The following is a 70,856-nucleotide window of genomic DNA, read 5'->3' on the forward strand; positions in this document are numbered from 1 at the left end:
CATGAACCAAAAAGCTATAAAGTCATTTAAGAAATACCTATACATTAAAAGGTAAAAAACAAAAAAATCCCCTGTGATAAACCTAATATACAGAAAAGCCCCCGTGATTTCAAAGTATACAACACGACACCCCGTACTTTGAACTAAATTGTAAAGGTGACGGAATCCGTTAAACTTAACAAAAATGGATGAAATGACCAGAATGCCCTGATATAATTAAGCAAAAGATAGCTCAAAAAAATCATTTGTTTTATTCTCTAAATAGAGAGAATTGAGGATTAAGAGGTAGAATAGATATATTTGTTAAAAATTAGGTATAAATTTTTTTTTTTAGATTCCAATAAGTCATTTCTGTTAAGTTTAACGGATTCCGTCAAGTTTAACGGATTCCGTCATCTTTACAATTTAATTTAAAATACGGAGTGTTGTATTGTATATTTTGAAACTATGGAGGGCTTTTCTATATATTAGGTTTATCACGGGAGGTTTTTTTGTAGTTTACCCTACATTAAACTATTGTACAATATGTTCAATCAATTACTTATAATTTCAAATGACTAAGTTACTCTTTCATGTTGGCAGATAAAATTTTTTCTAAAAAGTGCTCCTAGAAAGTGATGCTTATCTTTGTATAGAATTTAGTATTTATACATATGCTTACTTGGAAACAAATGTATATAGTGGCAGAACTAGAATCTCATGTTTAGGGGCCAACTGGATTAGTACATAACATATTATCAATAAAGGAAAAAATTCTTATGTAATAAATAATATTAAAGAAAACTATATATAACTAGTACGCGCTAGCCGATTGTGTCAATGTTTTTAAAATACAAAGATTTCATAGACAATAATAATATTGAAACAATGATACGATTAGCATTTTTGTGCACTAGACACTATGATTTTTGAAAAATGAACTCAAATGAAGATCACTCGTTTGCTTTGTGTACAAAAAGTTTTAAAATTTTTGTTTTGTTTTCAAGTAATACTTAATTTTCATTTTGAATGTGATCATATCTAAAGTAGGTGATAATTATAACTACTTTATAAACTTAGGAGGGCAATATAAAGGAAGAAAGAAAATTTGAGAAATTTCTAGAGTGCAACTATATGACAAAATTAAAAATATTAAAAATTTTCTTGGCAACTCTAACAATTTTTCAAAATTAAGAGAGGCAATTGCCCACCCTCAAATTGTAGGCCGTACAATGGAAGCAATTTTAACACATATAAAAATATGTGAGAAGAGAAGGAAAATAAATATACAACAAATGCTCAACAATTTTTTAGTTCAAAACTCAACAATAACAATATCAAATTGTAATCTTTCACTTACAACAACTCACAAGTCTCAACTTAAAGGCTTTCCCTCAAACCTAGGCCCCATTTGGAACCTAAGTTTTTTGAAAGTTTGTCTAAAACTTTACTGTAGTATACTGTAGAAGTTTTTTAGAAAAATTTTTTAAGATGAAAAACTTTTTTTCTTTCTTTTTCTTTTTCTTTCTTTCCTTTTTTCCTTTCTTTCCTCTTTTCTTCTTCTTTTTCTTCCTTCCCCCTCCCTCCCTTCCCCGTCACCTCTGCCTCTAGCTTTGAAGAACCAGCGGATGGTCCAATTTTTTTTTTCTTTCTTTCCTTTTTCTTTTCTTTTTTCTTTTCTTTTCTTTCTCTCTTCTTCTTCTTCTTCCTTCCCCCTCCCCCTTCCCTCCCCCGCCACCTCTGCTTCCAGCTTTAAAGACCCAGCAACCATGGTCAAGCCAATTTTTTTTCCTTTTTCTCTTCCCCTCTTCTCCCTCTCTGCTCCCCTCTCCCTCTCTACTCCCCTTCACCCTTCCCCCTCTCCCTCCGAAGCCAGAGAACCAGCAGCCATGGTTTTTTTTTTTTTTTTGCTTTTTCTCTCCCCCTCTTCTCCATCTCCCTCTCCCCCCTCCTCCCCTTTCCTACTCTCCTCCCTTTCCCCCGTCCCCTTTGCCCAATATGGTCGTGTGACCAGATCGCATCCTGGTACCGGGACTGGGGGAAGGGGAAGGGTGGCTGGGGAGGAGAGGGGGAGAGGGGAGGGAAGTAGAGGGGGAGGGAAAGAAAAAAGAAAAGAAAAGAGAGGCACTGTTGGAGGAGCTTGGGCTGGGACTGTGAGATGAAGAGGGGCAAAAATTTTGGTGTCTTGATGTCCTCGATCCCGAGGCATTTGAATAAGCACTCTTTTTCTGGCATAGATATGTCACTGAAGAAAGTGATTCCGTTCTGTCTCTATTTTCTTTTTGGATTCCGAGTGCGTCTGCCTCGACTTTGAATTCGCAGCTTAGATCGGTCAAAGGGGGAGGGGAGGGGGAGAGGGAGAAAGGAAAAAAAAAAGAAGGAATGCCGGCGCCGGAATAAGTGATCGGCGCCGGAAGCAACGGCGGAGGTGGTGACTGGCGATGAAGGTGTGGTGGATCGGGGTGGGGGAAAGAAGGAGAAAAGAGGAAGTTTTTTGTGTATTAGATATTTTGAAGTGTGTTAGTTAAAAATTTTGATAAGTTTTTTTGGGTTCCTGTAGCTAAAGTTGTTAAAAAACTAGTAGCTAAAAAACTTGATAAAAAACTTGGGTTCCAAACAGGCCCCTATTCTTCAAGGATTAACTCAACTCCTTAAATTATAATCTACTAGACTAATAATATTTATCGATTGTAGACCTTTCTAAATAAACACAATTACAAACCAAAACTAACTTGGAACTGATTTAAGATTTTCTAAACTAATATGAGAACTAAAGAAACAGGACATCAAAACAAGAAACTAAAAAATTAGGAAACAAACAAATAGAATAGTTTAGTTTAATTCCATCATTGTCTCCCTTAAACTAAACTTTTCATTGTAATCACTTCCGATACCATCTCGAACTTGAATCTCCATAAACAACTCAGTTGCTATATGAATGATGTGAAATTTAACTTGCTATTGATTTTCAATTTCATCTTCACACATGGTAGTGAACGGAACTTGTACTTTTCAAATAATTTCTTGGCTTGATCACTTCTATCAAAAAATTCAAACATGTTGACCTATTTTTCATTGTACACTCCATAATTTAATTCATCCATGTCACGAATAAAAATTTTCAAATTTACAAAATTATAGTTGCTATCACCAATGTTTTCAACACCACCATATCTTCAACCAAATTGTTCACTCCATAATGGATCTCAACAAACTCACTATTTGATTTTCTTCTTCAAACAATCTATTAGTTGCCTTGCCACAATTTTCAATCACGATTTTAATTTTACCAGTAAACTTGCCTTCTTTCTCAACCATTTGTGACATTTCCTTTCAAATCATAAAATTTTCATCTTCAAGTGCACCCACAATTTTTACAATTTCTTCTCTCTTTGCCTCATTCAAAAATTCTTTTTCATTTTCTTTTTTATCACAAATTTCTTCTCTACTATGACCACAATAAGAATTCATCAAAATTTTCCAAGCTTTCTTTGCTGTCTTTGTATGTATAAAATTTTTTACTGCATGCAATTAGACTTTTGTACTGAGATAGTGAAACCGTAAAATGCCTTGTAATTCAACTGTCTATTCCTTTCTAACTCTTTGATTACACTACTTGATAATTTCACACCTTCTGTAGGTTCCGCAAACTCTGTTTGAATAATTTCCCAAATTCCAATAGCTTGCAAGAACTTCTTCATCATCCAACTCCAATTCTCAAATTCCTTTTACCATCAAAGATAAAAACAGCACAATGTTATAAATAACATGGATTCATATTTTAATTTCATGAACAAGCTCCAAGATTAAAACTTAACTCTGATACTACCTGTTGGCATAAAAAAAATACGCACAGTGGAAGAAATTTCAACACATATAAAAATATGTGGGAAGAGTAGGAAAATAAATACACAACAAATACTTAACAATTTTATTAACTCAAAACTCAAAAATAACAATATCAAATTGTAGCATTTCGCTTCCGACGACTCACAAATCTCAATTAAGAGACTTTCCCTCAAACCAACTTTTCAACACTCAACTCAACTCTTTAAGTAATAATTTGCTAGACTAATAGTATTTATAGATTGTAAAACTTTCTAAACAAATACAATTGCAAACCGAAACTTTATTTGAATTGGTTTGAGATTTTCTAAATTAATATGGAAACAAAATAAATAGGACACAAGAACATAAAACTAAAAGAATTAGGAAATAAACAAATGTAATAACTTAGTTTAATTCCATTACAAATGAACATTGCTCCATCCTTGAATATACTCGTGGTTTGGCAACATCCGCATTTATCTTACGAGCCAAATAACAAATAAATTCATAAACCAATGCACAGAAAGTAACATTTGGTCTTCATCTTTAGGCATATAAGTAACTATTGATGGTTTATTAGAGTAAATAATCCTAAACATATATATATATATATATGTGGCATTTTCTCATGATAAAATCTTTTATCTTTCCAAAGGAAAAATGCACTTTTTTATCCCTATTGTGTAGAATTAGACCAATTTGATCCCTATTGTTTCAAATTTTGACTAATTAGAGACAATTGATGTTTAACCACTCCATTTGGCAGAAAGTGTCGTTTGATCACTTAATTTAGATGAAACAAATGCATGATAGGCACGCAGAGTTAGTAAAAATGTCCTATAGGAGACAAAATTCATTAGCAAAAATTTGAATATAGTGTGAATAAATGTGCTAAATGGTCGAGTTAAAGAATCACAAGAAATGCGAAATAAATATGAATTTTGTTTCCCCTAGGATTTTTTTTACTAATGTTGCGTACTTCTCACGCATTTTATTCCATCCAAGATTAAGTGATTAAACATCCTCAATTTTAGCTCAAATTAGGTGATTAAATGTCAATTGTTCCAATTGGTCAAAACTTAAGAGAGAAAGTATATGTTTTCACTGAAATAATAGAGTCCAAATTGGTACAACCCCAAACAATGGGGATGAAAAGTGCATTTTCCCCATCTTTTTAACTTCATAAAACATTGCCCGGTTACCGTTGATACGTAATTAAAACTATGCCGGCTATTGCAAACCCTTCCCTCCTTATCCTCCTCCACCACCACCACCACCTCCGTTCACGGCGGTTCGCCACCGCTCTCCTCCCCCAAACTCTTCTGTCTCTACTCTCCTCATCTATTCGAGCTCCCGCATTGAGAGCTCACTCTACTTCATCTTCTGCACAGACTCAGCCACTCTCCACTGACAATGCCCGAACTGGCCGGTCCGGTTCAATCTCTTCTCCTCCTGTTCAACCGGACATAGCTCAGAAAATCGACATTAATCCTCCCAAAGGTACCCGCGATTTCCCCCCTGAAGACATGCGGCTTCGCAATTGGCTCTTTAACAACTTCAAAGAGGTATTTAACTTTTGCTAAGAAATTAAAAGTTTTTTGTATTGCGAAGAAATGTGTGCAAAATTATTCAATAATTGACGTTTGATAATGCATGTTTTGTGGGCGGAAATTAACTGGAAAATGACTCTAATTTGACTTTAAATTATAGACACTTTCAACTAAATATAGGAACTTTTTTGCTGTATACTAGTTTTGTTGCATAATCCGATATGGTACGGTAGCTACACTCTAGGAGAAGATATTACTTTGTCCGAACTTTCATGTTTTGTGGAATCGAACTTTGGTGGTGAAGTAGTCCGACGTGCCGGAGTCGCTACGATGAATAATATTTGGGACTACTGAGGAATAGAGGTTATAAATAATGTGTAAATTCTGTACTAATTCTCTTTGCTTCATCTTGGCAGGCATGTATTTGATGTTTTTATATGTTTTTAATTGGTAGTTTTTTTTTTTTTTTTGGGTTTAAGATTAGGTTTCACAATTATATGGGTTTGAAGAGGTTGATTTTCCAGTGCTAGAGTCAGAGGCTTTATTCATCAGGAAAGCAGGGGAGGAAATTAGAGAGCAGGTTTGTCTTTGAGGTTCTTATTGTTGTTTTTGTATGATTTTTTAATTTCTCTTTTAATATTTAATATGGATGTTTCATTGATTTTCTTAAAGCATGGTTACACGGATGGTTGATATAATATGTGGAAAAACAAGCCAAAATGTAAGATATGGACGAAAGACATGTAATATTTGCTACGCAGCGATGAATACTGTTTAAAATTGCATTGCATATATTTTACCCTCCCTAGACCATTAATTTGGGGCGCAATTTTTGTAAGTGCATTTATCCCTTTGTGTCTGCTTATGCCTTAGTCATTCTGAGCACAATCATGGTTCTGCTTTGCTCTGACCCAAAGTGAAAGAGTATTTTTTTTTTTAGTAAAGAAGTATGAAGGAAAGAATTGTAAGCTGGATGAAATTTGAAAAGACTCGGATATTTATTATATCTCAATTATATGAGGGGAGATTAATTCAAATTTGTTTTCATTTGTGCACTCAGCTTTACTGCTTTGAGGATCGGGGAAACCGTCGAGTTGCATTGAGGCCTGAACTTACTCCTTCCTTGGCAAGGCTTGTGATACAGAAAGGGTACTTGAATTCTGCTTTCTGTTGATTTAAATATTATACAGGATATTGTAATTATGTAAACTTTCTTGGCCTTGTTGACTCAGGAATTCTTTTAAAATGCATTTATGTCATCTATTGTTTATTTATGCTTCGTTGATGATTTGTATCCAGGTACAGATGCCAGATTTTGATCTCCATGTTTTTTTCTGTCCAGAAAATCTGTGCCACTTCCGCTAAAATGGTTTGCTGTTGGACAGTGCTGGCGTTATGAGAGAATGACCAGGGGCCGGCGTCGTGAGCACTACCAGTGGAATATGGATATTATTGGCGTTCCTGATGTTACAGTATATCAACTGACTCTGCTTTTCTTGTTCTCAATTGTGACTGAGATATCATTTTATTGAAATTTTTGTATTTAGGAATTCATTATTTTCTTTACATTTGATGAAAGAGTGTTATTCTTTCATCTCTTGATGCATTTAGGCTTATGGGTTATTGATTATTAAATGAAAATCTAATAGTTAGTTGAGAGAGTTCTTTTTTCTGCCTCACTAGTTTGTTTTGTTGCTTCTGCAGTACTGCAGACTGATTGTTTAGAAAACTTACCAGACTGAATCTCTGTTGTATCCATCATAGTCATGACTAATGAGATTCTTTAGTCAAAATTTTAGACTTCATTGTACCTTTTAATTTTAATGATGTGATGATATTTCATTTAGGGAATGCTAGTTACTCCATTGAGAAATCAACCTAGATATTTATGGTGGTTTTGAATAAGCTGCGATGAATCTCCATGTTGGGGCCCTTTCTTAGTTCTTCTCTTAGGGCTTTTTTGTAATCACTTCTATTTTTTGTTTGTCACTGTTGTGATTTTTTTTCCGAATTCAGTAACTTGAAGACAAAGAAATGCTAATTTGATGATTGTCTATTGTTATTTTATCCAAGTGAGTGACAGTTCGATTTTCTCAAGTGCAACATTAAATCGAAGATGCTGTTTTGGACGGTTTATCAGGAATAATATTTTTAGTCGTGAAGTGGCTTCCACCAAGTGAATTTTTTAAGCCTGTCAGTTTGAGAAGTTGTTCAATTGTGAATCTGGTGGACTGTTAGTTTTTCTTCTGCATTTATTTGCTCCCAGAACAACAAAGGAAATACCCTAGGAGAGTAAATGATGACACTTAACTCAGAAAGCACATTCCAATTAAATTGCACAAGGGGAAGGAGTCATTGCTTGAGACAGAATTGAATACGCAATTAACATGATTTCTCTTGCCCTTGAATTTTACCTAGAGATTTCCAGCTAACATCTTGGACTAGTAGCTTTCCAATTCCTTTGAAAAGTTTGTTATTACAGTTTCTCCATGTCTATCAAGAAGATTGCTTTTTGGACTAGTTGGGGATTATTTAATCACTTATATGAGTAGGGCTGTTTACAACCAGTAACTTGGATAGAAGAACTGTGACCACTATTCTAGGCCTCACCATGTTTCATATGTGTACCAAGTAAATGCAGCTTAAGGAGTTTTTGGACAGCGACCTAATCTTTTATAAGAGCTTAATTCTCTTTATTGGTTGTTATAGGCTGAGGCTGAGCTGATTTCATCAATTGTCACCTTTTTCAAGCGCATTGGTATCACCGCATCTGATGTTGGGTTCAAGGTTTCCAGTAGAAAGGTGAGTGAGCTCTGTAGGTCTTGCTTCCTCTAAGCTTTGCAGGTTGTACTTACTGGAGAATAGCTCCATATTCATAGTCCATTATTTGGAAAAGTTCATTTGAATATTCTCTAAACACATTTTTCAACCATCTTTTATATTCTCTACCTTTTTATCTCACATACATCACATCCCAAAAAGTTCTACATTTTTTTCTTAATATACTTCTAAAAAATGCAATCCCAGTGGAGATGTATTTCTTGAATAGCAATTTAATCTGCCCTTTCAGTTTCATTATTTCACAAATGAATTTCATTGGACGTAGTTAAATTCAAGTGAAATGAGTGTGTTTGCATAGGAGGTCATTTGGGATAATTTTTTTTAAAAAATACTGTAGCACTTTTTTGATGTGATGTATGTGAGATAAAAAGGCGATTGAAAAATATGTTTAAGATGCAAGTAACTAAATTTGTGTAAATAATTTGTACGAACTTTGGCGTCTGCTTTTGGCGTATGCTTCCTGCTATCATGAAAATTTTGTAATTACTATCCTGTAGTGATTGTTTTTCCAATTATTACCTTCTGAGGCGATTTGACATTTTATTTTGTATTAATATTATTGCAATTTGGATGAAGTTAGTGACTGTGTTGAAGGCCTCATTTGGTAGTTTCTTTTTTGGTGTAATTTTGTGACACTTTATTTCCTGCGAAGCTGTTGATTCCTACAAATAGAGTATTAGAAGAAATATTTGATTGGAGAGAGAGAGAGAGAGCAGAAAATAAGCTGAAGCACAGGGAAGGAGATTTTTTATTTGTCGTATACATCTCTATCTTCTTAAACATTTTACATTTTTTATGCATTGTAATTTACTAATTATTGAGCTATACAAATCTATCTGCAATCTATGGCCCGATTCCTGCATTTTTCTAACTAGTTCGATACAGCCTTGATTGATATTATGTGTTAATTCCTGCAGAACACTGTTCATTATAGACAGATGTAATATGTATACTGATCTTTTTTTTTTTTCCTTTTTTGGGCCAAAGTTTGAGTTTTGATTGTTTAGTGCTTCTATAGGAATCTGAAGAAGAAATAGAGGTTCCTGGTTCATCTCCTGATCTTTTGAAATCTATGCAAAAGCTTTGATTTTCCACTGAGTTTTGGAGTACTTAAGCATAACATTTGACTCTAATTTTATTAGACATGAGAGAAAAAACATATCTGCTTCAGTTAGCTGTCTGTCTCTACGTACTCACAAGGTGTTGTATGGCACCACAGTTCAGTGATTATTTAGTGATGCTGGATAAGATTGAGATGCATATTACCTGATCTGGTATTTCTTGTTGGAATGGTGATAAGCATGGTATTTTTTGCATCTTATTTGAAGTCTTTCTTGTTTCTTTAGCGAACTGGCAGATATTGATGCCTATGTGTGCCGTTCTGTGGCACTAATATTGCTGAATTTTCTTGCAGGTTTTACAAGAAGTATTAAGAGGATATTCCGTACCTGATCATTTATTTGGTAGAGTTTGTGTCATTATAGACAAGGTCAGACAATGCTGTATCTGTTACCATGCAATTTCTCCTCTTCCAACTTTCTGATGGAATGACTGGTGATACTTTTCTGCTCCCCTTTAGTTTTTATAGCTTCTAACAAGCTGGATTCTTTCAGCATGATAGGTAGTCAGTGTATTCATGTAATCAAACCTTTTCTTTTACTTCTGATAGTGGATCTGGGTTTCAACTGGTCTGACCATTAGGTAACTAAATGCTTATTTCCTCTTTATGTTGAAAATGGAGGTTCTATTCTGGGTGTTCTTATCAGTTAATGGAGGGTCTAGAAAAGTTGTGTACGGTCAGGTTAAGAAGGCTGGAAAAATTGTTCGGGGCTTGTGGATGGGGAAAGCTTGGATAGAAAGAGTTTTCTATTTCAGATTAGATTGTTAATCTGTACCGTTTACTTGATAAATTTACATCTTTATTTCCTGTCTATGTTTATGCATCTATGTAAGTTTGGCTGGAGATTTGCATCTTTAGTAATATTTGGCTTGAAACAGATGGAAAAGATTCCAATAGATGATATTAAGAAAGAGTTGAGATCTGCTGAGTTATCAGAGGAGGTTATTGAGGAGCTGCTGCAAGTTCTTTCTGTCAAGTCTTTGGAAAAGTTGGAAGGTTTGGTCACTTTTAACATTTTGATTTTTATCGTGTGCAAAATCATGGATTTGAGGCTGGATACCCTAAACTTTGATTAATAAGGCTTTCTATTGAGAATAAATAGTAAATTTTATCCTCTGTTTACCCCGTCAGCCTTTGAGCCCCTGGCTTTTAAATTAAGGGATTAGTATTTCATGCCAGCCCTAAACAATAACTCTTTTCCTTTTTCACTCTTATTGCACTTGCGGCATTGATTGTTGATGTTGAACATAAGTAATGTGGGTATGTGGTAGTATAAATCATAAATGCGGATATGTGGTAGTATAAATCATATTCACACTTGTGCCAATCTCTAGGCTATGAAGCTTCAAATTTGCTCTCTTCAATAAAAAGCTTGAAAACTGGTATCATAAGAAAAATTCCCTAAAATTTGGGAGTTTATTCAAATATTGCAGGGTGCACTTAGGGACTTGGAAATTTTAAGTGTTACAGAACTTGTGGAGATGCAATTGAACCATTTGCACCTTTGTGTTACTACAAACAAGTTTACCATTGCTACATTAACTATGAACTTGTCTAAAGATGTAGATGCTCTGCAGTTGAAATTGAGCTATTACATGTGGGACTTCTGATTTTAAGGTTTTCTTACCATTTATTTGATGGAGTGAATCAGGCTCTGGGTGTAACTTAACTAGAATTTATCGAAAGTGTCAGGCTACTTAGAATGGTGACATTGGTGTTAAGAAATTTAAGAAGGAAACAAGGAAAATTTTTATCTGCAGCTTATACTCTAGGATTGTCCTGAGGACTAGAGTTGGAATTTCATTGAACATTTGTTGAATTTTATATTGGACATCTACTGAGTTAATGGAGCTAACAATTTTGCATTTGGAGAGATGGGTGGGGAAAAATAACTGAGCTAGCAATAATATAATGATACAAATATGTGGATGATGATTAGATCTACATTTGTTTCTGCTGCCATAATTAGTAGTGTGCAGTTTTCTTTTAGATAAGTACCATCATCATGGTAATTTTAATTTTGTAGCTTTTGCCAGTACTATTTTTCCTTCTAAATATTCTATTCCATTTCTGTAGAGAAACTTGGCACAGTGGGGGAAGCTCTTGTGGATTTGAAGCAATTATTTTCACTTGCTGAAAAGTATGGTTATGCTGACTGGATTCAGTTTGATGCGTCTGTTGTCCGCGGTATAGCCTATTATACTGGGATAGTGTTTGAGGTCAGGTTTTTTAAAATTGATCTCATTTTTCTCTGAACAAGTTTTTCCTTTTTTTTTTTAACATTATGAAAATTTACTACTTCAGAGTGTTTGCTTATCTGCTATCCTCATGTTTCATGTGGGATATTGAGTGCTTATCAGGGTATATAGCACAATGTAGTATCTCTAGCAAATAGGTTGTTCTTGCCAGATTGGGGTTTCCTTCAGTGGCCTCTGTGATTTGAAGTCTGGAAAGTAATATTTTGGTGATTCAGTCAAATTTTATGCTACTTGAAAAAACAAAGTTTAATATTTGTTCTTTCAATGGAAGTTTAGAGACTGGGCTATGCAGCTTTTGCAGCTACTTTAGCTAAAAACAAATTACTACGTCATGCTGTTTTAACTAAATTTAAATTGATCATTTTATTGCCTCATGACTGGGTAAGAAGCACTTTTGGATTTTATCACGTCTCTCAGCTGTATCATTCCAAACCTTATTTATCTTTCTTTTTTTTTTTCACCCATTAATTTGTTTTGGATTCCGTCTTATTCTTGTAAAAGTCCTCTGAAATAGGGCATTGACGCTATATGCCAAGGCACTTAAGCCAAGTACATGGATTTGAAGAACCATTTAGATCCATATTTTAAATGTATCCATTAAGGGATGCACATGCTGATCTGCTTGTAAGCATAACAGGTCGTCACAATTATTGTCCGAATGCTAAATTGTTGGGGAAAGTGTATGTGACCTGCATACATTTGTATAACTTATGCAATCAAGTACAGCTGCTTAAAGTTAATTGATAGTTGCAGAATATGTACATCTTTGTTGTCACAGACTTAATGATAGTTGTCTACAGGGGTTTGACCGGGAAGGGAAGCTGCGAGCCATTTGTGGGGGTGGTCGGTATGACCACTTGCTTTCTACATTTGGAGGTGATGACATTCCAGCTTGTGGCTTTGGCTTTGGGGATGCCGTAATAGTAGAAGTGAGTGAAATTTCCTCTTCCCTTTATGAGAGATTAGCTCTACTTTGTAGTTTGGGCATTGGTGGTAAGCATCTTCTGCAGTAAGAATTGATTATTCCGCCTCTTGTGTTTTTTATGATTATAATAATCATTGCCAGAAAATAGAAGTTTACATGTAAATTCAAATTTTAGTGGAGGGATGGAACGCGGTTTTCTATTTCAAACCATAAGGGGACATTTGTCTCCCAGCCTCAACAACATGGAGAAAAAGGTAATCTACCCTAGGTGTTAAACAAATTATGTCACCTCGCTTTCAAGAACAGGGTGGTGTGATGATACTTGGCAGAAAGGTGATAAGGGAAAAGAGAGAAGAAAAAACCTTTAGAGAGGTGAGAGATGCGTGGGAAAAAGATAAGAGAGAGGACATTTATTTTGCAAGTGCTTAGGAAAATGCAGAAAGTCAAAAACCATTAATGAACTCTAAGTTATATAAAGAGATTGCATATCTATTTAAAGACTCAAACTTGTATAAAATCCAATGTCTTATTGTGACAGGAATTGAAACATTATCTACTGAAACGACCAAAGCAAACAAACTTTAATCAGAATTAATTTAACTCTTTTCAAACATAACTAAATTCTCAATACGATGAAAAGTAATTATTTATTATTCTAAAGTAAGATTGAAATAATTATCATTCAATTTTACTCTTCGAACAGCCTCTTTTGCCTGCATTAGGTAATGGAGAATGTCCAGTATGAGAAAAGTATACATTTTAGTCTACCCTAAATTTATGTTGACTAACAGGAGAGTTTACATGAGAAGATTTCAGACTATAATTCTCCTTTGGGCACTGTCTTCTAAATTTCCTTCTTGATTGTTTACTAATGTTTTACATCCACCAAAAAAATTAAATAAATACATAAAAAATAAAAATAAAAGAAGATTCTTAGGAATGAAAACAGTACTTGTCTGAAACATTAGCTGCCTACATACTCATCTTAAAGATCGAGTTTTATCATAGAAGTTGGGAGTTCCTAACATTATATTATTCTTCTTAAGTTGGGGTGACCTAGCTATTTGTTTGGCATTTTGTACTTTCTTGATCTTTTTTTGTAACTCATACAATCATTATGTTTTTGATGCCTGTCTAGTTTATCTAATTTGACGCCATTGTTTAGCTGCTATAGGATCAACCAACATTCAGCGAAGTTCAAAAGAAAAAAAAAAGGAATCTCATAAAACATGCTTGGCATTCCATTGAAACATGGTTGACATGATTTCTAATGGTAATTGAAGGGTATAGTCCATGAGTTGAAACTAAGTGTACTATCAAAATCTAATGTTCTTTTGAGAATTTAATTCTGGAGGCGATCTACAATCATGAATGGATAACATTTTTGCTGTGGAGAACTGGGTAGCTTCTGTCTCAAGTTTTTTTGTTGGATAAACTTTTTGGGATGTTTTCTGGATTATACTGCAAACGCATGCATGGTAGCGTTTACCTGTTTCAAATTAGCTGTTATTCTGAACCATCCTAGAAGATCTTGGCTTGACTTTTTCATGTACAATTGTATTTGTCATTTAGCTGCTCAAGGAGAAAGGACTTCTGCCAGAATTAAGCCCCCAAGTGGAGAACATTGTCTGCTCACTTGATCAGGATCTTCGAGGCGCAGCTGCTGCAGTTGCTAGTATTCTCAGGCAAAAAGGCCAAAGTGTTGATTTGGTTTTGGAGAATAAACCTCTGAAATGGTACGAAATGATAGTTGGTTTAAGCTTCTTGCAGAAGTCATAGCTAATTTATTAATATTTTGCTGTTGGCTAAAGAAAAAAATTTTGCTTGTAGGAGGAAGAAAATTTTCCTACAAAGTAAAATTTTTTATTATGATTATTTGATCTTCCTTCCCTGATAGATTTTTACAGCTTTAGTTAATATTTTTTATATGTTTGGACATACTAACCATGCAGAATTTCTGTTTTCACAGGGTGTTCAAACGGGCAGCACGGATAAATGCACAGAGGCTGATCTTGGTGGGAAGTGCTGAGTGGCAGAAAGGTATGGTTGGTGTAAAAATTCTTACATCCGGGGAACAGTATGAGGTAAAAGTTGATGAACTAGAATAGCAAGTGTGGCTGTAGCTAATCAACCAAAGGAGTTTTGTAGCCTCTAGTACATATGTTTTTTGTGAGTATGGTTATAATATTCTTTAGGTATTTTCTTAAGAAAAACTACGACAGGTGATACATCCATCAGAATTACCCTGTTACACTTTAATTGGAGAAAATTGTAATGGTACTTATGGTAATTACCAGCATAATGATCATTCATCTTAAGCTTTATTAACGTGGTTAGTTGTTCTGTTAGAGTTTGTGTTCTATATAGAGATGTTTATATGCTTGTATAACAAAATTCCTTCGCTTCTAATGCATTTACAATCATCGTAGAGTCAACTTTTAGAGTAGGAAAAGTTCTTGAGTGTTCAAACCCTGACAGCATATTATGATGATGATGTGCTTCTAAGTGTGGCAACATGGTATAGTGAAGCAATAAATTCTAAACGCCAGGAAACTTCACTTGAAGCTTCTTTTTTATTTTATAGGACTGAAAAATTCTCTGATACTTTGGGTATTCTGCTCCAGGGCAAATTGACAAATAGTAGATGATGATTTCTATTTGATTATATTCGTGATGAAATTACTCTTTTGCTAAATGCGACAGTAAATCATGTTTTCAGTTTTGTTGTCCCATTCATTGTGCTGGAGGAGTGTTTCGTATGCTTATGTGTATAAAGAACTACTTTTTTCTATAGATGACTAAAAGGAGTGATCTTTTTCCATGCAAGCTCCTGATACCAACTATTGAATCTGCCACTTGAATACATGAAAAACACCCTTTTATCAGCATGCAAAACCTCGATTTGCATTTCCTCATGGCTTTGTTGTTCACTTCTCTTCCAATAATTCATAAGCATTGTGCTAGGTTTGTTTGGCTACTGCTCCATGCTGTCTTCTAAATATTATGCCAGTTCTGTTAAGAGTTTTCTGCTTCACGCTGCCTCAGTGCCATGGCTATCAAAACTAATCCTTTATGATCCTTTAATAAAATCTTGAATGACTATGGGAAGTTGGTCTGGTGTTTTTACTTGAATTGTTTTGATGTGCTTCCCTCTCTTCATGGTGACTTTGCGTTATAGAAGTTATAAGACCATTTCGCTCCTACGTTCGGGTAAAATATCGGTGGTTTAACCAAATTGAGATGCTTACAAGCCTGATTAAGATGCTTTATGCCTTGAACTTCGTTCACCCTTGAGGTTTTGCAGATTGGAAAGATTATTCACACTACATTTTATGTTATTTGCATTCTCACCATTTGCTTCATCATATAATTCAATAAATGAAAACTATATGATTAAAATGAACGTAATTTGATAAATGAAAATTATCTGATTAAAATGATAGTGGAAGCGTGATTAATAAAAATGAGAGTACAAATAACATTTACCTTTATAGATTTATAATCTTGTAGCTGTGAATGAATTCATGGGGTTCCAATTGCTTGAAACAAAATTCTTAAAGCCCAAAGGGGTCATTTTCAATTGGGGGCATATTCTCTAGGGATGTGCTGTTTCAAAAGCTTATTATCAACATGGCCACCATTTGTGAGAGTGTAGTCGCACCCCACAACACAATCAGAGGGAAAAGCCCATTATTCCCCAGCTGTTTATGATGTTAACCGTTCTCTAGCTTGAACTTGGTGCAGGAGACCCAAAAGACAAAAATTAGACTAAGAATCCTTCTTTAATCAATTATACAAATGTTTTCTGAATCATGGGGAAAGTAGCAAGTAACAGATGAAGTGTAATCTTGGCTGCAGCTGCAGATTAGAGCTTTAAAACCTTGCGCATGAAATTAAATCTAGAAGGTGTGCGCTAGTGTATTCCTTTAGTCTAAAGGTGAGTTTTTCCCTCCTAACTCCCTTTCGTTAGTTGGGTCCTCCCATAGTGCAAGTACATGTAAGAATAGTGTAAATATTGTCAATTAACAAAGAAAAATACAAAAAAAAAAGCATGTGGCGGCATTTTTTTTTTCTTTTATTTTTAAATAAGAGGTTTTGAGTTCAGAATCTCCTGCTTACAGTCTTTCTCACCTTACTACCAAATCCTACCCTTCCCCATGTGGCCGCGGTAGAAAAGTCACGAGGCAGCAGCATAATCAGCTAAGCAAAAGCAGTAAAGCAGCAACGAGCGCTGACTTTCTGATAGCCATCAGCAAAATTGTGTGTTGATAATGTAAACTTCAAAGAGACATTAATGTACAACTAGTAGGTGGGATACACACTATATGTGTGCATATTTTAGAAAAATAAAAATAAAAAAAGATATAAAACAAAAAATTAGTTAGAGAGATTTTTGGCAGGTGATGCAATGTTCATTAGCGCATTAGTTTATTGGGGAGTGTAGTGATAGTTATGTAGGAGTGGAAGGTTTTCTAGATAAAATGTGGATATATAATGATAAATATTGAAAGGGTAAATGTTAACACTTTTTTGTTAACATCAAACCTTTACTCACGCTCTATTACATGGTAAGATTTTGCTTATTAACACATGTTTCAAAGTGTTTTGAAGTAAAGTAGCATATAAAAATTCGTTGATATTACCCTTGACTCATGATTGTTTGGGCAATAAACGACTTAGTCGAGTTGGGACTCCATCCAAAATTGTCATAGCAGACATGTTCATGAAATTGGATGGATGTCATTGATTATAAGACACCACTTTCAATTAGTGACAATTTATTATATTTTTATACGTTTTATATATATATATATATTGCATCTATATATTGTGTCAGTATCTACATTTATTTCTATTTTTATGTTCATGTCAGATGAATATGACAAATACAGAAGTCCAAATTCTCAGTCATCACCGACTTGAATGCATAAACTATAAAAAGGAAATCAAAACAGCCTGATTTAATCCATGATCCTACACTAGGAGCTTCGGTAGCAGAGCCTTGTCCATATTTAAAGTATGACAACAACCTTCAAACATCAAATTTGAAGTTTAGAGTACCTTATTTTGCTTTCTGATTACAATGGAAAGAGTAGGATAATAGAACCAAGGATCACCGAAGGAAGAAGACATGGTGTCACCTCCTTGATGACGGATACTTATCCTGATTATTAGTTTATCAGCAGCCCATGTACGTGATCTATTTCTTGTCTTCAAAATGTGTTGTTATCTACAAATTCACTTGCAGACAAAGTATGAAAATGGTTAGGTTTTCTCAAACCACACATTTTACTTTATTGGTTAACTCTTAACGTATGGATTACGTATTCAATGAAAATTTATGATATCTATGGTGCCTATCCTCTTGTGGAAAAACTAACATGGGGCACGTCATGTTATGGAGCTTTGAAAAAAGAGCAATGATACTCAGAAACATTGCAGGGAAGATTGAATTAGGTGGTAAGGTGGGAGGAGGACTTGACCTCCCACTTAGAATAAAAAATAAAACGGTGTTTAGATATCTTTCTCTAAACTTTTCGTGTATCTTTGCTTGACATTCTTAGGTGAAAAAAATTAAATAACATTATTCCTAAATAATTGACTTCTTTGTAAAATTAGAGGACAAAAAAAATATGGTTCGATAAATTAGATTAGTTTCGAGTCTTCGGTGATTCGGGTGATTTTTATTTAGTTAAACGAAAGGAATAGGATATTATTATGGTGCCCATTACAGAAAAATGCAAAATTGACAAACTAGAAAGAACGGGATAACTGCCAACCAAAACACGTTGGTAGACGATATTTAAGAATCATTGTAAGCTCTCTGGTGCACTGATGACAAGCTTTGGCTTTAAAGGGGATGAGTTTGCTCTCCTCCCAAACTTTGATCTACCAAGAAAGAATGGATCAACCCAAAAAAAAAATTCAAGGAATGAGTGAGTACACAGTGCAAATGATTGATTAGAGATGGAGCCTTGTAGATTGAATATATAATTTGATTTCATAAAAAGTGGTAGTAAAGTATAGATACAGCTTGGTGAGGAAGAGACCAATAATGCAGTTTGTTTCCCCACTTATTAAAAAAATTTGCTACATATTAAAAGAACATTTTAAGAACTAAATTCGGGCATAATATAATTATTCTTTTTGAGAAACATTTCCACGCACAATTGATGCAAATTGTTATACTTGCTGCATTAGATCCAACTTCTTAACCAATCTTATCTTACCTTTGATGGGAAGAGGCAAGTCTCAGTTTTTATGGGATGATAAGATGAAAGGAAAGAAGCTAACAAAGGGCATGAAGGATGAGTGGAAAGTGGAAGAAACTTTGGATGACATATTTTTCCCATTCCAATTTTCTTTTTTTTTTTAATATATAGAAATGGATTAATAACGGGTGTATTTGTATAGGAGATTATTTTTTAAAAAAAATTGAAATAAGAGTATAGCACTTTTTATAATATGACGTACTAGAAATAAAAAAAATATTGAAGGGATAAAAAAATTTTGAAAAACATGTTTATGAATTACAATTCAATGAAATTTTTTTTGGCAAATAATACAACATGTTAATTGGGTCTTCCCACAAGAGTGTCTGGGATAATCACGGCTAAATAGCTGTCCTTCACTAGCATTCTTTGCAAACTCTGGGGGCAAAAAAGAAAAAGAAAAAGTAGAGATGACAGAAGCATGATATAATTAGAATTTCACCTCTTAGGGAATCCAAGTACTTAACCTTAGACCTTGCCCTTTTTGGTGAAAACATAACCTTAGAATATAGGGTTAAAAACAAAAAAGCCTTCTGCGGTAAGTCTAATACACAGAAAAGTCCCCCATGGTTTCAAAATATACAACACGCCCCTTCATGCTTTAAACTAAATTGTAAAGGTGACGGAATCTGTTAAATTTAACGGAAATGGTCAAAATGACCAAAATATTCTCATATAATTAAGCAAAAGACAGCTCAAAAAAATTATTTATTTTATTTTCTAAATAGAGAAATTGAGGGTTAAGGGGTAGAATAGGTATATTTGATAAAAATTAGGTATAAAATTTTTTTTTTGGGTTCCAATAAGTCATTTCCGTTAAGTTTAACGGATTCCGTCACATTTACAATTTAGTTCAAAGCATGAGGGGCCGTGTTGTATATTTTGAAACCATGGGGGGCTTTTCTGTGTATTAGGCTTACCACAGGGGGCTTTTTTGTTTTTAACCCTAGAATATAAGGTTCTATCTTAGTGATTAGTGTTTTGCATTGGATAGTCGTTTACCAATATTAATTAAAGGGGACGAATATGTTTTTCTCTTCTCTAGTGGGACATTGTTGAATTGACTGTCCTGTACATAAAGCAAATAAGGAATAAAAGAGGAGAGTAAGCTGCTTTTTTTTTTTTTATACACTATCAATGTATAATTTTTTTTTTTTTACACTAACAGATTTATATCATACCATATAATATGAATTCAAATTTAAAATTCAATTCATGTATATGTGACATACATTCATAATTACTAGTATAAAAAAAAATCACTGCACTGTTAGTACATATATAAAATAGTTATATCGTAGCTCTTCTTTTCTTACAATTTCCTATATGAAATTAATTATTTGGCAACTTTCCTTTTCATGGATTCGAGATATTCTTAGTTTCTTACCATAGTATGAGCATTAGTTTCATAGTTGGATGATTATGGCCTAAGTTTGGATGATAGAATTTCTTTTTTTGGTTTTTTTTTTTTTTGGTTATAAGATTACAATTAACCGCATAAATCCATACAGCTCAACCTTTGAGAAACATTACTCCTACAATCTAACCCTCACTTGATGGGATGAATTTCAACACATACAATAAGATTACAATTTAGAGATACTATTATTACAAAGTGGATATAATTTTACATCTTCATACACTTTTCTTTTTAACAAATTCAATGATCTATTGTACAGAGAGCATTATTATTCCTACATCAAATGGTTACGGCAAGAAATAAGATACAAAAACAACTTTGAGACCTTAAAAATTAGAGGTCTAAAATCCGAGATGGGTTGGGAAATGTATTTATGATGCAAACGAAATATTATTTTGGATAATTTCACCGTCCAAACAAACCCAGTATTTTTTTTTTATTTTTACATTATGGCCAAAGAGTTACCATATGTCATTTGTTGCTTTAGTGATCCATAAGGAAGTGCTATCCTGAAAATAACCGACTTGTCATCTTCAAACGCCATTTTGGCCTTTAAAATGGCTTTTTCTCACTTTTTAACCGCCCCGTTCCAAAGAAAGCAAAATGCCAAGTCTAAAAGTACAATCCCAATAAATAGGCATAAAAGAGAAAGTTGGATGGTATAAACCACATCCTCATGTGGCTACAAAGTTTTGTGGGCTAGAATAAAGTGTTTCCACTTTCTTTGTTTCTCTTTTTTTACATCTTTTCTCTATTTTTTTTTTCAATGCAGTTGTCCACTTTATATGAATATATACATAATAGTTTCCAAAACCTAACTTCTCTAGTAGGCATATAAATTAGGTAACCATAAGGTTCTTGATTTAGCTCTCAAATTTTTATATTTATTTTTCTAGTCCTCCTCACGAAGATTTAGAGTCTTCTTTAAATTGAAAAAGTAAAAAAAAATAAAATAAAATTTGATAATGAACATTAATGTTAAGAAAAATAAGAATGTAATAGACACTATAAACTGTGAAAGTTATGCTATGATTTAGAATTTTCTTCTAATTGGAAAAAGGAAAAAAAAAATTTATACCTCACATTAATGTTAAGGAATATGATACATGTCTAACTTTGAAACTTACAAACTTTTAGCCACTAATTTTCTCAAATCTATTATTGTTATCCCACCTCCTTTTCCATATATTATAGGTACTTTTACCTCTGATTTTTAGACACTTTTTTCGATTATTTAAAATCTAATACAATAGAAATAACGATGGAAGGTTTTATAAATATTCCGTCATACTACTAGAATCCTAATGCTAAATATGTGGAGTAAATGATATTATTATTAACGGAGTATTTTAAATGGATGCTTTAGAAAAATGTAAAATCTATATGGCATTCAAGGACATCCAAATCATTATAATGATAGACAGAAAGTACAACAATTCATCAGTCGTCCCCTGTTCATGTAAAAGTAAATATTCCACTCTGGTTGATTAATTATAAGGATGGTCCCAACTACTAATTCAAATAACAATTGAAAAAATTTCCATTCAAATAATAATATTTGTTCCAAACCACTGGGCTTTGGGTCAAACTCAGTGGCTACCAAAAAGGGACTTAAATCCCTTTTTGAGCTGTAGGTCGGGGGTTTAAATTCCACTTGCAGTTAAAAAAATTTAAAGGTAATGTCAGAACATTCCTTTGATCTAGTGTTAGCCTTTTACACAACTTCTTTAGATTTCCTCTCATTTTACAATAGGATAGATTAGATTATACAAATATTATCGTTACCGGTAAAAAAAGAAAAAGATAAAAATATTTGTTCCACTAGAAGTACCTAAACTTTGTGGTGTTATCAGTTATTTTCACAAAGAATAATTTAATCAAGGTGGCAAAGCATACGAAATGTGTATTTGTTGGATGAATATATGGTATTATAATTTGAGTAAATTTTATATACACTGATAATAAATACACTATAATCATTAGATTCATGACATATATATAAAAATTAAATTTTATATAATTATTATTATTCATCGAACGCTACACTAATGAGCTGTTAGGATTAATCCTTATAGTTTTAGGATTTGCCTCTGTAGCAGGGACCCAATTATGGAGACCTTTGTGTCAAATGACTCGAATCCTCTCTTGGCGGGCGGCGCAGGGAAAGGGGAATGTCGGATATGTAATTGGTGAATTGTTTGTAATTTAAGAAGATTGCCCATAATTTCTTTTAATTTCATAGTGCTCCCATTTTTCGTGCAAAGTGGTCCTCCATTCTGCAAGATTCTATGTACTACTTCCTTATCTTTTTTGTTGTGATTCTTTCAAATAAATTGATGTTGCAATCTGGAGAGATCTTTGTGTTTATCAAATTAGGACCAATATTAATTAGTATGACAAACTTGTCATAATAATTTTAGTTGTCATGAACAATAATTTGTTATTATGTCTTTATAATTTCGTCTATTGATGTTAAGAAGCCACAAAATGTAGAGGAGGTTTTGGTCTAGTAGTTAAAATTGAAACTCTAAAACGTAGAGATTTTTGGATTCTAAAATTCCGAATTCAATTCGAATTCGGTCGATAAATCGAAATTTTTTGATTTTACACACCCCTAATCATCATATTCCCACGACACATGATAATTGAACAATAGAGCAAAACTATATAAATTAATTTGAAGATAATTGAAATACAATTGCATAGAATTTTCTCATTACCAAGCTAGCTGTTTAATGGTGGACGGAAATATTAGATAGATAGAAACATCAGTTAATAATAAGCAACGAACTAATAACAACAAAATAATTAGAACAAATGGCTAACATTTAAAGTCATTTTTTCTTCATTTCTTAATGGGTTTTAATTAGTTTCACATAATCTTCATCACTCTATTTTATTTGACTCATAAAGAACAATAAATTGTTGCATATAATAATAAAAGTTAAAATATAACTTCAACAAATCATTGCAAAGAAAAAATATTCTAGACATAACCATGTTGTCAGTCTTTCTTTGTCATACTTATATCTAGTATTTTTTTTTTAAAAGGAAAACTTATTTGAGCACTTCTAATGATATATGCTACCTTCTGGTGATCATAATTTCTTGTTTTAAGATTCTCCTCATTTTCCCCTCATTACTTTAAAATCTCAAATTTAAATTGCAAAAGCAAAATTTAGTGGTTTGAGCCTCACTAGTGAAATCTGCTTAAGTCTATGACAATTTAAGAAAGATCAAACATCAAAAGATGAACTATCAGAAAAAAAAAAAAAGGGTTTTTGAGAATCATACTGTTCAAGGTTGAATTATTAAAAAATCTTCAAGAAAGTATGAACTAGTTTGGATTGCCTTTTTACTAAACCAATATAATCACAACCACTGGATTATAAATTGTAAAATTATCTTGACCTAATTTCCGGATGCTCAGTCTCCTTCTTAATTTAACAAAATTAGAAAGGAGCAATTTTGAATCAGTACCAAAACAGTTGCTATCATATTTCTGCATGATTACCCTCATAATGGATCCTGCTTATTAAATAGCAAGTAGGAATTGCTATCATTACTATAGATTTGCTGGTCCTATCTTCACAAACCAGAAGAGTTGCAATGAATTAATGCAAACCACATGAGATTTAATTGACTTCATTTTCATTGCTTTGGACGCTAATATCAATTGTACCTTTCACTTCTTTTTCCCTTTGGGCATTTTGTTGAGAAATTTATTTTCGTTCTGTACCTACTTGTCAAATCCTTTTCTCAATTTCATACTTTGCATCAACGAATATACATAATAAATTTCACCATTTTAACTTGATTTACGCATATTGATCCACATCATGAAAATGTCACGCAGGCTAAGAAATTCTCACGCAAAAATAAAAAGAAACACACTCAAATAAAATATACTAAGCGTGCGTTTGATAAATCTGGAATTTGAATTCATTAAGTTATTTATCACTTATCACTTATTTTTTTGGAGTAAGTTTAAGTTTTGACTAGAAAATTTAGTAATACTTAATTAATTCAAATATTCTACGTGCCGAACATATTAAGATTCGTATATAGTAAATTTATATATTGAATTGAGTTATCAAAGAAATCATAGTATGCAGGTTCAAGATCGTAGTCAGACATGTTTCACCCATCTTATAATATTGTAATAGAAGATAAAATGACCAAGCACTTTCCTAGGACTTGATTCGTCCTCAAACTAGTACTTTTTTCAAACAAAATATCTGTTCAGGACCAAATTGCAACACAAAATCTTCAGGGAGGAATCCGAAATGGTGTTTCCACACAGGCCCCAACTATAAATTAGCCAAACTTATGAAAGTGAAGCAAACAAAATATATATAATAAAATGATGGCTTTGAAAAGTGGAAAAAGGCTTTAGATGAAAATGACGCATGGACTAGCTTTGGCTTTGGAATGACCTGAACGGCCGAGCATCACCTCCCTCACCCTACACCTCATTATAAGGAAGGGACCTCAATATTTAATGCTTTTTCCACTCTGTAGCACGAAAAATATAATCCTGGTCCGTTGAATTTTGTGCAAAAACAGAGCCCCTTGGAGAGAAAATTCTAGATGAAATTTAGTGCACTGACTCGTTCATTAAACAACCCTCAAGTCAAAAAGATCCAATCTTTATCACATCTACCTCCAATTTTTGAGCTATATTGGATTTTCAACTCAAATAATTTCTGGGTTTTGCTCAGTTGACCAATAGTTCAGGTTTTGTTGAAGCTTCCAGGAAAGAGGGTTTATGAGGTTTTGCACTTTTTTAGTATTTTTAAAGGCTAACTTAACAAAGTTTGATTTGTATTTGAACTCTGCCTCAAGTTCATGTTCTGTTCTGTTCTGTCTCGATTCAAAGTTTGATTATACATTTCTTGGTTGAAAACTTGTAGTTTTGTGAATCTGGAGGGGCCATGGTGGTGGTTTTCTTGGTTATATAAGTCGGTTGTTGAGACTTCTGGTGCTAATTATAGTTACAAGTTGTGCTAGAAAGTTGTTTGCTTTTTGGTGTTCAAAGCGTGGAATATGAAGGGGTGTTTTTGAACTGGGAGCATGGTGGTTATGTATGGGTAGCACAACAGTGAAAGTTGGTGCAGAGCATAATAGAAGTGTTGCTTCTGGGATGCCAAGCTTCATTTCTCCAACACCAGTTTCCAATCAAATGTAATTTTGAACTCATTTTCTTTCTGTAAAAACTTTTATTTGCTTAACCGTTAATTATTTCGTGTAATTCGTTACTCACACGGTAACTCTTAAATGGTTTTTGCAGCATGATCGAATTGAGTTTTGCAGATGGCTATAAGTTAGTTTCATTTTTTACTCGTCCTGTTGTAGTTATGTCAAGTAGCTAGTTTTTGAGTTCATTAAGTCTCCATACCATGTCTTAAATGTTCACCGAGTGCTACTGATCTGAGGTTGACTGCTGTATGGAGGTACAACATCTCAAATCGTTATGCAGTCTAAGAAAAGGAAGATTTGAAGATTTATGAATTCCATGCGCCATTTTGAAGTCTTAGGAGAAAAGGAAAGAAAAAAGGAAGATTTGGACATTTTACTATTTCCTTGTGGCATTTTGAATTCATACGTTTGCATTTGTCGAAATATGTGTTACATTTGATAACTTCTACTGGCGTCGTGCAATTTTTGCTATGTATGTCACATTATAGGGCATAGATGGAAGGAATTGTAACTTGATCAGTTGAAATTTTAGGTGTTATTCTGCATTGGGAGTTTGTTCAACAAGGACTTAATAATGTTTATATGCAGAATTTGTAGAGTTGTAGGTATTTATCATTTAATTGTTTGAAGCTATAAACAATTATAATATTACATCTGTTTCAGATCTTATAAAGAATGTCAAATTAATTGATTATCTACATCATCTTAAGCCATCTATCTTAAAAAAATGGGAACGTGAAAAATGAATAATGATGATTACAAACATCTAACTGTAATATGTTGTGTTTGGCATTGGTTTTGAGTATTAAAGCTTGGATGGGGTTATGTGTTGTTGAAGCTCATTTTATACCTATGATAAGATAATGTCATGCTTGATGTTTCTTATGTAATTACATGTTACCAAATAATTTAAGCCCAATGCGAGGAATAGTGATGTCGATTTTTGTTTGTAGTACTTACAACCTGGGGATTATTACAATATACATAAAGGGTGAGCTGAAAGGTTTGTAATTCTGGATTTCAGGGCCACAGAAGGGAATGCTACTCATTCTTCTCGAATTACAGACTTTGGAGTCCTGGAACAGTATCTAGGTTTCCGCATCGGGGATGGTGCAAATGTCAACCGTAGTATGTATACAATGAGCATTTTCTCCAATGTTTTTCTCACAATCAATTTCTCTTTTGATTTGTTGTAAGTTTTACAGAATAAGCAGTTACAACTTTTTTTCTGAACCCATTCATCAGGAGATTGACTACATGCTGGCATAACACTCTTGACTGTCACTGCTATCCTAATATGTTTTTACTCTTCTAATTCCTTAACATTTACACTAGTAGGCTTCCTGGTTCACTTCTTCTGGTTTCCATTAAGAAGTTGCAAAGTAGATAATTATGGGGCTGGCAGAGATCATTAAAGACTACTAAAGCACATAGAAGTTTATAATGTCAAACATTTTTCATGAATCAAAAAATGCAAAAGAAGATTTAAATCCAAATGCACCTGAAGTGGAACCAGGAAAATAGGATTGAGTTTAACAACAGCTGAATTCAACCTTATAAGGCATTCTTTGTTTGTAATAGAGTTTCCCAGAATCTCCAGGTGCCACGAGTAGTCTGTTGCTTGATTCCCTTTCAAATCTTAATTTAGTTTGGATGTTATAAAAGATATTGAGCTAGAGGTACTGGAGCTTAGATAAAGACAGTGGGCTAGCATGGCAATTTGTGGGTATGCCAGTTTAGTTTGTCTTTGCTGAATATTGGAATCCTGGTGTGCAAGAAACTAGTTTTCATCTGAAAGTTAGGGTTTGCAATTCCACATGTTATATTAATGAGAATCCGTGGATGATGATGTTAGATTTTAAGCATGACCTTATGCCTTGACATGAATAAGCATAATAATCTGATGAGAATTTCTTGGAATGCATCAAAATTTCATAATCTTTTATTGCTTAGACTAATTAGAATATCTTATTTAATTGAAAATTTTACTGCAGCCTTTTAAGTCCATGAAATTTGATGGATAGGAAAGATCAAATTTGAGCTCCAATCTTGCGTTTGACTCAGTGGGCCTGTACTTCATGGTGATAGCATGTTTGATTAATTTAATCATAGAACTATAAAAACTGTTCCTTTTCTGTTTAAAACATTTTTTTTTTTTTTTTTCTTTTTCCCTTCTCAGTCCATGGGGTCTTGTACTCTTGTGTTTAACTGTTTAGGTTTTCAATATATTTAGCTGAATATTTTATGTTGGTGTAGGTCCAGCATTCAATCTAGGTGTAACTAATGCAGCAGCAGGTACTGATCTCCAATCTGGCAAGGTACTTACAACCTCATTCTAAAGACGTGTTTATTTTTGTTTTTAATGTTGAAAGTGTTGCCTTTTCCTAAGGTTATGAAATTGATTCGTAGTACATGTTTTGATGATATATATTGCTTCACTTGATCGTTCAGTCTGCCAATTCAAATTTGCCTTCTGCTATCTCGATGCCTCAAACAACACAATTACAAAAGGGGTCACAACCAAATGTACTTTCTGTACCTGGTGCTCATCATGAGAACTGGGGGGAGTCTAACATGGCAGATTCCAGTTCCCGCACTGATACTTCAACAGATCCAGATGGAGAAGATAAAAATCAGCGGGTAATGTGCTTTAACAACCTTTAAACAGTTTGCTTGTAGGTTGGTTTGTTCCTGCCTCTTGACCTTTCTGCTCTATTACTTACGCTGTAGGTTAAGAAGCTTTTCAGACATTTACTCCTGGAAACATTTTGCATGCACGCATACATACATACATACATACATACATACATATATATATATATCATGTGGTCGTCTATATATTTACATGTGGGGGTCTAATATTGTTTCTCTTTTATTAACTTGGGTTCCAAGAGAGAATGCTTTCACGTACTATTTGCAAATGAAAAAATTATCTGGAAAACTGTCATAAATTGTGCATATAATTCTTCACCAAGTAATGTGCATTTGAGTCAAACTAAATGTTAGTTGTGCCATATGCAGGGTGACATGGGTCAATCCACTGGTGCTGCTACTTATGACTCTAGTGACAAATCAAAAGAAAAGAACATGGATCAGAAGGTTTGCTTTTTGGAATGTTCGTCTCGTTACCCAGTTTGATATGGTGGTTGCTAACTCTTTTTGCTTCTGACCTCACCCAGACATTGCGTAGACTTGCTCAAAATCGTGAAGCTGCTAGGAAAAGTCGATTGAGAAAGAAAGTAAGATTTTAAAGTTCCATTTACATTGAATACCATTTATTTTCCTGAGGATTTTGATGTTTCAGTCCTCTTGTTTGCCTATCTCTCTGGATTATTTGAGAATAGAGTGTCTCTCTTTCCCTCCCTCCCCCTCCCCCTCCACCTTTCCTTTTTTTTTTTTTGTTTTTGGCATGGGGAGGGGGAAAGATGAGCAAAAGATACTGTTATTTCTTTGGACTTCAATTTGTAGAGGACAGTGTAATTGTAGTTTGAGAACTAGATTGGTGGATAATCAGTAAGTCTGCTTTTCCTTTGCAGGCTTATGTACAACAACTGGAGAATAGTCGGCTGAAATTAACTCAACTAGAGCAGGAACTCCAAAGGGCACGACAGCAGGTTTATTATTGTTGGTTGTTAATACTTTTTATCTTGTCCAACACCAACCTCTTCAACTGTAATGCATATTACAATCTATGGTTATTGAAGTTGTTCTTACTGCAGGGAATATTCATTTCTAGCATGGGTGATCAATCTCACGGAACAAGTGGCAATGGTATGTTCTATTTCCTTGTGTGAATTGTTGTTCATCACAAATAATCCAATGGAAGCGTTAATGCATTTGAGCCTAATCTTGTATCTAAGTCTGTTGGCTATGCTATTTAAACTCATGTACTACATTCCTGATCTCTCATGTTGTTCTGTCTTTATGACAGGCAACCTCATCATAGTTGAGCGAGCTTTAGGTGTTATTGTGTCCAGGAATCTTGATGTGGTACTCAGTCTTAGGTGTTACTTTAGAATGTGAATTTTGTGGATGATCTTGTGGTCTCTACTGCAGTTGGACAAATTAGATGGAAGGATTTCTTTTTTATGTATGATGATGATTCTAAGTCCATAAAGAAGACAAGATCCTGCATGCAGAGATTATTTTGTTCTATGTCGGTATAATACAATTGGAAGGACCATACATGATTTTATGAGTAAATACTGCAGAAAACGAACTATTAATAATTAATACAATTGAAACCTGATCAATTCGTTTGGAGTTACAATGTTCACCCTGTTTTAGATGGTTAGTAATTAGTACATAAAGTGAACATAAAAATCTGGTATCCTACTGGATTTTGATCAAACTATTTGTGTTCCATTCAGATTTTTATTTAAAGATAACCGAGCCATTTAAAGTGTTCTACAATTTTTGGATTAGCTAACAATCTAAATCTGATATTCTGATTTACAATTTTTAATGAAAAAGACTCCAGTTTTGCAAGTTATGGTGAAGGAATCTATCCGAGTTGGGAGGCTAATGTGTCATAGGAACTAGTAATTATGATCAGTTGAGTTTGTCAAGACAAGTGGTCTCTATCATATACAAGCTCTTCCATGTATTGAGCAGGGAAAGAATTTCCTAAATGGAGTTCCTTGCCTAGCATGCTCTTAGTTACCTTCAATAAGAAATGTGGAAGTACAGTAGAAATCTTTACTTATTTGCTTTCTCTTTACTAAATTTGGAGATTAGATTATTTATTCAACTTATGTCTCATCTAGAGATATCACAGATGTGAATAAATAGAAGATTTGTTCGTTCATCTGGGAATTATATCACTGAAATTTAAGTTGGAGTTTACATAAAAAAAATTAATAACAATAAACTGGTCCGTTGCACATCATTGATGCTGCTTTCAATCCTTTGACCAATCAATTGTGGACAATAAATTTCCCTTCCAAAAGTTCGTCGCTTTTTCTTTTGGTTTTTTTTTTTGGGTACTTTTATCTGTCTTGTATACAAATATCCTTGCCTTATGATGTTTTCACCAAAGGAAAAATGGATTATTTGAAAGAGCCAGGAATTTCTGGATATCGTCTTTTACTGCTCCATCTGATTTCCTTCTCATTGGGAGGGAAAAATTATCTCACTGCAGTCACGTGAATTTCAAGTAAAAATAAGAGTCGCATCTCAATTATGTTCTCAAAGGAGGTGTTTGTTTAGTGGATTTGGGCTCAAAAGAGGTGTTTGTTTTAGTGGATTTGGGCTCAAGGTTTTTAAAAATTGGGATCCTATCTTGTGTCATTTTGGAAGTCATAGGTAGGATCTTACGATTAAGATCCTACTGAAAAATGCAAAAATCAACATTTTATTTATTTATAAACTTATTGTTCATGAAAATGTATGCAAAATAGATGTAGAAAATGTGATATGAGCTAAAAATATTATGTTATTCAACTATAATGTATAATTTCTAGCATCAATAGATCAAAGTTCAAGTCGCCCAGTATTTACTTTATTTTTTTGGCTAAACATTTGAAAAAATAAATACCATTGATCGAAATTTGTTAAATGCAAGACTCTAAATTCCAAAATTTTAAGACAGCTCTTAGTTTATATAATATGTACTTAAACAAAATTTTTGTATAAATTTTACAAACTTTAGGATCCTAATAGGGTTGGGATTGAATTTGTAAATTTGAATCCCAGAATTGTGGGATCTCAACCCAGGATTGGGAATTTAACAACTATTTGGTGCTCTGCTTCAAGAACTAAAATCTTTATATGGGTTTGTCTAAGGTGGGTGAGCTGGATGCTAAGCAATAGTGAATCACAAGGCTTCTGCAATTGGTCTATGAAAGGCTCTTTGTATTACCTTGCATGTGGACTTCTCTATCTCTCTGATTTTTTTTTATGGCCAATTTTACCTGAAAGAATGATCCTTGCAAATTCAGGGGCCATGGCGTTTGATGTAGACTACGCTCGTTGGTTGGAAGAACATAATAGGCATATTAATGAGCTTAGGACAGCAGTAAATGCACATGCCGGTGATGCTGATTTGCGTGTAATTGTTGACAATGTCACTGCACACTACAATGATATTTTCAGGGTGAAAGGTACAGCTGCAAAGGCTGATGTCTTCCACATCTTATCGGGTATGTGGAAAACACCTGCAGAAAGGTGTTTTATGTGGATTGGTGGATTCCGCCCATCTGAACTTCTAAAGGTGTGTGTTCATACTGTAATTAATTTTTTCTCCATATCCTTACATTAAGTTTTATTTGAAAGAGTGCTGGCATTAGATATTATTGGTAGATATTATTGGTGGCTTGTAGAAATTGGTCACTACAAGAATATGAGAGAATGGAGAGAGAACCATTCATATTTAAGATCTAGCAAGCTCATGATGTATGCTGTGTTCATAAGAAATGTGTCTCCCTCGACTCGAACCTACATCATAACTCTTGTATGCTATGTGACAGTTCTGAATGTACTCACAATTTGATTTTTTTTTTCTAATAATGATCTGAAGATTAGTAAACTGTGTTTATTCTCAACTTTGCAATATTTTCTTCAAGAAGAAATGTAGTCCTAAGCAGCATGTTATCGTATGAATGAGCGGTCTCCTCCTTATGTAGTTAAGCCCTTTGGGAAAAACAGAGTGCTGAATGTGCAAAAGTAAATTTATGTTCGATTCTAAAATGTCTGGTTTCTGGGCTTTACATGGTTTAATGTTAATATTTGTACATGAAACTTCTGCAGTCCTGATGTTAGGAAGGAATGTAACGCAGGGTAGTTTGCCTTTTTCCTGCATGCTTTATAACTCTCCTGGTTTCATTTGTCATCATTTCCTGTCTGGTTGATTATTTGAAGCATTGATGAAGTGAGTTTATTTATTGTAGTACTAACTTGTGTTCCATTGGGATTTTTACTTCGACGGTCTTGTTTTACTCTCTAGCAGCTGATACATTTCTGTTTTTCGATGATACTATATTGTGAGCATTAAAGTTCATGTTGATGTACTTTTTACCGAGTTGCTTGATACCTGGATGCTTCTGTAAAAGGGTGGCAGTATTTTGCTTATAAATGAGCTGGATTAGGATTTAGTAGAATATATTGTTAATGGACTGTGAGGGAAGCTTTGAGTGCTTGTTAATTTGTCGGCTACGTGCTCTAAGTTGGCCAAGTGCTTGAAAATTTGAGGGATTTCCTTCTTTTGATTCTGAAATATCTTCACCTAGCTTCTGAGACATGACAGGTCGATCTGCAAATTTTTGTTTTGAAGTCATTGATGTACTTTGGCACTATGACATCTGTAGTGCTCTTTATATCTTATTCATATTGTCTAACTGGCATGGATGGCAATGCAGCTCCTTGAGCATCATTTGGAGCCTCTGACTGAGCAACAGATGGCTGGTATATACAACTTGCAGGAATCATCACATCAGGCAGAAGATGCTCTTTCACAGGGCATGGAGGCCCTGCAACAGTCTCTGGCTGAGACATTAGCAAATGGTGCTTCTGGCCCTGAAGGTGCATCTGGAAACGTAGCAAACTACATGGGTCAAATGGCCATGGCAATGGGAAAACTAGGAACTCTTGAAGGTTTCCTCCGCCAGGTATTGTAGTTTGACTTCTTACTTGTACAATTCAGTATCCTGATGACTGCTTCAAAAACCATAAATGCTACAACTTGGATGAGGTAGAATGTTAGAATTGTTCCTCTGATCCTTACACACTGCTTCTGTAGGAGATGATCAACAAAAATATGTGGAAACTTGATATATTCTTTAGTAACAATGTATCTGCTTGCTTGATGCTTTTCGTTTGACATTAGTCATATTGAAGTAGATGGTGCCTGGTCTAGTTTGATTTATGCAATTGTTAGACTTCCAAGGAAAAAGTTCTGTAAATATTGATGTAAGCTAAAGGAAGTGCATAACTGGGACTCTATAACGTTGTCTTAGTACACACCTAAATCCATCAAATATGAAATTAGTGGTAGTTGACAAACTTCTGTTACATTTTTTAAACTTAAGCGCGATAATTAGGTCATATGCAGGGTTATCGATACTGATCAATGCATGTTTGAAAACTAAATGTTGGCAATAGTTCAAAACCTGCAGTCTAGTTTGCTAAGATGGTAAAATTTTTTGCTGAAATTGTCGTTCTGGCATGTAACAGGCAGACAACTTGCGACAGCAGACACTCCAACAGATGCACCGTATACTGACCACAAGACAGTCGGCTCGTGCCCTTCTGACAATAAGTGACTATTTCTCGCGTCTTCGAGCCCTGAGTTCCCTTTGGCTGGCCAGGCCACGAGAGGGATGAGTGAAGCTCTGCTTCTTGCATCTCACTAATACTGTCATCAGCTGCATGTACTAAAAGGCCTATTACTTGATGTTGCTCGAGGGAAAGCTGGAGCAACCATTGCAGGCAACCAACCCTACCCATTAGGTGTTATTTGTGTTCTGCTTGATGTAAAGTTTTCCTGCTAATCTGCTGTTGTACAATAGTATTTACTTTTCATGGTAGGCTGTATGCTGCTGGTTTTTCTGCTTCCAAACACATGTAATAATATATGTTCATATTTATTAGGAGTATGACAGAAAAGACACACCTAGGTTTTAGCCATAAAATATGTACAGAAACCAAAATGATTTGAATAAATTTATTCTGGCTTCTGTTTTCCACCATTCCCACTCTTCCACCCTATTCCTTGCCATTTTTGTTTGGTTGGTTGGTTTTGCAGATGTGCAAGCTAGTTGTGCTTCTTGTATCTTTTTTTTTTTTTTTTCCTCTTTGGGGTGGATGCTTGAAGCAAGAGTGATCTTCACATTTTGGGAGCATGAAACTATGAAAAGAATTTTAAGTCTTCCTTTGCTTAGTTGACCACCATGGCGTCCTTTTGTAATCAAAAGAATGTATAGCATGGGTTTCTTGGGGATCAATAGAAGTTTATCAATTTTAGAAGAAAATTACCAGATTAGTTCTCTTTCATTTGAAAAATACCTCTAATTTTGAGCAAGTTTCAGTGTATGAATTTTGGTCCCTTATTCATATAACTTTGACAAATAATAAGATGGGATGTTTGACAATAAAACTTGGCCATTTTCATGAAAATTGATGGAACCAAATTGGTAAGCAATGAAATGATATGGAAGTAAACCATACTTCTCCCGCTACTCAAAAAAAAAAAAAAAAAAAAAAAATTCTATTCTATCTCGTATTAAACTCGAGTGCTTTTTGAAAGTTAGGTGGCAGAAGCGCACAAATAGAAAGGGTCCATCTCTTTTGTGAGTCACACAATAATTTTATTAGTCCCTTAAATTAAAGTAATGTATTTTAGTCCCAAATATTTTGACAACAATAATTTTTGGTCCAATAATTCATTATCAGTTATTCTTTGACCTAAAAGATGTCAATTACTGACTTTGTGCTAATAAAGTGAGGTATAAAAATAGAAAAAAAAAAAAACCTATTCCATGGAAAAAGGCATGTGTTGAAAAGTTGATGAATTGAGGTTACAAGAATATGGAACTTACTACAAAACTATTATGAAAGTAGTTTTAAGAACTTGGTTGAACCAACAATGAGGGATTCAAAAGAGTTTTTAAGGCGGGTGATCACTCTTCTTAAGGTATTGTTTGCCCACTAACTTGCTAATCGGATTGAAGTAGCAAATTATCCTCTAGGTTACAATGGAAAACAAGAAACTACCCTATAACAATTTAAGCTTATTTTCCACAAAAAAGAGATGAATTTTTTTTTTTTTTTTTGCAAACTCAATACACTTTAGTGATAAAGTCTTGAGGATCTCAAGTATTTTTGCAAGTTTGTAACTAGTTTTGTATGATCCACACTTGAATATTTGAGAGTTTTGCGAGTTATGCAATTGAAGAGTCATGACACAAACCATAAATCATGGAATTGAAGATTCAAGTCACAAATCATGATATCTTAACTCATCACTGAACACTATATGTATGTAAAATGACCTTTTTGAAAAGTTGAAGAGGAGATTGCAACTAATATGTGAATACATAGTACGCAATCATTTGTACTTTAGAAAAATTATATATATATATATATATACCTGCATTCTTGTTGCTTAATCTATTAGCGTGTGTAGGATTGAAAGACAAATTAAATTACTTAAAATTCCAATCAAACTCGGTTTGGTAAGAGTTCCTTCGAATATAGTTTGTCAACTAATCAAACTAAACTTAAATAGCGCCCCCACGTGAATGGGCTGGTGGTTGGCGCCTCTTCCTCGGGACCGTTAGGTCCTGGGGTCGAACCTCCGCAGCAACATCAGTTCGCCGTGCATCTAACGTGCTAGGTCTGGTTGGGGCGCGGGCCGGGCCGGAGTGGGGATTAGTCGGGTCGCCTTTACGGACTTGACCCGGACACCCACTCCGTCGACAAAAAAAAAAAAAAAACTAAACTTAAATAGCATTTCATATTTGTCAAAATTTTAAATTCAGCTCGCACTTAGCCCAATTAGCATAAAATGAAATTTATAATTATAAAATTCAAACTACTTGAGTGTTCGACTCAAGTTTGATTCGATAAAAGTTCGTTTGAGTTTAACTAAATAGATTAACAAATCAAGTTTGCACACAATTTTAAATTTGATAGAATAATTAATGAGCTTGAAAACTAAGATATTCAATTTGATTAGACTCGCTTAAACAGCGTATCATGAATGGGTTTGTGACTTCAAATTGGGAATAATTTGCTATATTTTGAATTTATTGGGGGTTCAAAATAGAAATGTATCAGTTTATCTATAGAGAAAATAACCTGTTTCATCCCTCACATTTTGTAAAAATATTCTTTTCGCCCATCACATTTAAAACGAAACAAATTGGTCCTTCACATTTAAAAACCCAAACTTTTACATCCTAAAAATAAACTCTCGATTGTGAATCAAACCATCTAACAATCCGGTTACAAATTTTGGGGGTAGGATTGGTAGATCACTCGCAAAAACATATTTCCAACAAATAAATTACAACAATTAAAAAATCTCAATTAAAACCCATTTGCTTCTTCAAAAGAACGAAATAGTGCTAGGGTTTAGTGCTTGAGAGCTTTAGCACTATTTCGTTCTTTTGAAGAAGCAATGGGTTTTAATTGAGATTTTTTAATTGTTTTAATTTATTTGTTGGAAATATATTTTTGCGAGTGATCTACCAATCCTACCCCCAAAATTTGTAACCGGATTGTTAGATGGTTTGATTCACAATCGAGAGTTTATTTCTAGGATGTAAAAGCTTGGGTTTTTTAATGTGAAGGACCAATTTGCTTCGTTCTAAATGTGAGTGACGAAAAGAATATTTTTACGAAATGTGAAGGATGAAACAAGTCATTTTCTCTTATATATATTGCGTGCCAAAAAGTAGAAACAGATAATTCTCAAATGTAAGGGCTTCTTGTACAATTTAAACTTATAAGCTGAAATAAGGATAATTGAAGTTAAACCGTTTAACATCACATTTTCTGGTTCCCCAAACCCCACAAAACCCTGACGGGCAAAGTTAGCAAGCTCGCTACTATCGCCGGTCAGAAATTCGCCGGCGGCCTGCCTATCCAGGTAACTTTGATTCTTTAATCTCCATTGGTTAGTATTCTATGAACTAAACAAACTGCATTAGTTTTAGCTGGTTTTAGCTCTTGATCAGTTACTTCCAGCTCGTTTACTTTTGCATGAATATCTTGCCTTTTTTTTATTAGTAAATTTTTATAATTATCGAACTGCATAAGTAAATAGTTCTTTTTTTCACAGAAATTGGAAAAAGGAAAGGAAAAGGCCTTTATTTTTTTTGGATGAATTAAGGAGAAGAGAGAGAAAATGCCCAATCGAACTCGGCCGATGACAGCATTATTGGTGTTTACCGGACTCAATGCCATTTTGGTCTCAACAATTGAACCAGTCTACGATTTCGTCTGCTTCCATCCCTATTGGGAACGCAGGGTAATTTTGTTCTTTTGTTCTTTTTTTTTTTTAATAGAAACAACTGAATTTTTTGCTGCTTCTGTTTTGTTTTTTAATTGGGAACTGATTAGAGTAATTACAAGACTTGTGTATTCATGCTTTAATGTGGTTTGGAGTGGTGCATTTTCCTTTTTTTCTGGTTAAGTTATTATCAAAGACTTTTGCTGGCACATGAAAATGATGTAGGTTTGATCAATTTTTGAGGGAAAGAAATGCAATTTAAAATTTCCAAGTAGGATAAAGCTCTTGTGAGCTGAGCAGAGTTTTCATTGAATTATTGGAACTAAATGGTGTAAAATGTGATTCAAGATTAGATATGAGAAGGGAAGCGAAGTTGAGATAGTTGCATAGGGAACAGATGTCCAGTTTGTATTGAAAAAGAGCAAAAAAAAAAAAAAGGATAAAGAGAAGCAAGGATAAGTGGTATTAATGAAGGAGAAGAATTGTAGGTAGCTGCTTGACATAATCTGAAGAGCTTTGCAGTTTAGCCTAATGTGTTGTGTTTCCAGATTTTTTATTCCTCTTCTTGATGGCATCTCGATTTTATGGTGTGAATTCTCTGCTTATATTGTTTATCTTTACTTGGATAGTTACTGCTGTATCCTCTTCAAGATTACGGTCACTATCTTTTTCAAATATTTTACAGCTTTTCAAGAAAGGAATAAGGAATAAAATATAAAATTGTCAGACGGAGAGATTTCAAGTGCAACAGAGTTTTAGACAAGCATTTCATCTTGTGTTTGCCTTTGCAGAACCTTCTGTTTAAGCACTGAGTTTTATGGCCAGATATCTTTATATCATTCTCCTCTCTGATGCATGTAAAGTACTCTCACAAGAAGCAATATGTTAAAACCTTTGTATTTTGATTGCTGAAACTGAATTTTTATCAGAGAGAACGCCGGCGTCAGGAACGTGAGGCTGCACTGGCGAAGGGTCCGGTATCGCATTGAAAATTATAGCAATGGAAAGTGTCCTGGATAAGCTTTCCATCCATCATCCTATAGTATTTTGTGATTTGTAAGGGAAGGAAAGACTTGGAACTAAAAATTCTACAAAAGAAACAGTAAGAAACAGAAAAAGTGGGTAAAAAAAATACTTTCCTTCACTTGAATCTTTACCAATGATTTTGGGAGCTACCCTGAAGCACATCCTTTGGAGCACTTTTGGCAGAAAAAGTTTTGACTGAATTTTAATCTCATGCTGAGGGAAATAACTGTTGTAGCTTTGGGACTTCACTATGTAAAGTATGACTTGGAGGTTGGACATGTTACATGTAAAGGCTCCTTCGTAGGTTTATCCACCATATGTAAGTAAAACTAGGGGTGTTTCTTTTGAAATTTTGGTGGTCACAGTGCCTTCTTTCATTTTTCAGGAAAAAATTGGTTGATGCAAACTATTCTGTTCATCCTGTGTTATTTATCCTCTTTGCTGGTTCCTTATGGTAGGAATGAACAGTTTTCTGTTCATCTTTTATCTGTAATCTGTCTCTGTGAAGTCACTCTCATGGACAAAACTGTGTCTGTCCGGGGTTGGGCTTTTGGAGAAAAGAACATGACATTCGCACATCACAGAAGCGCCTCTCCTCTGCTAGTATGTAACACCATTTATATTGTTAATTGAAGATGGAACAATCTATGCTTTGATTACCCTATTGTATGTCATACTGCTCTTCTTCTAGTTTCTTTCTGATAGATAGAATAGCATCCCTTTATATGTGACTTCGTACTTTTGATCTATACATTCTCTAGAAAATTATTGGGATGCTTCATATGAAGTTTGTCTTTAAGCTTCTGATTTGATTCAGAGGTAGTAGTGTAAGAGTATCTCATCCCTGTATATAGTTTTGTTTGGGATCAAAATGATTTTGCACATGGGTCCTCAACCGTATCATCCATCCTTAATGATATTAATTCGTTGGGTGTAGACGATGGAATTTGAGGTAGGGACGAGGGGTTCACTGATTTTTCAGATGTAATGGTTCAGGTGCAGTTTTCCCCTCTTTGGGAAGCAAATGAAGCTTTTTAGGTCTTTTTACCAAAGATTTTGTCCCACTTGCATAAAATTGGCACCCACCGAAGCTACAATGCTTTGTCAATAGAACTGCCTAGGATTGTCTTCAATGGTGAAACTTCAATTATTGATACATGTGAGTAGTAGAACAGTAGGACATCTCTGGGCTTTGACCCCCCAAAAAAAAAAAAGTATGACTGACACCCCTAGGCCTAAAGCATGCAATGATTTTGGTGCCTCAGCCTGGTTAGGATTTGGTGAAACTGTTTAGGATTTGGTGCCTCAGTCTTCCATCCGTTCACATTTGTCATTGATCGTAGAAGAAAACATGGCATGATTTTTATCTGATATGAGTTACGTGTATGTGGGAGTATATGTTGTTCGTAATTAAATTGAACTGTTCAAGAAATCTTGATAGCTAATTTTTTTGGGTCAAAGTTGAATGGCTATTTTCTACAATCAATTATTTCTTTTGAAAATTAAAAGCAATCAAATGTTTTGAAAGTCTGAAGAAATGTGACAACTTATGTACCAAGGAGTAAGTGAACTCTGGCAATCTTTTGTAACTGAGTTTTTTTTGTCTTTTTTTTTTTGGTCAAAAAATGTCTACAACAAGAGGAGCCTTGCCCCATTTCAAGGTTCATGCATGGCTACGGCCACAGTAGGCATCTTATAATAATTCTATCAATCGCCTGCCAATTGGCTCGTGGTGACAACTGAAACTGAACTCACTCAAACTTTATTATACCAAAAAAAAATATCGCCTATCAACTGTGCTTTAGTTATTCCAGGATTCAAATTTGAATGTTTCCAACACAATGGCTGAGCTTAAATCTTTACTTGTTTGGTCACAACTCACAACACGTTGACAATCTACAATTACAAAGTTTGTCATTGTGTATATCTTGCGCCCGTGTGGTGGGGGGTTAAAGTGGATGAGAGCATAAATCAAAGGACCCCAGTGACTGGGCAAATTGGGGTTAGGTTCACGCTTTGTCTATCAAGGCACCGCATGTGCTCTCACACGCTTTCTCCCATCCCCACTACCATGTGCACTTGTCTTCTTCTTTGCTTTCTCTTGCCGCATACCCCATTTCTCCTGCTATTCAACTCTTCAGATCCTGTTAAGTTTCTTATTATGCACCATCAGAATCCAGCCTTCAAGATTATTCCTGAAAGAAGAAATCAGGGGTGATAATAGGTCATTAAACTAGATGTTAATAGTCAGTAATGAATTCTTTATTTTTTTTTCCTTCTTGCATTTTGTTTGGTAAGGTAATTAGTGGTTATGGTCTTTTACTAATACTGGATATGAAGATGTGATCATGAGAATGACCTTACGGTAGCTAATGAGCTATTTTCCAGCAAATAGAGTGTTTTTGCTTCATTTGCTGCATCTTATGCTTTTAGACAGCCACATTGCAATAATTCTTGGAAAAAGTAGTTTCATGAGGTGGGGACTATAAAAGGAAAAATTGGTTGTCCCCTCCCTACTCCTAGACTTTCTTTTTCACTTTTTGGTGGCAGTGGGTATTTTTCTGGTTCATGATACATATTTCTGGACAAAATCAAGGGTTATGGGGTTACTAATTAAGCTTCAAAACCAATTTATGTGAACTGGGGCCTGATTTTATCGCTCAATATCTCTTCTTAGTGCAAGCTAATTGTGATTAAGTTAGAAACTATAGTTACTGAAAATTGATTAAAATGCAAGAACACTGATTGCAATTCAAAAAAGGGTTGTCCATGATGGAAAAGAAAAAGGGTCTTGAGAAATTTGGATTGTTTTGATCAGATATGCATACATCTCTAAAGGGGAAGACAAATTCACTTTTGTGTTATTTTGCCTTTTAAGCAGCCCTACAACTAGAAAGCGTGTTGATGTTTATGCGGTTTTGCAACGGTAAGTTACACAGCCCTTTACGCTTTTATGCATAAGGACCACATTAGTTGCTGAAATTGTGACCGTTGGGATTGAGACTAAAATGAATGTTGCCGTTGTACAATATTTGGAAATTATTGGAGACAAAGAAAAGACGTCTAACTAATGTTTTTCTTTCTTAATATTTGGCAATACAATAATTGATCAAGTTTCGTTATGCAAAAGATTTTTATATATCCAAGCATTTGTGATCCAATCTTCTCCTCATCCAGCCCTGTCCTAAAAGAAAATGTAAAATAAACAGTAATAGATCCCCACAACCCCTTCTTAAGGGAAAACAAAAAGTGAAGAAGAAAAGGAATAGGCTCAATTTGAATTCAATTTTTTTTTTGGGTCTATTTGAAAAGTGAATTTCCAAGGGTTTATAAATTGGTTTACAAAACTTGTCTTGGTAGGTAAATAATTCTTGATTGACTAGAAAGAATGTATATTATGTATGTTCTTTTGTTGGGTTCCGGCATCGTGGACTAGTGGCCTTAAAAAAAAATGGTAAGTAGTTGTCTTCTTTGTTTTGCAAATACTTCAAATGTGGATGTGATATCATTCTCAATTTTGTTTACAAGTTGAATTTAGTTACTAAAATGCAAAGATGGAGATCCTGTCCCAAACCATATGTATGAAAAATTTGCCGCTTAAATTGTCTTCTTAAACTTCGATGTATGTTGAATGAGATTAGGGTATGTGTACTATTATCCAGTTATTATATTTCTTATATAATCTTAAATACATTTGTACAATATAATTATACGCGAAAATTTTATTTGTATACATAAATTCATTTATAATAAATTCAATATATAAGTGCGTTCATACATATAAATATAAATGATGTTGGATTTGAATTTTATCTCACAAATCATTTATTTGTTGGGTTTGAGTTTTGTTCCGTCAACTTGTAAACCAAATCTTGAAAGTATGGCAATGACTGCTAATTGCACCAAATGTTTAACTGCAATTTGCACCAATGCACGTGTAATGTTTATATAACTATGAAAAGCAATTTAATGAATGCTTGGGGTACACATTTATCCTCCCCTTGGCCAGGCCATTTGCAACTCAGCAGCAGATGATACATACACTCAACAACCAATGAATGTGCTGAGTTGTTAACAAGTTTATTAATTTTGGGATCATAATTTTTATGATTTTGTGTTCAACATCTAACGTCAAACTACAACGTATACATTGTCTGTAAAGTATGTTTTTTGCGATCAAAATAAAAATATTTTGAATTTCGATCTTGTGATCAACATTAAAATTGTCTGATTTATAACTTTTCCCAAGCAGCATTAACCATCCAAAAATATAGTAACACAAAAAGATGAATAATAGTATCTTCTTTCCCTCCTCATGGCAAAAAATTTCTCCCAAAAATTTTCCAACATTTCTTCCCAAAAGGGAAAGGACGGAGAAAAAATGCAGACACACCGTATCACGTGCACCGTTGCACAGACAATAACAGCTCTACTAATTTAGACATTAAAATAAATTTAAACTTAATCCCCGCCTAAACCCCCTTTTTATCAGCTCACTATATAAACCAACCCCCTCATACTGTCTCCCGTCTCTTCTCAAAAATCTCTCCAGAAAACACACACCAGCACACCGTCGGAAACACGCACAGATAAAAGAAAAATCTTAAAATTCTATTATTTCTCCCCAAATTGTAATTAGGTTTTGAATATTGATATAATTAAGCTCAAAAATTACGCAATTGCGGCTTGATAATGTCAAGCGCTCAGATGATTAGTAGTAGTAGTAACAGCAATTGCAGTGTTGATAATTGTAACGGCGACGTCAGTTGGCCGGAGCCGCCGAAGCTGACGCCGTCGGCTTCGCTTAAGACGAAGAAGAAACCGACTCCGGCGCCGAGCATTTCCAGAGCCGGCGGGGAAGTTGACGAGCTGGTTACTCTTCTTCACGGCTCTGATCCCCTCCGCGTCGAGCTCAGTCGCCTGGAAAATGAAGTCCGAGGTTTCAATTTAACCATCATTTTCTTGCTCTCTTTCTATTTGTGGAAGCAATTTGGGAATTTTTTTTATTAACCTCGTGGGAGTTGAGGACGTTATAATTTTGGACGAAATGGAGGATAATTTGTGGATGTTATTTGGTAGAGAGCTGGAACATGAATTATTTTAACGATTATTATTAGATGAATATCTGTATTTTTAGAATTTTTTGATTTTAAAAAAAGGTTATCGTCGTTAAAATAATTCTTTTTTTTTTGGGTGAAAATTCAAGAGAAAGGAATTTTCATTTTAGTTTTATTAATGGAAAAATAGAAAATTGTCCGTGTTTAAGATATTCTATTCTGTTGTTTATTTTTTTTAAACTTGATTTGAAATTGATACTTTTAGAATCAAAACTATCTGGTAAAGGCACGAAATTGGACTAGAATAATATTTCTTCAATTTTTTTGTAATTTATTCATTTTTCCATTAAAAAGGCATAATTGTATTTTTTAATGAGACTTTATTTAATTGATAAGTCATTTCAAGAATTCATTTTTGAAGGCATATATATTTTTTTAATTAGACATTATTAATTTGATTAGTAATTTCAAGAATTCTTTTTTTTTTGGTGGAAATTGGATGGACTATATTAGGTTTTTATAAACCAATCATGACAATTTGTTGGAAAGTGTTTGTATCAGGAGCCTGTCATGTTTCAATGAAAGTGTTGGAAAGTATTTGTTTATGTTTCAATTTCCATAAACAAGAAAATGGATGGCCCATGTCCTAATTTTTTTATTAACTTCTCCATTATGTGAACTATTTGGAAAGAAACAAAAGTATAGGACAAGGAAAAAGACCATCTTGGGTTTTGTTCTTGCCATTTCTTGTATGGTTCCGTGACGTATCCAATCTTTCTGCTTAATGTGGCATAATTTGAAATAAGAGTTGTACTATATGTTTTTCATAATAATTTAAAAAATCAATACAGAGCTTCAACTTTAAAATAAGAAAATTGTGTTAATAAATTTGTGTGTGTTGGAAATGTGATTTTAGATTGGTATTTTGATTCTCTTGGCATATGATTGTAAGTGTTGCTGAGGTAAAATTTCAATTACAGAGGTGAATGGAGAGGACGGTCAAGCAGATCCTTTAGTGCTGTCAAGATTCAAAGGAACTTAAAACGAGAGTATCAGTGCATGATTTAAACATTCATTCATGCATTTATTTCTTTCCCCTCCGCTTTTCTGTATCTGGTGTTGGTTGGTTCAGGATTAACTTTTTTGTTAAAAAAAATTTTATAAAGTACTTTGGATTGAAACATTTTGTTGATAATTTCCAAGGGTGATAAAAAGGATATATACATATTTGAGATTCCAGGGTGAAATATAATGTTCCCTTTTGCATGTCATTGAGAGACAAGTAACTAATCAATTCCCTTTTCCTTGTAATTGAATTTCTCTCTGGACATCAGTAGCCTTAACTACTTTCTTTTAGAGATTCTCCAATTCTTGGAGTACATCCATCTCTTCTAAGACATGAACAAGGGCTGAAACATTCAAGTGATTGAACAGAGCAGCGATCTTTTTTCTCTCCTTTTTTTTGGCCTTTGTTTTCTTTAAACTACATATATGGATTCAACAAATCAGGTTCTTTCTTATGCAAGTTGAGACATTAGGCAAGGTTCTCATTGAAGATTGTTGTTTACGAAAATTGCAGACAAAGAGAGGAATCTGGGAGATGCGTATGCAGAAATCAAGGCCTTGAAGTACTCAGAGCGCCTAAAAGAGAAGGCAGTTGAGGAGGTAAATTAGTTCAGTTAATTGCTCAAAGCCTTTTGAGATTTTAGTGAAGATGAAGAAGTCTAAAGAAGAAAGATCAATGTAAATGAAAAAAATTGTTGACTTCATTTTCTTCCCAGAAACCAAGCGTCAAATTGTCTTATTTAGTGAGCTTATGAAAATTAAAACAGCTAAAATTCAGGAGAAAATATCAATTGTTCAAGAGAAAAGAACATGATGTAAGAAGCTTAAAATTTCAGTTGACAAAGAAGGGACTTGAACTGTGGTATTGGCAGAACTTAGAAAGGAAGCTGGTAGAACTTAGACTAGATAATCGAGAGAAACCTAAAAATCATTAACTTGTGAGAGACAAAGGAGATGAAAGTAGCAAATGGATGCCTTCCTCTCCTGGTTCCATGTCAATGCCATAGGGAGCAGAAGAAGAGAAATATGATCCAAAATGGTTGTTATTAAGAGGTTTTTTTGCTTACATTTCCCTCCTTCAAGGGTAGAACAACTGCAGAACTTATGAGGCTACAGTAAATACTTGTTTGAAGTTTTACAATTATAAAATTCTTACATCTAGAAGATTTGGTTTATCTTTTCATGAGTGAGAGAAAGATACTGGTACTCTGCAATTTATTGTCCATGGTGCCGCATAAAGGAGCATTTTATAGACCTTTAATCTCAGCATTCCTCCACTATTCATGGAAGGCATAGAAAATAAAAGGATCAATGGTAACTTTAAAATCTACAATCTCAACATTTGGGTTTTGGCCCAAAACGCCATGTTTGTTTTTGCTGGTGTAAAGATTTTTATTGAATGATCTTACTAAAGTAGCAAGTGCTGTAAAGTACCCATATGACTGTGTCACTATCAAAGATATGCTGGTGTTAGAATTTGTTATATGGAAATTTATATCTTCGTGAAACTTTGTGTTATATCTACATAACGCTATACACATGCTATGAATGCGTGATTGATTGGATAAAGGTTTCCTTCATGTTTCAGTATTTGACTAGTGATTCCTTTTCATACTTAGTAAGGTTGCTTATCATGGTTTACTTTACATCAGCTTTCGGATGAGTTAAAGAAAATTGACGACAAATTGAAAGCAACTGAAGCACTTTTGGAAAGCAAGGTGAAGTGTTTATTAACTGCTTAGTTATAGTGCTTCTTTAGGAATTTTTTTTTTTAAATTTTATTGTTTTTGTTCCCCCAATGAAAATTAGAATTTCAACATTTTCCGTCAGTTTGTTGCAGAAGCTAAGACATCTAACAGTCAAGTTATTATGATTCTCAGAATTTAGAGGTTAGGAAAATAAATGAAGAAAAGAAAACAGCTCTGGCAGCACAATTTGCTGCAGAAGCTACTCTTCGAAGAGTTCATGCAGGTCAAAAAGATGATGAAATGCCTCCTATTGAAGCCATTATCACTCCTTTAGAGGCAGAATTGAAGTTGGCCAGGCTGGAGGTACATAAACTTTGTTGTTGATCTAGTCTCAATTCTGGTATATGAAAATGCATGTATGTTCCAAGTGATGTACTTTTGCATCTTTTCAATTCAGGTAGCTAAGCTACAAGATGACAATAGAGCCCTGGATCGACTTACTAAGTCCAAAGAGGCTGCTCTGTTGGAGGCTGAGCGAACTGTCCAAATGGCATTGGCGAAAGCCTCCTTGGTTGATGATCTGCAGAACAAAAACCAAGATTTGATGAAACAGATAGAGATATGCCAGGTTTGACTATTTTAGAAGTCTCTTCTTGTGGGTATGGACGAAAGTGTGTTGCCCATCAGATAATTTTTGTATTTACAGATTCACTTGATCTATTGTGCTCTTACTTCAGGAGGAGAATAGAATATTGGACAAGATGCACAGGCAGAAAGTTTCTGAGGTTGAAAAGTTAATGCAAACTGTACATGAACTTGAGGAGGCTGTTTTGGCTGGAGGTGCTGCGGCCAATGCAGTACGTGATTACCAGCGAAAGATGCAAGAATTGAACGTAAGTGTTACTCTAGGACTGTTAAATCTAAATGCCTTAGCTGTTGCTACAATGAGCTTCTCTGGGATGACTAATTTCCATGCTTCAACAGGAAGAAAAAAGAATTCTGGACCGTGAACTTGCTCGTGCAAAGATTTCAGCGAATCGGGTTGCTGTTGTTGTTGCTAATGAGTGGAAAGATTCCAATGACAAAGTAATGCCTGTAAAGCAATGGCTGGAAGAAAGAAGACTTCTTCAGGCATGTGATGTCTTTAGTTTAATCTTTTATGTGTCTAGCATGTACACTTGTTTGTTTCCGTAAGCAGATATACTAATAGGCAAGTCAACAGTACAGAAATCACTAATTGAGTCATACTTGGCCTTTAGCATACTGCAACTCCTCATTAGTGATAGGAAAAACTTTTTCTGATTTATATTGCTGTGCTATATCAAGCGAGGAGATCTGAATTTGGAAAAGGGTTTAGACTATTGACCAGGATATCAATGTCTTAATAGTCATTGTTTTGCCACTTTGCAGCAAAAGTAATGCCAGAGAAGTTTTGGAACTAATTTTGTTACTGGTGTTTCCAGTTTTGACCATTAGTTATCCGTACTAAGCCAGTCCTGTCTTTATATTTCAGACGAACTAAGAAGTATTGCTATTTGTGAATAGGGAGAAATGCAACAGCTTAAAGACAAAGTGGCAATTGCAGAGCGAACTGCAAAGGCAGAAGCACAATTAAAAGTGAGAAATTGGATGGCTCTGTAAATTCCATTTTTGTCGTTGTTTGATATTTTTCAATTATTTCCTCACAGGTTTGCTTATGTCATTTCCTGTTCGCAACTTGTACGATAACATGCTGATAACTTATTTCTCAGGAGAAGTATCACTTACGATTTAAAGTTTTGGAAGAAAGGCTAAAAGCTTCTTCAACTTGTACCACCCGCTCTACTCCACAAGGAGGAAGTGTGTGTAATGGTCTTTCACGGCGCCAATCTTTTGGAGGAGGAGAAAGTTTGTCCAAACCTCCATCAAATGGGATTTCATTGAAAAAGACAAAGTTTCAGTCTAGGTCATTTCGAACAAATAGTTCTTCAGCATTATTGGAGCAGTCAAAATTCTCATCAACGTTATTTGGTAGTGGTAGCAGATCACTGGATGGAGAAAACACTCTAACATATGAAAATGACATAGATAACAGATTCACTAATTCCTGTGATCATAGGCATAGTAATGAAATAGCAAGAATACATGAGAATGGTTATGCGAATGAGATTGGTAACTTGAATGCAGCTGATAAAGCCGAAGGGGAGAATGAAGATTATGTATCTGGTATGTTGTATGATATGCTGCAGAAGGAGGTTATAACTTTGAGGAAAGTTTGCCAAGAGAAAGATCAGAGCCTGAAGGACAAAGATGACTCAATCGAGGTTTGGTGCCTTTCTCTCTCTCTCCCCCTCCCTCCCTCCGTTCCTCACTCCCTCCCTCCCTCTGAGCCCTTTTTGCGTGTGGACTTGTTTAGATGTTGGCAAAAAAGGTAGAAACACTGAATAAAGCTATGGAAGTTGAGTCCAAAAAGATGCGTAGAGAAGTAGCTGCTATGGGGAAAGAACTTGCAGCTACTCGTATTGGCAAGGAACAAGATCAAAGATTGAGACGTGTAAGTTCTACAAGGGGAGCTGTAAATGGAACTCATCAACCTGCAATAAGGTGAAATCTAACTTTATGCTTGGGCAATTTAGCGTCTATATTTGTTTTGTGCACTTGAATTCAAACCATCTGGAAATTCAGTTTCCCTTGCGTTTAAATTTAATTTACATGATTACTGCTAGTGGATAGTATTGTACAAAAGTTGGCTTCACGATATCTTAACGACCCTAATTTATTATTTCTCAGTCCTTGTGTCATTATAAATCAGTTTTGGCTTGTACGGCGATAATTTGCATCTACACATTGTCTTAGGCCTGAAAATGACAAAGCTGTTTGTGTTGCAAACCAAAGTTGAGTCCATTAGAAGAACATCTTCTATGAAGTATTCTTTGGTGGTTTGTTGTGTATAAGGAAATTAGTGTGGAAAAAGGTTTCAATTTTTTTGTATGGTACAAATAGCAAAAATGGAGCTTCTGCAACTATTAACAGTAATACGAGTCTTCTTTATTTGAGTTCTTAAGCTGGCTCGTTCTCACAACATATTTGCAAAAGTCTACTGAGAGTAGTAGAGTCTGAATGTAAATACACAACTGCTGAACAAACAAACAAACAAACAAGCGTGCATTCTCTATTCCAGAAAAACCTTGAATTTGTTTTCTTTAGTACTCATATATCTTGAAATTAATAGGACCAAGATAATAGTAATACTCCATCTGTCCTTAAATTCCATGCAAAAGAAAATATTCCAGGGCCATCTTTGTATCCCACCTGCCAAAAGAGAATAAGAGTAAGACCCTGGACCTAATCTAACCCTTTTGATAACACGAACGGTGACTTCCGAATATGACCAAAAAGAAAAAGGAATGTTTTCAAGATTAGAATTAATTTTTTTTCTCTTTACAAAATATGTACAAGTTCTTTCAATTGATGTAAAGCACGAATAGAGCAAGGTTCCAGAGCCAACACAATTAGTAAGAATATACCACTTCTTCACAAAAGGCAAAAAACCGTGTCTTCAAGTTACGCTGAGACTTGTGTCGATGGGATAAAAGAAGAGCAGGATTCGAGAATGTGGTCTCCTAGACTATTCAAGCCACCAATGAAAATTCATGATGAGGCGTTTGGTCCTTTGGCATAAATCACAGTTGAGACATGAGAAAATCATTTTGGGCCCTAAATTCTAACAATAATATGATTAGAAAAAGTGCAAGTATGAGGCACTAAACACTTGGGTGTAAAGTGGGACAAGACAACAGCACATAACAATCGTTGGGCTTTGGCATACGAAATAGACGAGAGAAGTTTATTTTCCCTTGTCCCCACCGTGCAATCCTAATCCCCTCCTAATTGTGGCTGAAAAATTAGTGTGATTGTTCTTATCCCCTGCTAAAGAAAGGCATTTTCAAAATGGTAAAACTGAAAAGATGTGCCTTTTTGTGAATCACTCATGAGTGATCTCCTCCGGATTTTTGTTTCTTTTCTTATTTCACCTATTTGATAAGGGGTTTCTCCACAAGGGTTGGTCTCCATTTCACAAAAGATTGAAAAGAGGAGGAGCAATTACAGGTTTGCCAAGGTGCATTTAGTGGTAAATTCAAAGAATTAAATATAGATTATGTGTTCATTGGACGCCATTAGCAAAACACAACTCATATTAGTACCAAGTGATCATTCTATTCTAATAAAAAAAAAAAAAAAAAAGGTTAGTGTGAATTAATTACCGTCAGGAGAGTAGATCACTTCTTGGTGATGACCCATACAGCATAAATGATCTCAGGCAGGTACCCAATTATGGTCAGCAACACAGAGATCCAGAATTCAACCTGCTCCCACATATCATAACCATCAAAATCTCACTAATCTTTTTTTTTCACTCAAACAAAACAAACAAACAAAAGTAACAATTTTCTTTTTTTGGCATGAATCAAAAAACATAGTAACTTATTACCATTCCGGGTCTGTGTTAAAAAAAACATGCATGAACCACAAACCTTGGAACGCCAAAATCTAAAAGGGAAGAGATAATTTTAACCCTTTATTCCTTTACAAATTAACAAGAAATTTAAGATCTAAGCCAAAATTTTCCTTTTTTTTTCTTAACATATTAGTAAACTCAAGAGAAAGAAAATTTGAGGGGATTAACATATAATATACCTTCAAACCATATTTGAGGAAGACACCGAGAGGAGGCAGGATGATAGCAACAAGAATGTCTACACAAGTGGCTGTACCTTCATCTGCCATTTTCACTCAAGAAAAATCTCTTCTGGGATGGCTGATAAAACAAAATTAGAACCAAGGTACAAGTCTCGCTGCACAGGGTCACGCAGTGAAGTGGCAGAAACTGAAACGGGAGGGGTGGGATTTATAGGTAAGAGGTGGCAGCAGGATCTGGAGAATCAAGAGCTGGCTTTTAGTATGTGGTTTATCTTAAATTGAGTGTTCTTGGCATATTCCTTAAAGTCACAAGAGCTGGATTTTAGTGCAGGGAAGATGAACATCAAATATTTGCCGCTCAAGAAATTTCCTCCAGATGTTAGAAGCCCATTTCTATTATTATGTTCCAACACTATCCAAAAATTCAACCAAACCATGCCAGCTTTAATTTTCGAGAAAAAGTGAATTCATCCCTTGCTTTATAGAATGACATAATCCACCATATAACGAGATAAGGCTACGTACTAAAACATATCGCTAGATTTCCAACACTACTACTGCTGCCGCCCTTAATCTTTTTCATCCAACGATCGATCCAAGAACCACAATGGCATGTCCCGTTGTATTATTGCTGCCAAGTAGACGCAATGAGGTGGTTCTTTCAATCATTCTGGATTGGTTTCTTGCTGAATCGGAGTTCATTGATTAGTGCGAAAGTGCAAAAAGAAGGAATAAAATGATAAACAATACAAAGAAATAAAAAAAAAAAAAAGGGAATAGTGCGATTCAGCAAAAAAAATGTGACTGAAAGAAGCTGCATCTCAAAAACGTGACTTCCGAATATGACCAAAAAAAAAAAGAGACTGTTGGTCCTGGAACCAAAAAAATGACCAGCAACAGGGTCTTTATTCTAACCCTTTTGAAGTGGCATCTCATTTTGCCACTTCTACTCACAACATATTTGCAAAAGTCTACTGAGTAGTAGAGTCTGAATGTAAATACACAACTGCTGAACGAACAAACAAACAAACAAGCATACATTCTCTATTCCAGAAAAACCTGGAGTTGTTTTCTTTTGTACTCAAATATCTTGAAATTAATAGGACCAAGATAATGAATCGTTTCTTAATTCTCAGGAATGCTTAGCACTGATATATTTCGAAGGGTGTCTATTAGATAAGATTTATGTGCATTAACTAAGACATTATCCTATCCTCATGTGATGTATTTTTTGTATTAATATAAAGGGATAATTGCAGAAACCTCCCCTGACTTTTATAGTAATAGCATTGACCTCCCCTATCAATTTTGAAATAGCACTGACCTCCCCTATCAAAAGTTGGAGGGAATTTAATAGGCAAAAGTGGGTCAATTTATTAAAGTACCCCTGACATGATTTAATTTTACCAAATGAATGTGATGAGTACTTTCATCAAACCCAACAAAACATTTGTTAATAAAAATTACACTAAATTAACTATTTCTGCATAGTTTAACTAATTAACTAATTAACTAAATAACTAATAATCTAATTAATTAATAACTAATTATCTAATTAACTATTAACTAATTAACTAATTATCTAATTGTTAATAGTTATTAACTAATCAAACTATTTCTGCATAATTAAACTAATTAACTATTAACTAATTATCCAATTAACTATTAACTATTAACTAATTAATTAATTAACTAATTAACTTTTGTTTATCTAATTAACTAATCTCTATTCATCTAATTAACTAATTATCTAATTAACTGATTAACTAAAGCTGTTGTCTATCCGAAACTAATAAACTATTTGCATGTTAAACTAATTAACTAATTAGCTGCTTAACTAATTAACTACCTAATTATCTAATTAATTAATTAACTAATTAACTAATTTTTGTTTATCTAATTAACTAATTATCTAATTAACTAAAGTTGTTGTCTATCCAAAACTAACAAACTATTTGCATGTTAAACTAATTAACTAATTAACTAAAGCTATTGTCTATCCTAAACTAACAAACTATTTGCATGTTAAACTAATTAACTAATTAACTGCTTAACTAATTAACTAACTAATTATTCAATTAATTAATTAACTAACTTTTGTTTATCTAATTATCTAATTAACTAATTAACTAAAGTTGTTGTCTATCCGAAACTAACAAACTATTTGCATGTTAAACTAATTAACTAATTAACTGCTTAACTAATTAACTAATTAACTGCTTAACTAATTAACTAATTAACTAAAGCTATTGTCTATCCGAAACTAACAAATTATTTGCATGTTAAACTAATTAAATAATTAACTACTTAACTAATTAACTAACTAATTATCTAATTAATTAATTAACTAATTAACTAATTATCTAATTAACTAATTAACTAAAGCTGTTGTCTATCTGAAACTAACAAACTATTTGTATGTTAAACTAATTAACTAATTAACTGCTTAACTAATTAACTAACTAATTATCTAATTAATTAATTAACTAATTTCTATTTATCTAATTAACTAATTAACTAAAGCTATTGTCTATCCGAAACTAACAAACTATTTGCATGTTAAACTAATTAACTAATTAACTGCTTAACTAATTAACTAATTAATTAACTAACTAATTAACAAACTATTTGCATGTTAAACTATATGCAGTACGCATTACCTATTTAAAGTATCGGCTCTTTATAGGTATTTTACTTTCAAACATTTAATTTATGATAAAAATATCAATGTTTGTAAGTAAAATTCAAAAAGTGTTACAAAAAATATCAATATTCTTAATTTCAAACATTTAATTTATGGCCCTATGCCCCTCCCTTTTTGTAAGAATATTACTGTAACACTTTTTGAATTTTACTTACAAATATTGATGTTTTTATCATAAATTAAATGTTTGAAAGTAAAATACCCATAAAGAGCCGATACTTTAAATAGGTTATGCGTACTGCATATAGTTTAACACGCAAATAGTTTGTTAATTAGTTAAGCAGTTAATTAGTTAATTAGTTTAACATGCAAATAGTTTGTTAGTTTCGGACAGACAATAGCTTTAGTTAATTAGTTAATTAGATAAATAGAAATTAGTTAATTAGTTAATTAGTTAATAATTAATCAAATAATTAGTTAATAGTTAATTAGTTTAACTATTAACTAATTAGATAATTAGTTAAGTAATTGTCAAGCAAATAATAATTGTCAAGCAAGAAGAGGGCAAAATTGGAAGAAATTTCTTATCTCACTTCTACAAAAGCTGTTAGGGAGGTTTCTGCAACAAATTGTTACTGTTCAGGGGAGGTGAATGCAATTTCTAAACCTAGAGGGGAGGTCAGTGCAAATGTCAGAAATCTCAGAGGAGGTTTCTGCAATTATCCCTTAATATAAATGTTATAATTTTACACAGTGTTTATGTTTATTAACCTAAATGCTACAAGGAACTATTTCTTAGAGGCGTTTACAGTTTGTTGGATTTTGTTGGGATGTTCACAAGGCTAAAATCCGAATGAAATTTTATGGCATTATTTTATCAACTTTTAAAGTGTTCTACGCTTGCTGAAGTTGGCCGACGAATAGAGCTAACTCACGACAAACAACCCTTTCCTATTCCCAGCAATTAACTTTGTGTTAAAAGCATTAAACTTGCTCTTTCTCTTCTAACACTAGTAATTTTTTATTGCGCTTTCTCCACTTGATTGATGGTCTACACGAAGAGTTTAGCATAAAAAGGCATTAATAACCGCAAAAATAATAATTAGTAGAGACAATACTTGAAAAGAAGTATGCCCGCATTTACCACACACAATACATGGTAATTAGTAGCGACGAATAGTGCACTCATTTAACACACACAAATTGACCATGATGCGTGCACTCATATTTATTGCTAAACGTAATTAGATAGCGTGTTGGTTTCATTTCAATTTTCCAAAACAAATTAACGTTACGAGCAACACTTTCCTTCTATGCTCATACATTTATACTCAACTTTCATTTTTTTTTATTGAACAGAAATTGGAATTTACTTGTATGAATAAACAGGTTAATATAATTTTCATATGCTTCAACGTAACATTCACACTTGGACCCCTTAGTTTTACCACTCAAGAGGATATCCTAAACTCCTAAATATACTATTAGCAAATTATAATTATTCAAAAAGCAAATCTAATATCACACTCTACAATTAAATCATAAAAGAGGATTTTCTAACATAATAAAGCACTTAATAAATGAAATTCGTATTACTAGGATAATTATTAACACACAATGCATAATGGGGTTCGGGGCCATACGCACCCAAATTTGACCAGTCTATGGTTACTAAGTATTCTAAAAAGTTAGGTATTTAAAATACTTAAAAAATTAGATAAAAAATCCGGGTAAATTAGGCTAACCCTATTTTTTTAGAATTTTTCTAATCATATAGCCCTACTAACGAAGACTCATAAACTTAAATCCTAAGTTGAAAACTAGAATTTGGTTTTTGGAGGGAAAGTTGAATTTGACTCTATTAAGAATTTTGGTTTTGAAACTATTTTTATTGAATTCAAATGAGGGTACTTCTATATTTACGTCTAATATCTTAAATAAAGGGACATGTAAAATCTCAAAAAATTTACTTAAAAATCCTGAATGCTGATAAGTTGAACTACCGGTGGATGGAACACAATTTACTCAAACTTGAAGGACTAAGTATACAAATAACAAATGATTTCGCCCTCTTCCTTCTAATAGTGACACTTGTCGCATAGTTTAACATATGTCATAACAATTGGCATGTGCCACTATAGTGTGACACATGTCATCCAAACTATCCAAGCCATCCAAGTCGACATATGTCATGACCCTATGATATGTGTTGCAATTTCATCTCTCGTCTTGTTAATTCGTTACCATCTTGTTTTCCTATAAAAATAGCCCTCATCTTTATTTGTATGTCAAAACTTAGAAACTCTCACCTATATTCTTGAGAGGGTAAAGAAAAGTGACCGAAAGAGAAGAAAAGAAAGTGCAAAAATTTTCATAGAAGATAGAAAAGGAAGGCCATAATATGGAGATAGGGTCAGAAAGAGGTCATAACCTTTCTTTTAATCTGCAAGAATGTTATTTTTTGGATGCTTAGTAAAGGCCTAGCCATGAACTTACATCATGCAACTCTAAATCGATGCTCGATTAGTCTTCATGAGTTTTCATTAATGTGGAAAGCAATCTTGGTAGATAGAACTTAGACGTCTAGTTAGTACTTAGTACCATCATACAAAACCTAGAATATAGAAACTATTGCATTTGTTTTCGGTAGTCGTGCACAATCCGTGTACCTTAATTTGGAGAACATGTTATTATCCATTATACATTATCTTGTAGATTCAACATTAATAATATTTTAATGACTTCTTTTTGTTCAAGAAAAAGAAAAACTAAAACTGGAAAAACGGCACTAGCCTAATAAAATGTCCGTCTCCGAAAAACAAAAAACTGTCTCCAAGTGCAAAGGATAATCAATATCGTAGAGAGCAATCGTCTAAAGTAAAACCAAAGCGGATAGCTATGAATGAGAAAATCTGTTCGAAGCAAAACCAAAATTTCGTATATTAGTGATTTATCAACGGGAATATTGGAGACAAGAGAATAACACGGATATACTTTGTCTTTTTACAGATCTAAAACTGCTTCAATTTGTGAGGATTTAATTTAATGTTGCGGAACGTTAAAAATAAAAAAAAATTGAAGGTAGTTAATTGCTGAAACGAACTATTAGGGCATAAAATCCAATTTAAGGATAATTGAGGGGTTGCACCCATGCCTAGAAAAAAATTTGTGGACTCAGTTAGCCCTACCTTTCCGACTAAAGCGAGAAATCAGCATGTGTTGTTAATAATAAAACAGTCCTAATCAGGCCATGAAGAAATCGTACATTTCAATAAACAACCATAAAGAGTCACTTACTCATCACAATTACAAACAAGTTACACTCCTCCAATAATCTATTCCAAAAAAAAATGTTGTTTCTATTACTCTAACCTCTTTTAGATTTTGCATTCTCTGCACTTCATAATTTTTCATTTCATTTTTTTTAAAAAAATTCTCCTATCATTTTTTTTTCGAACAAAACAATGTTATTTATTTTTTATTATTGCATGCACACACATCAACTGTACCTTAAGCACTAGTACTTATTATTTTTTGATTTTTTTTTGTTTTTGTTTTGGTAGTATGAGACTCCCTTTTGACTTTACTCTTCATTTTCAATATCCATTACATATTAGGTGAAATAGGATCCAGTATTTAGTCACAAAATCAAGAAATAAATTACATACACCTCCATTAGTGTCATATGTGATATTGCAATATACGGAAGTTGTAGCTCTATATGATAATCCACATTTTCTTATTAAAAAATAACTCTGTGGTCTCTAATATTGACTCTGAATAATGTACTCTGACCATGACCATTGCAATTTTTAGTTTCGATGAATTGAAAAGGTAATTAGTGAGAGAGAATTAAATTCCAGTACTTTAGGCCATGATATAATCGAAAAAAAAGAAAAAGAAAAAAAACCAACGGTCCATCCTATATTGATTACAAATTACCTTGATGCATATATCAACTTCAAAGATTTCTCACCAATCTTCCTTCAAATTCTTCCGCATTTGTTTTCCTTTCTTATTGAAGATCCTTAAGATAAGTTAATCAACATTTTTATTGTAGCAGATTCTCCACCTCTTGGATAGCCAAAGTGGCCCGAAAAAGAAAGCTAGACCTACCAAAGATCCAACTGCAACACTAACGTAGATTTCTGTCTTGGAATATAACTGCTTTTCCTCCAACTGAGACTCTGGAAGTGCAGGATCTCTGTCACCGTTGCAAGTTCGGTTCAACTGGAATCCACACAAACGACTGTTTCCTTCAAAAGAACTTTCTAGGAATGTTTGCATTTGTCTTCCTCCTGGAATCCTTCCAACTAGTTGATTATGTGACAAATTTAAGAATGACAGGAAGGTGAGGCCTGAAATATTCTCTGGTATTTCCCCAGTCAGTTGATTGGAGGAGAGGTCCAATGATTCGAGATTCTTCAAATTCCCAACTGATGATGGGATTTGGCCATTGCCCTATCTGTAAGATGAAGTACAATTAGCTTACCAAAATTATGAATATGGTAAAAAATACTTGGTAAGTGAAGTAAATCAGAATGCAGCTTTGCCACAAATAAACGGTCAACCCATTAGTTGGGTCCGCCTTCAATTGAATTTCTTAAAAATAATTAAGTTGTTATATTTTTCTTCTAGAATAGTTTGATAGTTTAGTTTGTTAGAGTTTTTACCTTTTTTCTAAATCTTTTGCTGTATTTGTTGGTTCTCTGGACATTTGTAAGATCTCCTTTTTATTTAAAAAAAAAAAAAAAAAACCAAACCAGCTACAGGCAAAAAAGCTTTTCATTTATTCTAGAGCGAATTGCGCGAAATGTCACTAAACTATTCAAAGTGCCGGTTTTGGTCACTAAACTTTTTTATTAGCGCGAAATGTCACTGAACTAGTAAATATGTACCGTTTTGGTCACTCCGTGTATTTGTGCCGTCAGGAGAGACGGAAATCTACTTTTTGAGGGGCAAATTCGTCTGCACAGCCTTAGTGGGAAGAGTTTCATCTGGTAAGTGAAAGGTTTAACTGTGGGGCTTTGGGATGTTGGTAAAATTTTTGGGAATGTGGACAATGACAGTGAAAAGTATCAAAATTGATCCATTCTTCTCACAGTAATCAGTGACAAGACTCAAAGAACCGGCAAAAGACGAAGATTAGCTGTGAAGAATCGATCATCGATGGCAGGGAAATGGGTGAAAAGGCAAAGGGATGAATTCATTGATCCGTACACATTATACGGTAAGAAATATTACAATCCGTACACATTTTGCTTGATTAATGGTGTTGTTTGTGTTTTGAGTATAAAGAAGTATTTAGTGAGAGTTTTTATTGGGTTTAGGGTTTGCTGAAGTGATCCAGTTGTTTAGAAAATGACATAAGAACGATTGACTTCGCTTTTTGTCGTATAAGTGGGTTGCAAGGGGTCCTACAAGAACCCTCTATCTTGTAATTTAATGAAAAAAATAAACTTTTCAAAATGCAGTTGTCTGATTCGGGTTAATTAACAAATGGGGGTTAAGTATTTTTATAAGAAGAACAGTATGTATGACAATAAAAAATGGTGATTAACAAGAATCATGTTGTTTGCCTTTGTCGTTGTTGTTGCAGTTCCTGATATACCTGCATTTTCGATTAAACTCCACCACGGCGGTAAAATTGAGGGAGAGAAATACAAGAGTTATGTGGGTGGAGAGATTGATTATTTCGATCTTTGCCATGCTGATTTTATGTCGATTCATGAAATAAATAAAATGGTGGAAAAGTGTGGGCACAACGATACTATGTTATATTATTACATTGACCCTAGAGGGGATTTGAACCATGGACTGATGGAACTTCAAACGGATGAAGACATTATGCAATTCTGTGGTTGGGTTAATGAGTACAAGTTGATGGAAGTATACTGTCATCATTTAACAGTTGAGGAAATATATGAGTGGAAGAAGAAAAAGGAATTGGAACAGTTATCACAGACAAAGAGTTCAGTGGTAATAGAGGAGATCTTGGATGATGGTGAAATTCTTACACAACAGGCAGCAATACCTCGTAGACAACGAAAAGGAGTCCAAGCTAGTAGATCAGTTGCAGCTTTAGAGTGGACACATGACCATGCTGGTGAAGATGAAGATGCATACCAAAATTCTTCTAGGAGATGTGAACAGGCCAACAACAATACACAGGAGTCCGAGCCACAAATGCATAGCCAAGTTGATAATGACCCAACTCCATCAAGTCAGAATAGGAGGGACAATGACAGTTCCAGGAATAGAAGAAACAGAGATAGGAGAAAATCTCGTACGTCGGAGGCCGTTTGTGGTGCTACAAAAAGAGTTAGAAAAGGAGGTGTAGCAAATGAAGGTGTATCAAATAATGGTGCTGCAACTGAAGGTGCATCAAATGGAGGGGCAGCAGGTCAAGGTGCATCAAATGGAGGTGCAGTAGGTGAAGGTGCAACAAATGAAGGTGCAGCAACTGAACCTGTAACAGAAACTGGGGCAGCAACTGAAGCTGAAGCATGTGAAAATAGAGAAGGTGCAGCAACTGAACCTGTAACAGAAACTGGGGCAGCAACTGAAGCTGAAGCATGTGAAAATAGAGAAGGTGCAGCAACTGAAGCTGAAACAGAAGCTGGTCCTGAAACTGAAGCTGAACACAACCCACTATTGGATGATATTGTGGAAGGGGAATTAAATAGTGATCCAGATTCAGAAGATGAAGATGTTCCTGTGAGATACACTAGTTTCAATGCTAGCAGAGATGGAACAGATCCCCATTTTCATGTTGGACAAAAATTTGGAACCAAAAAACAGTTCAGAGATGCTCTCAGAAATTATGCAATTATAAGTGGAAGACCTGTATACATGTATACAAGTGACAAAACAAGAATGAGAGCTAAATGTGCAGATCCGTGTAAGTGGTACATTTATGCTAGCCACGTTCCTGCTTTGGGTACTGAAGACTTTGTAGTTAAAACAATTTACGATGTCCACACCAATTGCAGCCATGCTTGGAGAAACAAAAACATGACATCCAATTGGGTAGCAGACAAGTTTGAAGAGTCTGTTAGATCCAACATGAACATGCCTGTTAGGCAATTGTTACAGAGTATAGATGAGCAATATAGTTGCGAGATCACAAGAAACAAAGGTTACAAAGCACTTGCAATGGCTAAGGCTGCTATCAAAGGGTCAGCATCTCAGCAGTATATTGATGTTGGGAGGTATGCAGCAGAACTACAAAAAACTCACCCTGACACCACCATAGACATCAAGTATTCACCAAGAGCTGATCCTGAAAGTAATCCCAGATTCATGAGATTTTACTGCTGTTTGGGACCAATGAAAAAGGGATTTAGAGAGGGATGTAGGCCCCTTATTGCTCTTGATGGCTGTCACACTAAGGGGGCATATCCAGGGCAGTTGTTGATTGCTATTGGGGCAGATCCAAATAATGGTTGGTGGCCATTAGCTTGGGCAGTTGTTGAGAAGGAGGCTCGGGAACAATGGCTTTGGTTTTTGAGTTTACTGATTGGTGATCTAGAAATACCAGCAACTAGCAGTGAATACACTTTTATTTCAGACCAACAGAAGGTTAGGAGTACTGTTCTTTATCCTTATAGCATGTATTGTATAGGATAATTTTTGCAAGTGACTAAACTTAGAACTCTTTTATAGGGTCTTGATAGTGCACTGCTGGAGTTATTACCAGAAGCTGGCCATAGATATTGTGTACAACATATGTACAGAAATTTCAAGAAAAAGCACCCTGGTGAAGTGCTTAAAGAAAAATTCTGGAGCATTGCAGCAGCATCAACAGTGGAGTTCTATGAGGCAGCTTTGGAAGAGCTTAGAGCATATGACCAGCAAGCTCACGCGTGGGTCAAGAGAGCTGCACCACCTCATCACTGGTGTAAGGCTTTTTTTCCACTTCACGTGAAATCTGACATGCTGGTTAATAATTTATCAGAGACATTTAATTCTCATATATTAAATGCTAGAGAGTTGCCAGTGATTGGGATGGTTGAGTGGATTAGAGAATTCGTGATGGAAAGGATATCAAATAGAGTATGTTGGATGAGAAAATGTAGTGGTCCTGTGGGACCAGCAATAAAGGCTTTGATTGAGGAGAGGGAAAAGTTTTCTAGAAAGTGGAAGCCAATATCAAATGGGAAGGGGGGATATCAGGTTAGGGGACCTAAGGGGGAACAATTTGCTGTGTACTTAAGAGACAGAACCTGTACATGCAGGTTGTGGCAAATTAGTGGGCTCCCCTGCTGCCATGCAATTTCTGCCATTTTAAAGATTGGTAGGAACCCAAATGACTATGCCGATCAGTGTTATAGTAGAGATCTATTCTTTCAAATATATGAGAATGTACTATATCCAATTAGTGGAAAGTCTCTATGGCCTCAGAGTGATATTCCCATATTAGATCCTCCACTTGCATGTGTCCAACCTGGTAGGCCCAAGAAAGCAAGAAGAAAAGGTAGTTCTGAAAATAGAAGTGGTGTTCATGTGGGAACGAATAATGTGCAAAAATTTAAAAAGCATGTGATCATGCACTGTAGAAGATGTGGTCAGGCAGGCCACAATGCTGCTACCTGCAAAAGTGTTCCAGAAAATAATGGAGGTGAAGGCTGCAGTCAACCTGCTCCAACTCCTAAACATGCTAGAAAGTCAAAGGGCACCAACAATGGCTCAAGCACAACACATGGAGCTAATTCTCAGGAGCCTGATTTTGCTCATGTGGAAGTTCAAGGATATTCTTCAAGTTGTGTCAATTCTCAGCCACATGGAGCTGAAGAGCAAACTACTTCCCATAATGACATTGGTTCACATGCTGAACGTAATGCACAAGCTGCCAGTAGTAGTACGAAAAAGCAGCAGATTAGAAAGACTAAGACACCTGTAGGTGCAAAAATTTATTTCTAATTTTATTTTTAATTTTACTATGGTAAATAGCTATTGTTAATATTTATTGTACTTGTGTACAGGTGAGGAGAGTTAGGCCTGTCAATGATACCGACCAGTCTACTACAGCGGCCAACAAACAGTCTCTCCATTCAAAGAGAAAGCTGTCTGAAATTGACAAGATAAGGATCAACACCAACTATGAGTACTTGGGCAAAGAGCCTCCATTCAAGATTGGTAGATGGGCTGGAACATCAAGGAGCAGTAGAAGTAGAAGTGGAAGATCAGATTAAAGGACTTGTTTGCATAGCTTTTGTTTGGATGTATTCTATGTCTAGGACAATTCCAGATTATTTATATGTGAAACATGGCTAACTTTGTTGGCAGTTGTTTGGAATGACAGTGACAATTATCTCTTTTGTAAAGCAGCTGTTTGGAATGATAATGATAATTATCTCTTTTGTTGTATTTGGCTTTATGTTTTCTGCATTTGTGAGCTACTTTTCTTTTGCACCACCCATATGTTGGAACTAATACTTCAGTCTTTTATTCATAAATTACAATTTCAAACATCCATGGTGTAAACAACACCAACCAAAATGAGGTGTAATAAAAACACTACAATCTCAACAAAAACGAGCTGTGTATTAAAACATTGAGCAACACTGGTTTAGGATTTGAAGTACAACAATACTCTAGTAGCCATCAATTTGCAGCCTTCCAAACTTCTGTCCCTTGTTAGGCCCCCAAATCCACATTGATGCATTGACAATTGTCCAGGCCATAACAAAAAGAACAATGACCATTTTTTTCACTTTCTTTCTTCCAAGCTTCTCCTTCAGATTTTTTACTTTATCCTCCATTTTCTCAGCTTTCTTTTGCAACTTGAGAATTTGTTGCCGCAAAGTTTCATTCTCGGTTTCCACCCTATTTATTCTTCTTAAAAGACCGGGTATGACTTGTTTCGAACGCTCACACATTTCTTCATCATACCAATTCCAATAACCACAGCCATCAACCTACAAAAAAATTATCCAAATTCTTTTTAGCCGATAAATGTCTAAACAATTAAACATTAACCTAATTTAACGAATTTCCTATATCTTCACACACTTACCTTGCCATTAGCACATTCAACATATCTCCTTGCCGGGTTCCTATCAGTCCATGAAGTCTTCAAATTGGTTTTACTGCCACAAGAGCAGGTCGGAGTTGTTTCCTTGCCTTTTCCTCTCATGAAGCTTCAACACATTCCCAGCAAATTGCAAGTCGGAGTTCTTTTCTTAGGTATTCCTCCAATGAAGCTTCAACACATTCCCAGCAAATTGCAACTTCGTATATTGTCCCTCCTACTCCATATTTGCAGAAGAAATCTATTACAGGATAAGGGTTTGCACTTCCTAATTGAACTTACGAGTTGTCTGACATTTGAGAGTGATTTATGGTGGAGAGTTTCAAGGAAAAGACTGTGCAGACGAATTTGCCCCTCAAAAAGTTGATTTCCGTCTCTCCTGACGGCACAAATACACGGAGTGACCAAAACGGTACAGATTTACTAGTTCAGTGACATTTCGCGCTAATAAAAAAGTTTAGTGACCAAAACCGGCACTTTGAAATAGTTTAGTGACATTTCGCGCAATTCGCTCTTTATTCTATTCGGTTCCCAACATTTGTTCTGCATGGCTGTGCGCAACGCTTGTCAATAATTTAGGAGAATATGTTTTTTAGCCTATATATAATAGTAACTTGTAGCTTCACATTCGTAAACTTTAAATCATCTTTAGAGAGGACCTTTTCTTTTGCAAGAAAAAAGAAAAACTAAGTGGAAAATGGCCACTGGCCTAATGAGAAGAAAGGGAACAGCTCATGGCTTCAAGAGCAGAAGTGGAATTGGACAAAGCAAGACTGCCTATTTCTTGGAACACATTATTATTTCGACCTCAAACTTGAACAGGATTCACAAAGGCCGAGGCTTTTTAATAATATGTGTAAGATTTGAACCTCTTTTGTTGCTAAATTAACAAAACAGAAGTCAGGGCAGATAACCTCTCCTATAGGTGTCAAATTTTGAGATATAACAATTCTTGATCATATACAATTAAAAGGATTTGAATTGAATTGAAAACATACATTAACTTTCAATCAAATTGAATCAAAATACCCAACATGCAACAAGGTTGGAAAAGAGATTTGGGAAGAAAAAGACAAAAGGAAAGGAAAATAAAAAAAAAGGAGAACAAATTAGAAGAAAGGTGTGATTTGGTAAGTAAAAAAGCAGTCCTTTAGTGGAAAGTGTGCCTTCCTTCCTCGAAGAATATGTTCATTTATCTTTTATAGATATTTTTTAAAATTCGTAGTTTCGGTGTTGGTGAAATGTTTTAAGAAATTTCTAAGCACTAATTCTTGTAACAAGACTAATATAACTAATAATTTAGTGAACATTTACATGTTTGAGCACCATGTCAAGCAATTAGGAGGTGCTAGGTTAAGGCGATAATCTATCCGAACAAGCCACAAATTTCTAAAGATGATGTGACTAAGTTGTTGGAACCTATAAAAAAGAGCTGGCTTGACTGAAGCCTTAGAAGAGTTAATGACAAAACACCTCCCTTGCTTCTTAATGAATTCTTGATGTGTCAACCAATGATGGAGAGAAAGTGGAACTTCTTGCGAAATCACTTTCCGAATCTGCTAATCAGATGGTGTCACATTGAAACAACAACTGTTTGAGGATAGTAAAGTTCTACATTTTTCTTAATTTCCTTTTGGGTTTTGTCTTTCTCTAGCCTTAGGCACACATTTTTTTACAACTATTCTAAATTGATCATCTTCCTTTTCTCTCCATGTCTTGAAAATCTAAAGCTTCACAGTTGGAAACAGCTTTGCTAAAGAGTGAAAAATGTATTCAATTCGTTGAATGCAATGTTTGTTCAAAAATTTCAATTTTTTTATTTCTCAAATGATTTATTTCTTAATAGTCAATGAATACATTTTGAAAAGTTGCATTCACTGGATATGTTTTTTGAAAATGTATTACCGTTCAAGAACTCTTTCCAAAAGAATTACTATTCAGGAACTCTTTGCAAAACCTACCATCGTTGGGAATTTATTCTTTGCTTTCCAGATTTCTTGTCAATTAGAACCCTCCTCTGTTCCCCATTTTCCATGTTCATTACTTATTTTTATTTTTTACAAAAATTGTTTAAATAATTCACCAGAAGCTATTAATTAACAGATAAATGACTAACAAACATATTATTCAAAGAGAAGAGATAGTCACGCACCATGCACGCTTTTTATGCAAAATCCTTATGTACTCACTAGTGACTAACTAATTTTTCTCACTAGTGACAGGTGAAAATAGGGTCTCTTAGTTAAATTCAGCAAGAAAACAATGAAAGGCTATCCAAATATATTTATACAGGGGTTCAAACCAGTTTATCAATTCAAGTCCTGCCAACTTAAGGCAGTTCCAATCTTCACCAACTAAATAATCCAAAACATGCTAAGAAAATTTGATCTTATGGTCTTATGACAAATTAAGCCCCACCCATCATCATTAGTCCCAAGAATTCAATAGTCCCTCATTAGACCAAAACCCGTTTATTTTTATCATCTAGTATTTCTTTCCAAGAAAACTTGTCATCAAGCTAAGATCAAACCTGCAGAAACCCACATTCTACTTGTACCTTTAATTTTCCTATGGAGAGAAAATTTGTGTTGGCGGTTCTAAAAACATGCTTCTTCTAGCAGTGCTCAAAAGTTTGTGTTCAGGCTGCTTTCACGCCTCATTAGATATAAGGTAATATGGAAAAAAAGAGAAACATTGTGGCAAAGAGGACAAGGGCTCAAATAAAGTGTCAATTGAAGGAAATGATTGATTAAGCCTATGAGAAGAAGCAGAAGGAGAAGAAAGATGAAAGTGAGAGAGCCCACGGCTCTCATGAAATGAACACTATTGAGGGGAAAAAGAGGGAAGAATTGGAGTCAAGTAAAGTCACAAGAAATGTTGAAGATATGATTATAATTAGCAATAGTAGCAGTGATGAAGAGCAACAAGGGAAAAATGTCAACTGAAAAATCTTCTATAGACAGAGAAAGGGAACAGTTAAAAAGATTTTCAATGATGATGAGAGTAGTGGAAGTGATGTGAGGATTTTGGGGAAAGAGGAAGTGGTGGAAGAAGTGAAGGAATGTAGTAAGAGGAGGAGAGAAACTGCTTACAAAGGTTAGAATGATGATGGGGGAATTGGAAGTGATATTAAGATTTTGCAAGAATAGGAAAAGAATGAAGAAGTGATAGCAAATAAAATGAACAAAAGGGGGAGCAAAGCTGTTACTAAGGGCAAGAATGACTGTGATGATGATTTTGGGGGAAGTGGATGTGATGTTATGTTTGTGACTGAAGAAGACGTCCCTCTGAATTTGAGATGCAATTATGTAAAAGATAGGAAGTAGTTTCTATCTAGAGAAAAAGGGGTAGAAGTGATGGAAATAAGACAAGTGAAAGGATGACCATTGAGAGTGAAACCTTCAGGGAGTGGAGCTCAAGACAAGGGAGAGGGTCTTGTGATTGGGGACCTTGATGCTCTTGACTCAAAATCTTCTGGCATCTGAAGAGGATGCTGATGATTTTGATAAAGACTTAGAGAAAAAGAATCAAGGGGCTTTGATATCAATTGTAGAACCTAAAAAATATAGGAGACAATAAATTTTGATGGATATTATGAATATGGTGGTAAAAGTCTCGAACTATAGTATAAAGGAAACAGAGTCTTCTCACATGATGGATGATTAATTTTTTGATCTAATTCCTTTTTTGGGATGTCGGAGTATATGAGCCACGAAAATACACAATGACAGGGCATATCTTGTGATTGCAGTGACAAAGTTCTTCCTTTTTGAGAAAACGAAAGTAGTAACTTCTATAAATAAAAGATATTTAGGATCGAGTAAAATCATCTTGATTTTGAACAATAGAAAAACCACATAATTTTTTGAATATGTTCCACACGTAGGGCATGAAGATTGTAATAAAGGCAAATTATGCTGTAGTTAGGTGTTCATAGTTTCTCATGCATGATAATTGTAGTACTTAAGGTTTAATTAAGTAATTCTGCCTGTATGAATTTTTAAGTGCGCTGTGCGTGTACCCAATATATAAGGACGGTATCTTCCAAGATTTTGTTTTGCTGAAGTTTTTTTTTTTTTTTAAAAAAAATAGGGCCTTCATAGTGGTGGAGAATATCATCTTTGTTGATTAAAATTTTGTTTTGTTACTGTGTTATGACGTTATTTCCTTTAGCCAATTCCATCACATCAACTTCCTTTTAGACAATAAGTTTTAAAAAATTCATCATTCATCCCTTGCAAAATTAAAAATTTTTAAAGCGTTCTTTATAAATTTAAAGTTTTGTACCCATGAAAATTTAAAAATATTTTATGGTATACATTTTAGCTTAAATATATTCAAATTTATTCTTCAAGATGAATTTTCTGGTTCCGTCTATGGCTATAGGATCAGTATAGCTTCTCTTTATGTGTTTTTTCTTTTCTTTTCTTTTTTCCTTTTCATTATTTTGTTCTTTTTCTTTTGCATTTCCATCATTGACGATAAAATAAAGGGCATCACAGGAAGGAAACAACTGAGAGCCCATTCAGCAACAACTACTGAGAATGGTAAAGTTCAAGACATTCCTCCCTTTCTGGGTTTTAGCTTTCTCCCACCTGCATATTGTATGTGACCACTTGTTGTATTGACTGAGGTCCTAATATTCAAAATTTTTTTTTATACGATAGATTATTCTACACTAGGGGGAGGGGGAGGATCTGAAGAGGTCCAAGAATAATCCGGAGGGGACTGAACCACCACCGGACCAGACGGGTGCACTACGCACCCACCTGGATTTTTTTAAGCAGAGCCACTTTTAATGTGCCAAATTGGTGGGAGGCAAACCAAACTTTAATGCATTGGTGGTGGCAAAGGGCTGGTGGTTAGGTCCTAATATTCTAATGGGTTAAAGAATATCTAATTACTTTCATAAACTTTCTCTCAATCTACAAAAATGTTCTCTTTTGGATCAAAACGATTTGTGCAATCAGTCAAATTTGGAATTTTTGAAATGATCAAGTAGTCAAAGGAAGCAAGATGAAATAGAATGTATTTGATTTTAAAGAATTAAAAATACACAATTTTTGAACATTTTCATGCATATAGGAAATAAAAATTACAATAAAGGCGAATTTTTTGCAGTATTCCTATCTTCCATGTATGTATACTAGTTCAACAAAATTTAATTTTGGAGAAACTACAGTTGTTCCAAATCAAATTCGACCATAATATAATTCAACCCTAAACCCCAAACATGTATGAAATAGATTTTAGCTTTTAAAAGGAAGCTCTTAGTCATTTAGAGAGAGCAATTAAAGAGAGAGAGTAGATTTTAAGTGAAAGAGCTGCTTGGCAATCGAACAAGGCAGAAGCTAAATTCAGATTGCTACTCTAAAAAGAGAATTAGACAAAAAGAAGGCAATTAATACAGCTTTAACAAGTCAAATAAAAGTAGATGTGGCAGATTACAATCAGCTCAAGGATGAAGGATCCAAGAGGATGGAAGATATCAGAAAGGAAACTATGACTGGAGCCATAATGATTTATAAGAATTCCAAACAATATGAGAGATCAACTTGTTTGAACTCAAGAAATCAACTCCTGGAAGCTGCACACATCAAAGCACTTGATTTCGCAAAGGCCAACCACATACCAAATTTGAAGGCTATGAACATGAAAAATTACAATCTTGATGATGAAAAAACTTTTGAAAAAATGGCCACGGCTTTGCTTGCTAAATTTGTTAGAATTAGGCCTTTTCTTCGCACCCTGTTTTTTTATGTTTATTTTGTAGTTTTATTTTAATCACAAAAACCATCATTGACAAAATTGGTAAACAATTCTCATATTTTTATATCTATGAATTAATAGATAAAAAGAATAACAAAAACATTCTTCATCATATATTGATATTGATAAAGAAGAGATGGCACACGCACCTCGCACGCCTATGTATATAATATACTAGTGGGGCATTTTCCACAGCCATGAAGCTAAATTACTAGCTCTTAGCATTTGGGCTATTAATTCTCTCATGTGGACATTACCCCTTGAATGGGATTAGTGGAAATAGGGTTGAAAAGTTGGTTGTGGAAGCTAGGCCGTGGAAGATTTTGAGGTCTACAGAAATAGTTTCAACTGGTAGTGTGAAGTAGGCTCAGGGAGAAGGAAATACAAAAGATCACGAAGGCGAGTTAAATACTTAAATGTAAGATCAATCGGACATTTTAATCACAAAGGTGGAAGCTAACATATGCCTAAGCTCCAGGTGGAGAAAAGCAGTCACCAGAATGAAGGCGTAGTGGGACGTAACATAGAAAAATAGTGGCTGAGAAATCGAATCATCAGCATTTTTAAGGAGGTAGGATGGACCGTTTAGTATCCACTATAGGTGACAAACAAATTTATTTAGCTAAATTTATCTATACCCATCCATGAATAGATGGGTATGAGTATTTTAAATTTTTGCATATGGATATAAATGGGTTACCCAATAATAAATAGGTATTGTTGGGTAACCCATCAAACTCAATTAATCCATTTAAAATTGTCTTCCCCCAAGTCTCCTCTCTTCCTCCATCCATTTTTTTTTTAGATTTTTCATTTTGTGATGATGTCAACTACTTTTATTTCATTATTATTATTATTATTATTATTATTTGTTGGTTTTATTTAATTATTTTATTTTCTTTTAGTTTGTTAACTTGCTCATTTTTCAGCATTACCAATTTATGACAAGTTTTAGCCTTTTTTTCTATCTTTCCAAAATGAAATTTTAAATTTACATACGAAAAAATGCTAGGGGTTCAAAATTTTTGAATTAAATTTTTATGTTAACTTTTATAGTACTTAGTTCAAATTTTTATATTCTTATTTTTTAATTATTAAATAGTATGTAACTTTGCGACATAAAGTACAGATGAAAAAAATTGATAATTAGGCTTATTGAGCATTATAAGTAAATATTTAAAACTAATGATGGGTGCAAAGGGTGGTATAAATTGATAAGTTAGTTTACAAAAATGAATTTAAATGAATTTATAAAAAGTTAAAATAAATGAGTTATAAATGGGTAATTGTGCTATCCAATTTATTTTTTGACTTACCCATTTATACCTATCTAATTAAATGGGTATAAATGAGTTGACTCACTTATACCCATTATCCATTTTAACCAACTCAAACACGCCCAAATCACCCATTTTGACACCTCTAGATACAAGACACCAAGTTTCCTCCTAACTTTCTCTACTTTCACTCGGCTAGAATAAGGAAGTAAAGCTGTCTGCATTTTTCAGCTTTCATTTGTGAGGAAAAGGGAGGTAAAATTGCTATAAAACAT

The 70,856-nt window shown here is 34.3% G+C and overlaps 5 protein-coding genes and 2 long non-coding RNA genes across 11 annotated transcripts; 4 read left to right on the forward strand and 3 right to left on the reverse strand.

Moving 5' to 3' along the window:
• Positions 1–4,996: 4,996 nt before the first annotated feature.
• On the forward strand, positions 4,997–14,849 carry LOC113774866 (histidine--tRNA ligase, chloroplastic/mitochondrial). Of its 2 annotated transcripts, XM_027319513.1 has the most exons (11): positions 4,997–5,372; positions 5,842–5,937; positions 6,418–6,506; positions 6,700–6,829; positions 8,067–8,159; positions 9,613–9,687; positions 10,197–10,314; positions 11,395–11,537; positions 12,377–12,505; positions 14,074–14,237; positions 14,471–14,849. In XM_027319513.1, exons 1-11 carry the CDS (start codon positions 5,031–5,033, stop codon positions 14,607–14,609), a joined length of 1,518 nt encoding a protein of 505 aa, XP_027175314.1. In that variant the 5' UTR covers positions 4,997–5,030; the 3' UTR covers positions 14,610–14,849. The 2 variants fall into 2 exon arrangements, with proteins under 2 accessions (XP_027175314.1, XP_027175315.1); XM_027319514.1 differs by lacking the exon at positions 5,842–5,937.
• Positions 14,850–24,692: 9,843 nt separating this feature from the next.
• Positions 24,693–34,076, forward strand: LOC113775035 (transcription factor TGA2.3-like). 2 transcript variants are annotated; one of them, XM_027319755.1, is made up of 12 exons: positions 24,693–24,966; positions 25,107–25,377; positions 26,417–26,520; positions 27,649–27,710; positions 27,844–28,032; positions 28,414–28,491; positions 28,572–28,631; positions 28,929–29,006; positions 29,112–29,163; positions 31,332–31,603; positions 32,748–32,996; positions 33,562–34,076. In XM_027319755.1, the coding sequence occupies exons 2-12, from the start codon at positions 25,280–25,282 to the stop codon at positions 33,709–33,711; spliced, it is 1,392 nt and encodes a 463-aa protein (XP_027175556.1). In that variant the 5' UTR covers positions 24,693–24,966; positions 25,107–25,279; the 3' UTR covers positions 33,712–34,076. The 2 variants fall into 2 exon arrangements, with proteins under 2 accessions (XP_027175556.1, XP_027175555.1); XM_027319754.1 differs by having other exon boundaries at positions 24,693–25,377.
• A 2,748-nt stretch (positions 34,077–36,824) lies between these two features.
• On the forward strand, positions 36,825–38,820 carry LOC113775844. The gene is made up of 3 exons (XR_003468943.1): positions 36,825–36,979; positions 37,172–37,360; positions 38,272–38,820. It is a non-coding gene; the product is annotated as an uncharacterized LOC113775844 (long non-coding RNA).
• Positions 38,821–42,936: 4,116 nt separating this feature from the next.
• On the forward strand, positions 42,937–52,012 carry LOC113775885 (microtubule-associated protein 70-1-like). 3 transcript variants are annotated; one of them, XM_027320929.1, is made up of 11 exons: positions 42,937–43,307; positions 45,005–45,090; positions 46,143–46,208; positions 46,371–46,541; positions 46,636–46,806; positions 46,916–47,071; positions 47,163–47,309; positions 47,724–47,795; positions 47,930–48,481; positions 48,574–48,761; positions 51,995–52,012. In XM_027320929.1, the coding sequence occupies exons 1-11, from the start codon at positions 43,061–43,063 to the stop codon at positions 52,002–52,004; spliced, it is 1,866 nt and encodes a 621-aa protein (XP_027176730.1). In that variant the 5' UTR covers positions 42,937–43,060; the 3' UTR covers positions 52,005–52,012. The 3 variants fall into 3 exon arrangements, with proteins under 3 accessions (XP_027176730.1, XP_027176728.1, XP_027176729.1); XM_027320927.1 differs by lacking the exon at positions 51,995–52,012 and adding an exon at positions 49,014–49,202; XM_027320928.1 differs by lacking the exon at positions 51,995–52,012 and adding an exon at positions 48,948–49,030.
• On the reverse strand, positions 49,296–51,221 carry LOC113775886. Its single transcript, XR_003468946.1, has 3 exons — positions 50,856–51,221; positions 50,423–50,524; positions 49,296–49,469 (listed from the first exon to the last, which is right to left on the reverse strand). It is a non-coding gene; the product is annotated as an uncharacterized LOC113775886 (long non-coding RNA).
• A 5,528-nt stretch (positions 52,013–57,540) lies between the features above and the next one.
• On the reverse strand, positions 57,541–58,712 carry LOC113773811 (receptor-like protein 9DC3). The gene is made up of 2 exons (XM_027318417.1): positions 58,632–58,712; positions 57,541–57,963 (listed from the first exon to the last, which is right to left on the reverse strand). Exons 1-2 carry the CDS (start codon positions 58,710–58,712, stop codon positions 57,541–57,543), a joined length of 504 nt encoding a protein of 167 aa, XP_027174218.1.
• A 4,386-nt stretch (positions 58,713–63,098) lies between these two features.
• LOC113773812 (uncharacterized protein At4g04775-like) lies at positions 63,099–63,640 on the reverse strand. Its single transcript, XM_027318418.1, has 2 exons — positions 63,521–63,640; positions 63,099–63,422 (listed from the first exon to the last, which is right to left on the reverse strand). The coding sequence occupies exons 1-2, from the start codon at positions 63,638–63,640 to the stop codon at positions 63,099–63,101; spliced, it is 444 nt and encodes a 147-aa protein (XP_027174219.1).
• Positions 63,641–70,856: the final 7,216 nt, after the last annotated feature.

This window comes from Coffea eugenioides, chromosome 6 (assembly GCF_003713205.1).
Source record: "Coffea eugenioides isolate CCC68of chromosome 6, Ceug_1.0, whole genome shotgun sequence".
Classification (NCBI taxonomy): domain Eukaryota; kingdom Viridiplantae; phylum Streptophyta; class Magnoliopsida; order Gentianales; family Rubiaceae; genus Coffea; species Coffea eugenioides.

Excerpts from the sequence above, each read along its gene's own strand:
- LOC113773812 (XM_027318418.1), bottom strand. The coding sequence starts at position 63,640 with ATGAGAGGAAAAGGCAAGGAAACAACTCCGACCTGCTCTTGTGGCAGT. Across the intron at positions 63,423-63,520 it reads TTGAATGTGCTAATGGCAAG|GTTGATGGCTGTGGTTATTG; the intron begins GTAAGTGTGTGA and ends ATTTTTTTGTAG.
- LOC113774866 (XM_027319513.1), top strand. The coding sequence starts at position 5,031 with ATGCCGGCTATTGCAAACCCTTCCCTCCTTATCCTCCTCCACCACCAC. Across the intron at positions 6,507-6,699 it reads AGGCTTGTGATACAGAAAGG|AAAATCTGTGCCACTTCCGC; the intron begins GTACTTGAATTC and ends TTTTCTGTCCAG. Across the intron at positions 9,688-10,196 it reads TTTGTGTCATTATAGACAAG|ATGGAAAAGATTCCAATAGA; the intron begins GTCAGACAATGC and ends GGCTTGAAACAG.
- LOC113773811 (XM_027318417.1), bottom strand. The coding sequence starts at position 58,712 with ATGAATTCATCCCTTTGCCTTTTCACCCATTTCCCTGCCATCGATGAT. Across the intron at positions 57,964-58,631 it reads CTAATCTTCGTCTTTTGCCG|GGCAATGGCCAAATCCCATC; the intron begins GTTCTTTGAGTC and ends TCTTACAGATAG.
- LOC113775885 (XM_027320927.1), top strand. The coding sequence starts at position 43,061 with ATGTCAAGCGCTCAGATGATTAGTAGTAGTAGTAACAGCAATTGCAGT. Across the intron at positions 46,807-46,915 it reads AACAGATAGAGATATGCCAG|GAGGAGAATAGAATATTGGA; the intron begins GTTTGACTATTT and ends CTCTTACTTCAG. Across the intron at positions 48,482-48,573 it reads ACAAAGATGACTCAATCGAG|ATGTTGGCAAAAAAGGTAGA; the intron begins GTTTGGTGCCTT and ends GGACTTGTTTAG.
- LOC113775035 (XM_027319754.1), top strand. The coding sequence starts at position 25,280 with ATGGGTAGCACAACAGTGAAAGTTGGTGCAGAGCATAATAGAAGTGTT. Across the intron at positions 26,521-27,648 it reads TGGTGCAAATGTCAACCGTA|GTCCAGCATTCAATCTAGGT; the intron begins GTATGTATACAA and ends ATGTTGGTGTAG. Across the intron at positions 28,632-28,928 it reads AAAGTCGATTGAGAAAGAAA|GCTTATGTACAACAACTGGA; the intron begins GTAAGATTTTAA and ends TTTCCTTTGCAG.